General features: G+C 33.2%; 1 protein-coding gene across 3 annotated transcripts; it reads right to left on the minus strand.

Annotated features, from left to right (window-relative positions):
• Window positions 1-25,347: 25,347 nt before the first annotated feature.
• LOC139847779 (putative F-box/FBD/LRR-repeat protein At4g03220) lies at window positions 25,348-30,579 on the minus strand. Of its 3 annotated transcripts, none has more exons than XM_071837502.1 (6): window positions 30,478-30,579; window positions 28,897-29,818; window positions 28,376-28,543; window positions 26,263-26,802; window positions 25,877-25,932; window positions 25,348-25,505 (listed from the first exon to the last, which is right to left on the minus strand). In XM_071837502.1, the coding sequence occupies exons 2-5, from the start codon at window positions 29,791-29,793 to the stop codon at window positions 25,891-25,893; spliced, it is 1,647 nt and encodes a 548-aa protein (XP_071693603.1). In that variant the 5' UTR covers window positions 29,794-29,818; window positions 30,478-30,579; the 3' UTR covers window positions 25,348-25,505; window positions 25,877-25,890. The 3 variants fall into 3 exon arrangements, with proteins under 3 accessions (XP_071693603.1, XP_071693605.1, XP_071693602.1); XM_071837504.1 differs by lacking the exon at window positions 30,478-30,579 and adding an exon at window positions 30,408-30,467 and having other exon boundaries at window positions 25,882-25,932; XM_071837501.1 differs by lacking the exon at window positions 30,478-30,579 and adding an exon at window positions 30,408-30,467.
• Window positions 30,580-72,089: the final 41,510 nt, after the last annotated feature.

Raw genomic sequence — 72,089 nt, forward strand, 5'->3', positions numbered from 1 at the left:
TATATATTGCAAAAGCAATTAAAAAGGGAGCAAATGAAACTCACCATACTGTATTTTGTAGTAAAAATACATATGACGGCATTGAACAACTGATCATTATAGGGTTGACCTTGGATTCACGAACCTATATTATTTATATGTATATTAACACGTATAATGGAATTCGAACAAAATTAGGTATTATTATTATTAATTGTTATTTTAGTAACTTGTACGTTTCATTAATAACTAAATTAACTATATTTATTTTTTATATACAATAAATAGATAATTAATATTTATTACAAACATTTTAATATAGTTATGTTTTATGTAACGAATATATTTTTATATATAGAAAATCTTTATTTGATATATTAATAATTAATAATACTAATAATAATAATGATAAAAATAATAATATTAGTGTTAGAAATAATAAAAATGATAATAAAAATAACAATGATAAAAATAATGATAATTCTAATAATAAAAATAATAATAATGATAGTTCTAATAAAATGATAATTTTTATATAAAAATTTAGTTTCAATAATAATACTACATACATTAAAAATGATAATAATAATAATAATAATAATAATAATAATAATAATAATAATAATAATAATAATAATAATAATAATAATAATAATAATAATAATAATAATAATAAAATACTACCTTAACTATGTTGTAGCTTCCATGGTTGATAAAACAAATCATGTCACTACCTAGAATCAAACCCATGACCTCTCATTTAACAATCACATCTCTAAACCATTGAGCTTTCTCGTTTTTCTTTAATATCTATAGTTTTAACTCCTTTTAACCCGTAATTACTCGTTGCCTTCTACAAAACCCTATCGTCACCATTACCACTGTTATAGTGACCCGAACTTTTCCATGTTTATATATATTAATTGAGATTGATATTTACATGATTAAATGTTTCCAACATGTTAAGCAATCAAACTTGTTAAGACTTGATTAATTGAAATATGTTTCATATAGACAATTGACCACCCAAGTTGACCGGCGATTCACGAACGTTAAAACTTGTAAAAACAACATGACGATATATATATGGATATACATATGGTTAACATGAGATTATGATAAGTAAGTATCTCCATAAGTATATTAACAATGAGTTATATACATATAAACAAGACTACTAACTTAAGGATTTCGAAACGAGACATATATGTAACGATTATCGTTGTAACGACATTTAAATGTATATATATCATATTAAGATATATTAATATATCATAATATCATGATAATATAATAATTTAACATCTCATTAGATATAATAAACAATGGTTTAACAACATTAATTGAGATCGTTAACTTAAAGGTTTCAAAACAACACTTACATGTAACGACTAACGATGACTTAACGACTCAGTTAAAATGTATATACATGTAGTGTATTTAGATGTATTAAAATACTTTTAGAAGACTTCAAGACATATATCAAAACAATCATACTTAACGAAAATGATTACAGTTACTTTTCCATTCTTTTCTTTCATCAAGAATTCTAGTCGTATTCTTACCCGTATTATACACAGCTTCAAAACGTACTTACTATGAGTATATACCAATAGGAACTAGCATGGGATTCCACTCTTGATTATGTCATGTATGACTAATCAATTTTAACTTCTACCATGAGCTAGTCAACTAACTAGAACTCCTTTTAACCCCACTCACCACTCACCAATTACCACTCATCATTCACTCCATTTCACTTCCAATTCTCTTTCTAATTCTCTCTCAACATACACACACTATTATGAACGTATTTTTCCAGTATTTAATCATCATCTTCATCAAAAATCACTTCAAGAATCAAGCTATAATCATCATAGGAAGAACACTTCAAGAACACTTCAAAAATCCCTTCAAGTTTACTAATTTACTTCCAAGCTTTCTAATCCATTCCAAGTAATCATCTAAGATCAAGAAACCTTTGTTATATATAGTAGGTTATCTTTCTTATTCAAGGTATTATTCATATTCAAACTTTGATTCAATTTCTATAACTATAAACTATCTTAATTCGAGTAAAAATCTTACTTGAACTTGTTTTTGTGTCATGATCCTACTTCAAGAACTTTCAAGCCATCCAAGATCCTTTGAAGCTAGATCATTTCTTGTCACTTCCAGTAGGTTTACCTACTAAACTTGAGGTAGTAATGATGTTCATAACATCATTCGATTCATATATATAAAACTATCTTATTCGAAGGTTTAAACTCGTAATCACTAGAACATAGTTTAGTTAATTCTAAACTTGTTCGCAAGCAAAAGTTAATCCTTCTAACTTGACTTTTAAAATTAACTACACACATGTTCTATATCTATATGATATGCTAACTTAATGATTTAAAACCTGAAAACACAAAAAACACCGTAAAACCGGATTTACGCCGTCGTAATAACACCGCGGGCTGTTTTGGGTTAGTTAATTAAAAACTATGATAAACTTTGATTTAAAAGTTGTTATTCTGAGAAAATTATTTTTATTATGAACATGAAACTATATCCAAAAATTATGGTTAAACTCAAAGTGGAAGTATGTTTTCTAAAATGGTCATCTAGACGTCGTTCTTTCGACTGAAATGACTACCTTTACAAAAACGACTTGTAACTTACTTTTTGCGACTATAAACATATACTTTTATGTTTAGATTCATAAAATAGAGTTCAATATGAAACCATAGCAATTTGATTCACTCAAAACGGATTTAAAATGAAGAAGTTATGGGTAAAACAAGATTGGATAATTTTTCTCATTTTAGCTATGTGAAAATTGGTAACAAATCTATTCCAACCATAACTTAATCAACTTGAATTGTATATTATGTAATCTTGAGATACCATAGACACGTATACAATGTTTCGACCTATCATGTTGACACATCTATATATATTTCGGAACAACCATAGACACTCTATATGTGAATGTTGGAGTTAGCTATACAGGGTTGAGGTTGATTCCAAAATATATATAGTTTGAGTTGTGATCAATACTGAGATACGTATACACTGGGTCGTGGATTGATTCAAGATAATATTTATCGATTTATTTCTGTACATCTAACTGTGGACAACTAGTTGTAGGTTACTAACGAGGACAGCTGACTTAATAAACTTAAAACATCAAAATATATTAAAAGTGTTGTAAATATATTTTAAACATACTTTGATATATATGTATATATTGTTATAGGTTCGTGAATCAACCAGTGGCTAAGTCTTACTTCCCGACGAAGTAAAAATCTGTGAAAGTGAGTTATAGTCCCACTTTTAAAATCTAATATTTTTGGGATGAGAATACATGCAGGTTTTATAAATGATTTACAAAATAGACACAAGTACGTGAAACTACATTCTATGGTTGAATTATCGAAATCGAATATGCCCCTTTTTATTAAGTCTGGTAATCTAAGAATTAGGGAACAGACACCCTAATTGACGCGAATCCTAAAGATAGATCTATTGGGCCTAACAAACCCCATCCAAAGTACCGGATGCTTTAATACTTCGAAATTTATATCATATCCGAAGGGTGTCCCGGAATGATGGGGATATTCTTATATATGCATCTTGTTAATGTCGGTTACCAGGTGTTCACCATATGAATGATTTTTATCTCTATGTATGGGATGTGTATTGAAATATGAAATCTTGTGGTCTATTGTTACGATTTGATATATATAGGTTAAACCTATAACTCACCAACATTTTTGTTGACGTTTAAAGCATGTTTATTCTCAGGTGAATACTAAGAGCTTCCGCTGTTGCATACTAAAATAAGGACAAGATTTGGAGTCCATGTTTGTATGATATTGTGTAAAAACTGCATTCAAGAAACTGATTTCGATATAACATATTTGTATTGTAAACCATTATGTAATGGTCGTGTGTAAACAGGATATTTTAGATTATCATTATTTGATAATCTACGTAAAGCTTTTTAAACCTTTATTTATGAAATAAAGGTTATGGTTTGTTTTAAAAATGAATGCAGTCTTTGAAAAACGTCTCATATAGAGGTCAAAACCTCGCAACGAAATCAATTAATATGGAACGTTTTTAATCAATAAGAACGGTACATTTCAACTGTCATCAAATCGTCATCTAAATCATTCATAAACATCATCATTTTATCTCTATCGTATCATAATCATATCGAATCCTAACATCGCCGTCCTCATCAATTGTGAATTATAATTATCATTAACTTACACTAACCTCATCATTATCACACCTTTATTCTAATTATCAGTATTTAAATTTGAACTATGTGACTTATGAATTTTCGGTCCAGTGGTACACGAATCAAATACCCAAAGTTATGGCCCATAAAATAAAACAGGAACAAGGTGGCCCAAGTTATATCCTGATTCATGCAGTCCAACTATGAGGTTCAAGCCCGTTTACATTAAAGAAGTTACCAGGTAACAAATTGATTCTGTGTTGGCCAAAATTTTATGCAAGTACGTGGGATATGATATGGAATCAATTAGAATAGTAGGCCACGAATTAATTGATCAAAAGAAGTGCATCATATGCGTTTTAAATTTCTTGTACACACATCACCTTTAACTTTACAGCTCACCCTAATAATTCTTTAATAACATCAAGTGGGGTTATGGCTTATAGTTGTTGGCAAAAGTAGAAAATAAATGGTAGTAGGTATCGATAAGGTTTGATGGTGATTTCACCCATGACTTTTCTGCTTAAACGGAAAAATAAAAATGAGTACTTGATGGTGGCGGTTTGGTGTTTAACGATGGTTAATGGTGATGAGATCAAAATAGAAAATAGATGGTTATGTTGGGTTTCGATGGTGACATGGGTGAGTGTGGTAGGTTGTTTGTAGGTTCGAATAGTAACAGGAACTTGTGGACAGTTTGGCAAGATTGTAGAAGGTGATTTAGGTTTACTTCCGAAACAGAAACAGAAACTAAAGTAGTAGAAGCAGTAGCAATCGAACTAGTAAACAAATGATGGTGGTTTTATGGTGTTCACCGTTACATAATAAAGAACAGGAGCATCAATAGTAAAACACGATGGGTTGTCGTAGTGGTTTGAGGTTGATGAAAAAGAATAGGAGAGGGAAGAGATATGAAAGGTAGGGGGACGGTGCAGGTGATGATCTTTGCGAAGAAGAATGAAGCCGCAGTAGGTGATGGTAATGAAGATGGCTCGTTGGTTGTTCAAGTGAGGATAATACAGGCATCAAATTATTTCAATGCAAGACTATTGTTGTGGTTCGGAGATGATGATTAACGAAGAAGATAAAGGTGGTGTTGGATGTCAAACTGAATCTGAAATAGAAACGAAGGTGTAATAGCATAACTAGTGGTGGTGATAGGTGTGGTACTCGAAGCCAAATAGAAACAGAATACAGCAATTATTTCGAGCAGGTTATGGTGAGGTTCAAGGTGGTTTTGTGGTGGTGGCTCAACGAATAAGAATATGGAAGGGGTGTCATGAAGGTTTATGATTCATATAGAAACAAAGGTGACGTATGGTGCTCATGAGATTGTGTTCGAGCAGTGAACATTGGTTGATCATTTGGTGATCTTGATTGTAGACGGGTTGGAGAATAATAAAGAAGAAGGAGGGATGTGATTAAGGTGGTAATATGGAAATGGATTGTGATTGTTCACGGTTGTGGTAGGGGTGGTGATGTGGTGTTGGAAAGTGAGACGTGAATGTCGGGTTAGTTCACATAAACAAGAAAGAAGAAAGAAGAATGGGTTTAATGTTGAATCATGAATATGTATAAATAATGCATATAGTCTATGTAATTTATTTTGTGAAACGAAACAAAAGGAAAAACTATAGTAGAATAGATGGATGGATGGATGGATCAGTATAACAGAAAGCAAAACAAACAAAAATAAAAGTAAAGAAAAAAAATAGTGGAAGATTAGGTAGATGGTTTGTTATAATAATGAAACACAAGAAAACATTAGCGTACAGTAATCGAATAGATATTTCAACTAGTATTACAGTTAAGCCATCGGACAACAATTTCAACATACTTATATTTATTAGATTAGTCAATAGTTATAGAAAATGTACTCTTATGTGAAACAAATCAAAATATACGGTAATTATTAAATATTCATCGAATCGAGTTTGTAACATTAAAAGCACACAATTTATAAAGGTTTATATTCACATGCATATATCACTATCTATATACATACATAATTTTAAAAGTTAGTGGATAATCGAATAACTTTTAGGTAATGATTAATTCTTATAGTGAAAAAGTGTCGACATTTAATTACATAACAAATCGGAAGTCAAAATAAAAATCAAAAGGTAAATGAATATACATAATAAATAAATAAATTTTGAGACTCATCCTAATAGACTTTTCATATCGTGTCAAAAATATTAGATCGTATCGAGAATTTGGTTTAAAATTAGTCGAAATTTTCCCGGTCGTGACATACTAGCAACAATTTGTTGAGTGAGAAATAAGGGTATGGTTGTAGTGATTTAAGGTGGTTATACTTTGGTTGGGTAGTTCAAACAAAGAAAGAAAGAAACAGAAATTAAAAGTAATATAATGTGATGTGGGTTTTAAGTTGAAGGTGATTCGGTATGGTTTTTGTGTGAATGCTTGTATCATAACTTCTTCCTATATGTATATAATGTTGATTAATATATATATATATATATATATATATATATATATATATATATATATATATATATATATATATATATATATATATATATATATATATATATATATATATATATATATATATATATATATATATTGAGAGGTGTCGACATGAAGAATCAATCTAAAAGAAGATTGAGAAGGTTGACAGAAGTATTCGAGCCAAGAGTATCAAACAAGGAAAATAAAAGTAGAAAGAGATTGGAAACAGATTCGTACAATTTACTGATATTGATAGGTAACAAATTTTGTATTCATTTGTTTGATTCTTCTCCTCCTCCATTCAAATTTCAGTAATGGTTAACATTATGTATTGTAATCGAATATTTGAAGCTGTAAAGATGATACGACCCATTTGTTTTGTAGCTTAACAAACTGGACAAGAATCATTCGCTCAGTACCGAAATATATTAGAAAATTAAAAGGGGAAGTTGATAGCTAACAGAATTTGGATGCGTTCAGTGATTGGATCCTTGATTGTACGAATTTTGTAAATCAGATATAGTATGATAGTTAAGTGTAACAATATCGTACCATCTGTTAATTTCTTTATATATTTTTATGTAATTAAATAAGTATAAAAGTAAATTAATAATAATAACTACTTCTAATATTATAAATAATACTAAAATTAATAATACAAATTCTTAATATCAAGTATATTGATAATTGTTAATAATAGCGTTAATAATATTATTAATAATAATAATAGATAATATTATTAAGGATTTATAAATAAAAGGATAAGTTTAATAATAATTAATAAATATAACAAATCATACATATCAAATTTTCATATTTATATATTGTATATTGGAAATAATAATATTACTAATACTGATATTAATATTAATAATAATACTAATTGTACTAATTCTAATATTATGAATGATAATAATAATATGAGTAATAACAATACTATAACAATTTGTATATATATCAAATTTATATATATGTATATATATTTTATATAATAATATTAATGATACACTATTAATATTAATATTAATAATAATAATAATAATAATGAAAGTAATGAGTATAATATTAATATAACATTTATATTCAAACTCGTAATACAATTTATTAATTTTATCCTGTTTAGTAATTAATATATTGAATCTTTAATTGTTATTGATTACAATATTATTTATGTATAGAATTCATATATATATATATATACGCATTTATTTAAAAAATAATTGTTCGTGAATCGTCGAGAATAGTCGAAGGTTAACTGAATCCATATAAATAGTTCAAAAATTTTTAGACTCAACCTATCAGACTTTGCTTATCGTGTCAAGGATATTAAATCGTATCGAAAGTTTGATTTAAAATTGGTCGAAATTTTCTGGGTCATCACAGCAATCCGTTGTGTAGAAGAATAGTTACCTCATGGCATTTGATTGATACTTTATGTGGAGGGTGTAGGAACCTGCAGACATTAAACATTTCAAAAAAACAGATTTTGAATTACGACTATTAGATGAACTGATTCAACCAAACCCTCATATCCCGCTCATCTAACAACTATGGAAAGCCAAACAAATATGGAATCAAAAACTTACAAATGATGTTTGTGATGGCAGCAGATGTTTGCTGCTCGGAACATCTTTAGATGTTAAGACCTTGTACTTTTTATACGCATCAATAATTCTTTTTACGAAATCATTATTTGAGGCCTGACGAGCAATCAGTGCTTCATCTTGTGCTACAGCTTGTTGAAGCAGGAGAATGTAGTGTGATTCCATCTGTATCCTATATCGTTTATGCAACCTATCCATTAAACAAACGACTTGCTCCTTTTTTGTATGCAAGAGTTCGAGATCGTTAACTGCTTCACCAAACATATCCACAATTTCACCTAGGCTGACCGTCAACTATGTTTCCAACCTAGCCACTATCTCCTCTATTTGACCACCCCTATCATCAGTTTCAACTTGCATCACTTTTTTCTTCTTCTTCTTCTTCTGTACTTGAATATCATCCATAATGTTTTCAATAACTACTTTTTTCTTATAGATAGCCTCATTTCTCTTAGTAAGTATATTGCCCTGCTCAAGTGAAGCTTGTAGTTCCTTCATAACAACTTCAATGTCTACCTTTATCTTCTCTCTTTCTCTTTCATTGCTTCCATAGGTAGTTTCTGCAACCAAATTTATGACAATATCACTACCTCCATTCATAACTACCTAGAATGTAGTAGTTGTCATAATAACTAAACCACAGTGCCTTCATGATGACTGTGGCGTTTGGGGAGTTCTCAAGAAAGAAATTTATGGCTTCACTAGACATTTTTACTTTGCATGTATCCCTCAAGCCGGAGTCTATATTCAAGCTAATCAAGTTCCTAAAGGGTGAAGAACGAACAGATAGTAACTCCGGGAATGAGGATATACACTACAGATATAAAGTATTAAATATTAATTTTAAGTTTGCATGTATCCCTCGTGTCATGTACAAATAATAATGTAAGAAGAATTAGACTATTAGCATGTCACAATAGCTAATACTACATCACTGTACCTCAATGATGTATAATTTAAGTGTAAGAAATCTGGATTTATGGAGCTCTTGAAGCATCTTAATAATACCACGAGCATCTTCCTGCTTATATGGCTTTTTTGGACGATATATGTTCAAACTGACAGTCACTTTGTTAACAGAATGAAAACAGTCTTTATACCACCATGGAGGATTGTAACCTTTGTAGCAGAATGACGAAAATCCTGATATTCATTCAAGTACTTCATTGAGCAATTAATTACAGTGAGATTCTCAAGTTCGGGTGCAATCACATTGATAACATTCGAGTCTCTATCATCAATATATCTAAGTATGAGATTAAAAAGTCGAGGGGTAATAATGTCAAAAACCTTAGCCTTGACCGTAATTTTTTCTAAAGTGAGGTTTTGTAAGTTGACACACTTGGAGAAAAGATCAACATATTCACGTTCATATTCACATAATGAAATCTCATCTAGGTACAAAGTCGTTAAAGCTGGAAAATCCCATGGCGTTTTGGGTGTAAGGCAAGGCGCAAAATTGTAGGTTCTAAAGGTGAGATGCTTAAGAGTCTGAGAAGTAAATAGACAAAGAGGAAAAATCATTGTATGTCTGGTAACCACAAACAACATTTAGTTCTTTCTCACAAAAACTTGAGTAGCTGGTCCTTTGAATCTTAGATTTACGGAGGAAACTTGTACTTGATGGTCGCGGAGAGACAGAACTTGTTTCACAAATTTTGTAAACTTGCGTAAAGTTTTAAATCCGCTACTTGAAAACTTGAGACATGGCATAAATGTCCAAACAAGCTTCCATCTTGGAGGCAACAACAAACACGTTTCAACCTCAAATTTAGTGTAAAAGCAAGAGAGGATTTGAAGAATAAGATCATGAGGCATGCCGCTCAATCTATCTTTATCGAGCGCTGCGCTAACATTATTATGTTCAAAGTCCATTTTCTTTGTTATTCAAATGATAACTTGCAGTTCACAACGTAGAAATACAGATCAGTTACTTGAATAACAAATAAAGAGTATATAGAATACAAAGTTGACACAATCATTCTATTTCTAACTAACTGTGGACATGTACATTTTTTGCAAGCATTATACCAGTGAATGAATCCCCAAAACGAGTTATTATACGTATTTTACTATCAACATTAACAAATACCTATATTATAACATTAACATTAACAAACTTAATAATAAGGGAACTAATTAACTAGGCATAAGAGTAAAGGAAAACTTCAAAATAATATAACTATCACATATAGCATAGCTATGTAACTTAAAACTTAACAATCATTGAGTATAGATAAACTCCATGAAAGGACCCGTTCATATACATTATAAACGATTCACAATAGTTGATTACATTGCGAGGTATTTGACCTCTATATGATACATTTTACAAACATTGCATTCGTTTTTAAAAGACAAACTTTCTTTACATCGAAAATTGACAGGCATGCATACCATTTCATAATATCCACTATCCAACTATAAATTGATTTAATAATAATCTTTGATGAACTCAATGACTCGAATGCAACGTTCTTCGAAATATGCTATGAAAGACTCCAAGTAATATCTTTAAAATGAGAAAATGCACAGCGAAAGATTTCTTTAACACCTGAGAATAAACATGCTTTAAAGTGTCAACCAAAAGGTTGGTGAGTTCATTAGTTTATCATAATCATTTATTTCCATCATTTTAATAGACCACAAGAATTTCATTTTCAGTTCTCATAAATATACGTCCCATGCATAGAGACAAAAATAATCATTCATATGGTGAACACCTGGTAACCGACATTAACTAGATACATATAAGAATATCCCCTATCATTCTGGGATCCTCCTTCGGACATGATATAAATTTCGAAGTACTAAAACATCCGGTACTTTGGATGGGGTTTGTTAGGCCCAATAGATCTATCTTTAGGATTCGCGTCAATTAGGGTGTCTGTTCCCTAATTCTTAGATTACCAGACTTAATAAAAAGGGGCATATTCGATTTCGATAATTCAACCATAGAATGTAGTTTCACGTACTTGTATCTATTTCGTAAAACATTTATAAAAGTTGCGCATGTATTCTCAGCTCAAAAATATAAAGGGTAAAAAGGCAAATGAAACTCACCATACTGTATTTCGTAGTAAAAATACATATAACGTCATTGAACAAGTGCAAGGTTGGCCTCGGATTCACGAACCTAAATTAATTATATATATTTATATGTTGGTCAATATTTGTCTAACAAATTAGGTCAAGTCATAGTGTACCACAATCCTAATGCTCGAGACTAATATGCAAAAGTCAACAAAAGTAAATTTGACTCAAAATAATTTCCAAAAATCTATACATGATTAATATATAGTTTAAATATCGTCGTTTTATATTTTTAAATATTTTTAAAAGATTTATTAGAGTAAATAATATAATTTATTTATTAATAAATAAAATTTTATATTAAATTTATATAATAAAATATACTTTTATATATATTAAGTAATAAAATTTATAGGGTTCATTTAATATCATAAAGATAATATGATAGGTATTATTAAAGTAAGTTATTACACGTAGTAAAATATGTTTGTATCACATATTTATTTGATAAAATAATATCTATAATGATAGTAAGTAAAAGTTGTATTATTTTGTAATAATAATTATTATTATAAAAATATCAATATTTATAATTACTAAGATGACATTATGATAAAACGATAATTCTAATTATGATAACTTTAATATTTACGATAATTTTTAATATTATCTTTAAAATAATAATTCTATTTAAAATAATAATAATAATGATATTTTATAGTAACAATGACATTTCTATTAAAATGATAATTTTTGTTAAAATGATAGTTTTAATACTAATGATACTTTTAATAATAATAGTAATGATAAAAATAATAAGAACGATAATTTTATCTAAATTAATATCTTATAATATTTTAATTTCATCATGATACTCTTACTCATTATTTCCTAATCGTTTCGTTTAATAGCTTTTAATCGTCTTTTATATCGTGTTTATAATAATGATAATAATAGTAATCAAAATATTTAGGTGTTACAATTATTTGTTTTAATTACACTAATATTAATAATGATAGTTACTATAATATTATTAACGATAATACTAATAATTATCTTAATGATAATATAGTAATAATAATAATAACAATAACAATAACTATTTTTAAATAATGATATATATATATATATATATATATATATATATATATATATATATATATATATATATATATTAATAATGATAATAATAATAATAATAATACTAATAATAATAATAATAATAATAATAATAATAATGATAATTGGATAATAATAATAATAATACTAATTATAACTTTAACGATAATAACGATAGTAATAAAAAAACAATTTTTAATGATAAATCCCTTTTATTGATAAAGATAATAATAATGATAATAATAAGATAAAACTAGAATGACGATAAAAACGACGATAATAATAATCATTTTTAATAAAAATATCGAAAATTCAATTGATTATAACTTCTAATCCGTTCATCGAAACCATTCGATATCTAAAGGAAAAGTTCTTAATTTTTCGCTAGCTTTCCAAGGACATGCATATCTTATACCTTATCTCAACCGCAAGTGTAACTAATTCAAGATTCAACCTAACCTGTCTAAGGGCAATATCAAAAGTACAAGCATGCATAATCCTAAATACTCGAGCACTAGTCAGGGATACACTATTAGTATGTAAAAGTTAAATTATGAGTACTCACGTATCAATATTGAGATTCAATATTGCAGGAAAGGTACGTAGACGCAAAAGAAATGATAAACACTATATTGACCTCACGAGCATACCCATGAACCATACTCAATCACCTCCATAGTTATAACCCATAATTTCCTTAATCCTATCCTACTCGAAAAATAATTTCGAAATCACTCGGACAACACTCCGTCGTAATATTTTATGTATACTAATAATATCTTGAAATAATACGGAGTAAATATATATATGTAAATCGATTGAGAGAGTTTAGAGAAAAATATTTTCAAGTTTCTATGAAATAATGAAACCTATTGAATTCTATTTATAATAGATTTTTAAATTATTAAAGTGAATTATTAAAGTATGAATTATTAAAATGAATTATTAAAGTATGAATTATTAAAGTGAATTATTAAAGTATGAATTATTAAAGTGAATTATTAAAGTATAAATTATTAAAGTACGAATTATTAAAGTGAATTATTAAAGTTAAAGTAAAGTAAAAATAAAGTAAAGGTAAAGTTTAAGTATAGTAAAAGTATAAAACTATGTACGTATTATACGCGTATAAATATATATAATATTAATTTAAATCGTTATATATATTTAATAAAATAAAATATAAATATCGTTATCTTTATCATACTAGTTAAGTAATGAGTTGTCAAAAGTGGTTCTAGATATTTATAAAAGTTATATACGTTTTAATAATAAAGTTCTTTTTAAACTGAAAACGTTTTTGTACGTTTGAAACTAAATAGATCAATCGAGTCTTTATGAGATTCAATCTTCCACTATCCTTTGTCTAGTTCTCAATGATTGACAATTTGTTCTTATTTATAAATTACTTTACCATTTTCCGAATATTGTTAAAATGGAAAGATTTCTCAAATCAACGTGGGCCTTTCAACAGAGACTTGTAATCATAATTTAATATATCTGATAATTCAATCATTTGATCTTATCTTCTAATTCCATTGATAAACATTTTGAAACAGATACAATCATATAAAGTATTTAATCTAATATTTTGTTTACGTTTCAAGTTATAATATATATACACATATACATATATAATCATATTCGTTTAATGGTTCGTGAATCGTTGGAACTTGGTCGAGGTTGAATGAATGTATGAACATAGTTTAAAATTCTTGAAATTTAACTTAACAAATATTGCTTATTGTGTCGAAAACATATAAAGATTAAAGTTTAAATTTGGTTGGAAATTTCCGGGTTGTCACAGTACCTACCCGTTAAAGAAATTTCGTCCCGAAATTTAAGTGGAAAGGTCGTGAATGATAATAAGTATGTTTTCATGATACATACGGGCTGAAAATTAGAGTTTTATCATCAGCGAATAATTTGGATAAACAATCCATTTATATGAAGAGTACGAATGAAGCTAACATAGAAGAGTGAAATGAGTAAGTGTAGATTCATCTTATCATTTGACGTAGATATGATTGATTCCCAGATTTCAAGGGATTTGAAGAAAATCTTCTTAATAAGATTTGACTCTCCGGTAATCAAGGAAATTAGGATCCGCTTTAAATGCGATCATCCATTTTAATTATTCTGTCGGAGATTTTCTTATAAATTCACCTCCTTCGTTTCCTTACAACTCACACCTTCTGTTGATGCATTTTATGCAAGTCCCTAGACATCTACCCACGTCCATTGCAGGTACAACAGTTTACAGGCCACCATGATTGCTCATTATTATCCTGTGTTTGTATGTGGTTACAGGAACTGCAGGAACGAGATTTAGATGTTTGACTATATTAGACTTAGTCAGACGTACGAGTGAAGCCTCACTAGTACGGCTGACAGGCTCATACGCACGGTTGATGCTGGGCTAAGTCACAATTACAACTAAATGAGAAGACACGAGTGAGTGATCACCCGTACGGCTGATGAAGCCAACTCGTACGTGTGATGAATGAATCGTATGGGTGAGTCAACAGCAGGGGTATATAAAGTCTTATGTTCTTCATTTTAGGTTAAGCCTCTTATTTGTTACACACACTCAGATCTAGTGAGCTCCTCCGATTCTCTCTCAGTCCAAATCACCCATGTGGTGAATAATAGCTCTAGGTGTTGATCTAATCACACTTGATTTAGTTGTGGTTTGACTAAATTAATCAAAAAAAAAAACTTAACCTATTCACTAGAGGGTTTGATTCACTTATTCTGCCATTGTGTGAGTTAAATCTGTTGATTTCTAAGTTCCTAGTCATGTTTCATCACCTTCTATTCTTTACCCCTCAACTCATATTTTAAAGTATTCATCAATATGCTCCATCCAGCTCTGATTCTCGATATACTTCTAACTTTCATATCGGTCATTCTTCTTTTTCATCTACAGCCGGAAGAATCTATTTACTTCTACTATACTCTTGGGTTTATAGTGTTTCTAGTTCTCCCGTGTCTTTATATTGCTATATGCATCGATATATGGTTTATAATTTCTGGTTTGTCGTTGGGCTTTATATGTTCCCTTATATTTCAAAGTCTCTGCTTCTGTCTTCTATAATCATTATCATTCACAGTTATTGCTCTCTTTTATTTACTGCAATTTATACCCCAATTTCTATTTCAGAGTTTTGTCCTTTCGTTTCTTCTTCTTGCGATTAAGCACCGCTTGTAATGGTCCAGAATTCACAGATATGAATTTCGGAATGAACATTGTTAATGTTCTAGGAAGAAAATTGTGATGGCACGATCTTGACTTGTCAAATTACTAGAATACCTTGGAAAAGGCCGAATCATCAAGAAATATTTTCTTGATATTTTAGAGGTTAAATAGAATACAAGAGTCGTATAACATGGCACATGATAATGTTATGATCTGTGAATCATCGCGTTCCATTTAGAAACTCAGCATGACTTACTGTAATATAATCACATTGATCAAGTGTCATTATATTATACTAATTCATGCTTCAGTTCTCAACACTACTTCAAAATATTCCTATTTTAAACTTGAATCTTTCAGAATTTAGAAACTAAAATAGTTTCTTTTATGATGTAATACAGATAGCGCGAAGAGGTAAATGATTTCAAATAAGAAAAATTAAGAAAATATCTTCAGAAATATGGAGGATATTTATAATGAAAGATATGATGATATTTTAGAATTTCTAATATCAGAGGATGATGAAGAATATTGTCCGCAGGGGTTTAGAGTCAGGAGAAAGGTATTCGTTAATGACTTCAGCAGGTACTGAATCATTTGGATCCTTTAAAGTCAAGTTCGGTCTTTGTAATTTGTCCACAGCCTCCTTCCTACTTTGCTCAATCCGTTTTCCAGTTCCAAAACTTCTCTTTTTCTGCGCTTTGCCAGCACACTTCATCATTATCATCCAGCTTTTACCATTTAAAGTCGTTTATAGTTTTTGCTGCTTCATCAGCATTTTTTCCATTTTCGAAGAACCAATTCGTAGTTCGGAGTGTTTTTCAGAAACTTCACATTCAAATTAAGTCCAGAAGATAGACGTTATATATACACATATAACTGTTGGCGCAGACATGCTGCAAGATTTCAAAATACTGATTGCTAATTCCCAATGATTCGTATGGCAATTCTCATTACAAGATGCGAATGAGTAAATGATGGGGTTTCAATGAATAATTATGATGACTTTTTGGAGAGGCTAAATTCAAAGGGTAATGAAGTTGTTGGTACATCTGCTAATAATATGGTGGAATGTAAAAGGTTCCCTGGTAACGATGGTGTATATCTCAAGGTTATAATAAGGTTAGTCTGACTGAAAAGTCAAAGTTGACTTGCTGGAGCTGTGACAAAACTGGCTACTTTGAATAGGAGTCGCAAAGTTATTTTTGCTAATAAATGCCAAAGAATCTGACGCGGATACGTTGTTTAAACTTTTACTTTGGTTTCAAGAGTTTTTCGGGTACATAACTGTGGGTAACATGTGTTTGGATCATCATCTCGATTGCTCATCATTCGAAGTGTCTTCAGAAATTTTCGAAGGGTTTGAACACAGATTGTAATCGTTAACATACATTTGATGTTCTAACACAGTTTTGAAGTCAAAATATAGCTTGTGAAAGATGTAAGGATCTAAGAGTAATGATTTTGGTCATATCTCAAGTTAAATTTTGAGATTTCAAAATCAGAATATGTAATTAAATTTTGAATGAGTATGGTTGTTTTGATTTCTATAAAAGAATGTATATTGTTGTGAAAGTAGGGAGTATAATGGATGATTTGCTGAATCAGATTCGAAGAATGTAACATATTAATTGTGAATTTATATATCTCTCGGGTATTACCTACCCGTTAAAAAAAAATTCACAATTAATATTTTGTACAAAAGAATTTTATTACAGTTTTTATGAATATATATATATGTATATTTTCTTCAGATGTAACATAGATTTAATGAGTTAATGTTAAATTAAACTCATTTGATTTACGGTTGAAACTAGAATTGAATAATCCCTAAAGGCTTTAAAAAGTACATAACTTTTACGCAGTATTTCTTTAATGACATTGAAATTATGAATCAATACTTCGTTATTTGTTGATGTATGGTGTTCGGTTCGTGGAATTCTTGTGAATTTCGCAAAGTACGAATGATGTTATCTGAAAAGTTTCGGGTACATTGATGATGAAAGTGTAAAATCAAATATATACTTGATTTATTATGAATTGGAATTTGTTGAATTGCGACAGAGATTGTAGTTAACGCTGGTTAAGTTGCGGCCGAAGGACGTACATTATTGCATATTTGTAATATGAATTAACCGAGTAGTTAAGATTCACACACAATAGCTTAGCACTGAAAGATTTATTTCAATATATATATATATATATATATATATATATATATATATATATATATATATATATATATATATATATATATATATATATATATATATATAATATACATATAATTTCTTCAGAGGAAATGAGTTAATTCTTCATAACTCGTTGATACAATATAAACGTTATTGATTCGTAATGATGTCCACAGTGATTCTTGAACTGACGGAGTTTGTGATGTTATCGGTGTTGTTGATTCGGATGTTGACTGTACTGACGATGCTGGTAACGCTGATGGTACTATTGATGTTGTTGGTAAAGCAAGTTTAGCTTGTTAATCACACACCATTTTTGTCAGGGTTTCTACTCTTCCTTCCATCATTTTGGTTCGCTTAACTGATTTATGGTTAGGGCTAGATTAGATAATCTCTAAGACTTTAGAGATTACATAATCGCCGCGGAATGTTTCTCCAATGAAGTTATGAATTAATACTTCGTCAGTTATTGTTGTTGGTACTCCTTGGTATCTATGGTGCGTATGACGTTGATGCTCGTGGGACAGATTGTGAAGTTGAGGTTTACGACGCGGTTGTGGTTGGAGGTGGAAATGGTACTGTTGGCGTTGATGATGGTGGTACTGGTTATGCTGCTGATGCTGCTGCTGGTGTTTGTAATCTCTGCACCATATTCTCCAAAGCCACTACCCGAGTGCGAAGCTCGTTGACTTCTTCTATTACACCGGGGTGATTATCGGTTCGGACGAGCGGATAAATAAAATCTAAAATTTGATGTAATATATAATCGTGACGAGATACTCTGGAAATGAGCGAGAAAATGGTGTTTCGGACAGGTTCGCCGGTAAGTGCTTCAGGTTCTTCATCAAGAGGGCAATGTGGTGGATGGAAGGGATCACCTTCTTCTTGTCTCCAATGATTGAGGAGGCTACGAACCCATCCCCAATTTATCCAGAATAGGTGATGACTGATTGGTTGATCTATTCCGGTCACACTGCTTTCGGAGCTTGAATGGGATTCCATTTCGGAATCTGAGTGACTTGAACTGATGACGAATTCCATTTCGTACGATTGGATAAAGGATTTTGTTTTTTCGATATGAAATGATTTTGGCTAACGGATGGTATTCTAATTACATAGAATATATATATATATATATATATATATATATATATATATATATATATATATATATATATATATATATATATATATATATATATATAGATCAAAAGATTTCGTAGATTACGGAGGACTTTGCGGGATATGTCAGGCAAAGTTTAAAGTAACAGATACGATAAGATATGATTTAGCAGATATGCTAAGATATGAATTTTTGTCTATACACTATTCATGCAACAATACAGCAAGACGTGTCTTAGACTAAAAATGATAAGCAGGTAATTTCCTGAGGATGATAAGTAGTTAATTTTCGACACAAAATGATAAGCAAAACTTTTGACATGCAGATACGGTCGAAGTCCAGACTCACTAATGCATCCTATCAACTTATCAGTTAGACACACTAATGCAGACCTGGTTCGCTAAGACCACCGCTCTGATACCAACTGAAAGGACCCGTTCATATACATTATAAACGATTCACAATAGTTGATTACATTGCGAGGTATTTGACCTCTATATGATACATTTTACAAACATTGCATTCGTTTTTAAAAGACAAACTTTCTTTACATCGAAAATTGACAGGCATGCATACCATTTCATAATATCCACTATCCAACTATAAATTGATTTAATAATAATCTTTGATGAACTCAATGACTCGAATGCAACGTTCTTCGAAATATGCTATGAAAGACTCCAAGTAATATCTTTAAAATGAGAAAATGCACAGCGGAAGATTTCTTTAACACCTGAGAATAAACATGCTTTAAAGTGTCAACCAAAAGGTTGGTGAGTTCATTAGTTTATCATAATCATTTATTTCCATCATTTTAATAGACCACAAGAATTTCATTTTCAGTTCTCATAAATATACGTCCCATGCATAGAGACAAAAATAATCATTCATATGGTGAACACCTGGTAACCGACATTAACTAGATACATATAAGAATATCCCCTATCATTCTGGGATCCTCCTTCGGACATGATATAAATTTCGAAGTACTAAAGCATCCGGTACTTTGGATGGGATTTGTTAGGCCCAATAGATCTATCTTTAGGATTCGCGTCAATTAGGGTGTCTGTTCCCTAATTCTTAGATTACCAGACTTAATAAAAAGGGGCATATTCGATTTCGATAATTCAACCATAGAATGTAGTTTCACGTACTTGTGTCTATTTCGTAAAACATTTATAAAAGTTGCGCATGTATTCTCAGCCCAAAAATATAAAGGGTAAAAAGGCAAATGAAACTCACCATACTGTATTTCGTAGTAAAAATACATATAACGTCATTGAACAAGTGCAAGGTTGGCCTCGGATTCACGAACCTAAATTAATTATATATATTTATATGTTGGTCAATATTTGTCTAACAAATTAGGTCAAGTCATAGTGTACCACAATCCTAATGCTCGAGACTAATATGCAAAAGTCAACAAAAGTAAATTTGACTCAAAATAATTTCCAAAAATCTATACATGATTAATATATAGTTTAAATATCGTCGTTTTATATTTTTAAATATTTTTAAAAGATTTATTAGAGTAAATAATATAATTTATTTATTAATAAATAAAATTTTATATTAAATTTAAATAATAAAATATACTTTTATATATATTAAGTAATAAAATTTATAGGGTTCATTTAATATCATAAAGATAATATGATAGGTATTATTAAAGTAAGTTATTACACGTAGTAAAATATGTTTGTATCACATATTTATTTGATAAAATAATATCTATAATGATAGTAAGTAAAAGTTGTATTATTTTGTAATAATAATAATTATTATAAAAATATCAATATTTATAATTACTAAGATGACATTATGATAAAACGATAATTCTAATTATGATAACTTTAATATTTACGATAATTTTTAATATTATCTTTAAAATAATAATTCTATTTAAAATAATAATAATAATGATATTTTATAGTAACAATGACATTTCTATTAAAATGATAATTTTTGTTAAAATGATAGTTTTAATACTAACGATACTTTTAATAATAATAGTAATGATAAAAATAATAAGAACGATAATTTTATCTAAATTAATATCTTATAATATTTTAATTTCATCATGATACTCTTACTCATTATTTCCTAATCGTTTCGTTTAATAGCTTTTAATCATCTTTTATATCGTGTTTATAATAATGATAATAATAGTAATCAAAATATTTAGGTGTTACAATTATTTGTTTTAATTACACTAATATTAATAATGATAGTTACTATAATATTATTAACGATAATACTAATAATTATCTTAATGATAATATAGTAATAGTAATAATAACAATAACAATAACCATTTTTAAATAATGATATATATATATTAATAATGATAATAATAATAATAATAATACTAATAATAATAATAATAATGATGATGATAATTGGATAATAATAATAATAATACTAATTATAACTTTAACGATAATAACGATAGTAATAAAAAAACAATTTTTAATGATAAATCCCTTTTATTGATAAAGATAATAATAATGATAATAATAAGATAAAACTAGAACGACGATAAAAATAATCATTTTTAATAAAAATATCGAAAATTCAATTGATTATAACTTCTAATCCGTTCATCGAAACCATTCGATATCTAAAGGAAAAGTTCTTAATTTTTCGCTAGCTTTCCAAGGACATGCATATCTTATACCTTATTTCAACCGCAAGTGTAACTAATTCAAGATTCAACCTAACCTGTCTAAGGGCAATATCAAAAGTACAAGCATGCATAATCCTAAATACTCGAGCACTAGTCAGGGATACACTATTAGTATGTAAAAGTTAAATTATGAGTACTCACGTATCAATATTGAGATTCAATATTGCAGGAAAGGTACGTAGACGCAAAAGAAATGATAAACACTATATTGACCTCACGAGCATACTCATGAACCATACTCAATCACCTCCATAGTTATAACCCATAATTTCCTTAATCCTATCCTACTCGAAAAACAATTTCGAAATCACTCGGACAACACTCCGTCGTAATATTTTATGTATACTAATAATATCTTGAAATAATACGGAGTAAATATATATATGTAAATCGATTGAGAGAGTTTAGAGAAAAATATTTTCAAGTTTCTATGAAATAATGAAACCTATTGAATTCTATTTATAATAGATTTTTAAATTATTAAAGTGAATTATTAAAGTATGAATTATTAAAGTGAATTATTAAAGTATGAATTATTAAAGTGAATTATTAAAGTATGAATTATTAAAGTGAATTATTAAAGTATAAATTATTAAAGTAAGAATTATTAAAGTGAATTATTAAAGTTAAAGTAAAGTAAAAATAAAGTAAAGGTAAAGTTTAAGTATAGTAAAAGTATAAAACTATGTACGTATTATATGCGTATAAATATATATAATATTAATTTAAATCGTTATATATACTTAATAAAATAAAATATAAATATCGTTATCTTTATCATACTAGTTAAGTAATGAGTTGTCAAAAGTGGTTCTAGATATTTATAAAAGTTATATACGTTTTAATAATAAAGTTCTTTTTAAACTGAAAACGTTTTTGTACGTTTGAAACTAAATAGATCAATCGAGTCTTTATGAGATACAATCTTCCACTATCCTTTGTCTAGTTCTCAATGATTGACAATTTGTTCTTATTTATAAATTACTTTACCATTTTCCGAATATTGTTAAAATGGAAAGATTTCTCAAATCAACGTGGGCCTTTCAACAGAGACTTGTAATCATAATTTAATATATCTGATAATTCAATCATTTGATCTTATCTTCTAATTCCATTGATAAATATTTTGAAACAGATACAATCATATAAAGTATTTAATCTAATATTTTGTTTACGTTTCAAGTTATAATATATATACACATATACATATATAATCATATTCGTTTAATGGTTCGTGAATCGTTGAAACTTGGTCGAGGTTGAATGAATGTATGAACATAGTTTAAAATTCTTGAAATTTAACTTAACAAATATTGCTTATTGTGTCGAAAACATATAAAGATTAAAGTTTAAATTTGGTTGGAAATTTCCGGGTTGTCACACTCCAGGCATTTAAAAAGTACACATACCACTTTGGATTGGGCTTAGTTTTGTACACAGATAAACTAAACCCACTTCGGTTTGGGTTTAGTTTTGTAGTTACACAAGCCAGACCAGAGGGAGAGATGAAAATAGTAACCGAAGGAAAGAAAAGGAAAAGAATAAGATAAAAAAATGTAGGAAATAAAATACTTTTAATTTGAAAAATGGATTGAAAATTTGGAATGTTCCTTCATTTCCTCTATCCTTTTCCTTTTTAAAAATAAAAATTAGACAAAATTGCTAAAATAGCTCCTGTCTTTTTCAATTTTAGCTAAAATAGTCCTTGCCAATTATTAACTGCAAAATTAGTCATTAATTACATTTCTTGGTGCCAAATACATCCCTTTAACTAAAAATTAGTCATTAATTACATTTCTTGGTGCCAAATACATCCCTTTAACTAAATTCAGCTAACGGTCCGTTAAATTATAAACATGTGAGACTCACGTGCTTTGCTTAATATAACAAGTCTCACATGTTTCTAACTTAATACATCCCGTACAAGAAGACAAGCTTAAGCACAAGAAAAATGACAACTAGAAAGCATTGCATTTAATCTATAGTTCTCGAGGCTTTTACAAGTGTAATCATTTTAATTCTTACAGTAATTAGTACTAAAAAATTAAAATCAGACCTTTGGCAAGTTGGAATGTTGGGTCGGGTTCAGAAACAAGAAGACGGTGCAAGATATTATATATGGTAAGATATATTAGCATTCACTGAAGTTTGTTCATATATTATGAGCAAATATCTTGACCAAATGTTTTGGGTTATTATTATACAGTGTGGCTCATGTCCAGGCAATAGAAGTATACGACGCCAACTATCGCCTGCGTTTTGTGTTGAGTTTTCCAAACAATCAAATGATGCATCTCTTAAATACAACGCAGAGAAATTTGTCGATAAAATGCAAAGTATTTGCAATGGACAAAATGGTTCGGTTAGTACCAGTCTACTTCCTGTAGGCTGGGGAAATTTACCAGACTTTATTCACATTGTACAAGCACATCAAGATGGTGCAGAACATGAATGGTTCGATTATGAACATAAATGGCCCAAAGTAATAACAGAATCATAAAAACTACACAAGTAGCTTTTGTTTTTCAAATTCCCAAACCAATACATCTTCTCTAAAATTGAAAAAACACAGGAACTATTTTGACCATTTTACCTAGTAATTAATTACAGTTCTTTCATTTTCATTCTTTCTTTTCTTCATCAAATCAAAATACTAAATTTGAAATTCAAAGTAAGACTATAAACGAGAAAGTAAAATAAATTACCAGGGGTTTTGCAAAACTAGTTAACGCTTCAAATGTGAATTTTTGTTACAACTTTGTAAGCTCCGGAGAAGGAGCCTAGACCCATCGAGCAAGGGGGCACAGGAGACATAACTAAGAGTCGAAGATACTAAGACCAAAACAATGATTCATCCAGACCTAGTGGTGCTTCGACGAAGTCTAGGAAGGAAACCATAAACGCGTAGAAGCAAACCACTATGAGAAGTCAATAGGACGAAAACAAGAGAAGTAGCTTCGCAGTATTTTATATAATGTGTTGTAGAATAGATGTCGTAGAATAGACCGAGTTAGGCAGTATCTTTTCATAGTTTCGTTGTAATGTTTTACCTCTTGCTAATTTCAATTATAAATTTACCACTGCTTTTTGAAAAGAAAAAAAAAACTTTATGAATTATCCGAATACAATATTATAATTCTGATAAATAGTAGAATAAAATCAAATTTTTAAATATGGACGTAATCTAAGAGTTGGAGCATGAATGTGTTAAGATACATGTGATTTCATCTAAGGTAGGAGAACTCAGAACTCAAAGGAGAACTCGGTCAGAAATTTTAGAGAGTTCTCTAGAGAACTTGAGTGTTGACTTAAGTTGACTTTTAGTTTCTTAATATGAATATATATGTTCAAATATAAATTCTAGTACACTTTGACCAATTTACCGAGTTTTTGTCCGAGTTTCCAAATTTTGAACAGAGTTGCCGAGTTTTTGACCGAGTTTTCGAGTTGACTGAGAACCCCGATTTGGCCGAGTTGACAAACAACTCCCCGAGTTAACCTAGAAACTCGGTCATTTGACTGAGTAATTGACCGAGTTAGGCATCGAGAACTGGGATGATGATCTCAACTGAAAACTCCCCGGAAACTCGGCCGAGTTTTGCAACACTAATTTCATCCGGAGAGTTATGGAATACCATGGACATCATAAAATTGCTAATGATAGACCGATAGTCCTCATAAAACATTAAAAAACAAAGGCATATGAAAAGTTACAAAAAAGTAAGACCACGAACACAGTATAAAGTCGAGGTCTAAAGACGATATTCATAAAGAAATTTAAAATTGATTAATCCAATGATGTCAAACGTCTTCAAGTTGACACTGTCGTTAGCAGCCACCATCTTCAATTTGACATGTGATCTGCATATGATTGGGTTTCAACAACGGAAATAACTATAAAACTGTGCGAAATCGATCATTCATATAAATTGAACAAAACCAAAAGCAGCAAGTTTGCAGAGTTTTGTCACACGAGCAACAAAATCAAAGACATCATGAGTGTAAGTACACAATTTTAAAAATCTGGAGGTCATCACATTTAAGTTCGTGATATTCCCCAAAATTATTGTTGATGCTTTGAAACATCTATGTACATCAACTGAATTTAGAAAATGCTAATTTGAAGATAAAGAATTTCAACAGTTATATAATTGAGATACATTCTAAAACAGCACACATGGTTGATAGATTAATGAATAAGCAGACAAGTCGTTGTATAGAAGACTAATTACCTCACCTTGAAATCTCATGGCACTGGGTTGATACTTGAGGTGGAGGGTGTAGAAACCTGCATACATTAATTAAACATGTTGAGAAGCCAAAATTTAAATTAAAACTACTAGATGTGCAAATTGAGTTCCAAGTTGGTTGAGTCCCAACTTGGTTTTCAGCGGGTCGAATTTCTTTGAGTTTTATTTCCAACATAGAATAGAATGTAATGCTAATACTAATACAAATGTTTTCTCAAGTGATTTTATAACTCAATAATGACTTCTAAAAAATATATCAAAAGGACAAAAAGGAAAGTCTGTAGCTAAACCCACTCATATAACCTGTAACAACCAAGGACAGACAGAGTCAAATATGGAATTAAAAAAAAAAAAAAAAAAAAATTTACAATTGTTGAAGAGGATGATGCTTGAGAAGTCAGAAGATTTTTGGTGCTGGAAACAACTTCAGAAGTTAAAACCTCGTAATTATGAAACGCATCAACAATTTTATTTACAAACTCTTTAAATGAGGCCTGACGGGCACATAGTGCATTTGTTTGTGCTAATACTTGATCAAGCAGGCTAGAGTAGTGTGCTACCATCTGTCCCCCGTGTCGTATAGGCATGCTACACAATAAACATCTGATCTGCTTTGCCTTTGGAACCAAGGATTTGAGATCGTTAGCTAATTGCATCAACATATCCATAATATCACTCAATCTAGACACTATCTCCTCTATTTGACTCCTCTCAGAAGATTCAATTTGCGTCTTTTTTTCCATGGTCCATATCTGTATATCATTCAGAAGGTTCTCGATAACTACTTTTTTCTCGGTAATTAGATTGTCCTGCTCAAGTGATGCTTGTAGTCCCTTCATTAGATCTTCAATGTCTGCCTTTATCTGCTCCTTCACCTCTTTCTCTTTCATTGCTTCTGTAGGTTGTTCCTGCATGCATCCAAATTTACAGCAATATCACTACTATAATTTGGATTAAATTGATGCTTAAGCGACAATTAACAGTTTTCGTGAGATGTCCGTTGGGATTAATCGAATTCGGCCCAAAAAATTGGTCAACCATTGGTCGACGCTGGTCAAAACGTTTTGAACCAAAAATATGTCAAGAGAGATCTTTTAGTTTTCAGAAGGGTAGTGAGGCTATGAGAGATCTTTTAGTTTTCAGAAGTAGAGTTATTATTATACCTGGAAATTGAGACCCATACTTTCAAATTTGGGTCAAATGGGTCATGCTTTTGGGTCAATTGGGTCTTGAAAAAAATTTGGCCCGACAATGTAAACCAAAATTTAAAAAAGGCCCAATGAGTTTTTTCTTCAAACTATTGGGTCTTATTGAGTCGACAACAATCGTCGATTTATTGGCGACTTGACTGACTCTTAGAGCCTAAATTAAATTCCAGGTAGGAGTTAAAACCCATGGAAATTTGATTCTACCATTTTCATGGCGTCTAATTATTTTTATTTTATTATTTTTATTTCTTTTTAAACTTTTTCCTACTTAAAGGCCGGAGGTCCTCTCGGAAGCAATCTCTTTATCCGTCGAATAGAGAGAGGGATGACTTTCTCTACTTTTGAGTGTGTTTCACTCTGGGTGAAGAAATGACTTGTCTTTATTCTCGGATAGAGGAAGGATTGTCTACATCTCACCTCCCCCATACACCACTTATGTGGTATTGGGTATTGTTGTTGTTATTGTTGTTGTTGTTGTATTGGGTCTTATACAAAATATAAAAGAATGGGTCAAATAGGTATCAAATCCCAAAAGTTCAATAAATAGAGACAGGTCTAATGGGTCTTGTGAATGGGTCAAATGGGTCGAGCATAACAAGATTCATTTGTCAATCATTTTTAAAAGCATTAATGGTTATATCAATTATTATGTATATTAGTATTTTTATATACACATATAATAAATAAATAATAATAACTAAAACAATATAATAAATGTGAAAAATCAAATGTAAAAGCATATGACCTGTTTGGACCTATTTGACCCATTTGACCCAATGCCCGTTTCCCCCAACCTGACCTATTTGGGCTCGTTTAAAAATTTTACCCGTTTGACCCATGACCCATTTCAACCCAAAACCATTTTGACCCGTTACCAAACCAACCCAACCTGACCCGTTTGCTAGGTATAGTTATTATTTAGCTAAGTATTATTCTTGCTAATAAAAATCGCTCTAATTCTACATCATTTTATTTCATCATTTGCCACAAAAAATGATAACTTTTTGGCGTTCAGTTTTAAGGATGTAAAATAAGTGAAGCAAGTGAAAAAAGGGTAAATTGAGTAACTTAAGACAAGGTAACCCTTGTTTTACTCTTGTTATTGAAACAAAAGGTCCATCAGAACACTCAGTTATTCAATCAGTTTCATGTAGTTGTCAATAAAACTGAACCCCAGAATTATAAATCACAAACAGTAATATAACTGATACGTGTAAAGATCATTAAAAAAAAACTGATAAGTATAAATAAAACATCAAACTGATGAAAGTACCTTCACGATGAATGTGGCAGTTGGGGAGTTCTCAAGAAAGAACTTTCTAGCTTCACTAGATAAAATAACCTTGCATGTATCCTTTGTCCCACAATCTACTTTCAAGCAAATCAAGTTGCTAAATGGCGAAGGCTGACCAGATAGTAAATCCGGGAATGAGGAAATACACTGCACATGTAAAGATTATTTAAGCATATAAACATTAATTATGCATATAAATATATTATTTATACAGCTTAATAAACAAGTTCTATATCCATTCACCCATCAAAGACTTTTAGGCATTAAAAAAAATAGTCAGGACATCTGATAATTTCAATAAGACCTTGAACAGCGCGGTTAATCAAAACCACCCATTATATATGAATGTGAAAATAACTATGCATACAGATCCACTTCATTTCCGTTTAATTGTAATTACCAAAGTTAGTGAAAAAAGCTAAGAAAAAGGTGTCAAACTGTTATGTAAAGAATAATCACACAACTAAAATGTCATTATAGCTGATATTAGATCACCATACCTCAACAATGTCCAAGTTAAGTGTAAGAAATTTGGCACTACGTAGCTCTTGAAACATGTTAACAATACCACGAGCATCTTCCTGCAAATATGGCTGATTTGGACAATATATGGACAAACTGACAGTAACTTTGTTCACAGAATGAAAACACACTTTAAACCACTGTGGAGGATCGTAACCTTTGTAGTAGAACGACGAAAAGCCTGATGGAATATTCAAGTCCTTAATTGAGCAATCAATTATGGTGAGATTCTGAAGCTGAGGTGCAATCACTTTGATAGCATTTGAGTCTACGTCATTAATAAGTCTAAGTCTGAGATCAGAAAGTCGAGGGGTAATAATATCAAAAACCTTAGCCTTGACCGTAATTCTTTCTAAAGTGAGGTTCTGTAAGTTGACACACTTGGAGAAAAGATCAATAGATTCACGTTCATCATCACACAATGAAATATTATCCAGATACAAAGTCGTTAAAGCTGGAAAATCCCATGGTGTTTTCGGTGTGAGGCAAGGCATAAAAGAGGTTCTAAAGGTGAGATGTTCAAGTGTCTGAGAGTTAAAGAGGCAAGGAGGAATTTCATGGTGTGCCTCGGGACTACTATCAACAGTTAGTTCTTGGACAGTTGCTCCAGTAAAATCTACTTTATGGTCGCGATGAGACAGAACATGTTTCACGAATTCTACAAATGTGGGTAAAGCTTTGAAATCTCCACTTGAAAACTTGAGACAGGGCATCGATCTCCAGATAAGCTTCCATCTTGGAGACAACAACAAACACGTTTGGACAACAAATTTAGTGTCAAAGTGAGATAGGATTTGATGAATAAGCTCATCAGGCAAGCTGCTCAATCTATGTTTATCCATCGCTGCTCTAACATTATTATGATCAAAGTCCATTTTTTTCGATATAACAAATGAGAACCTGCAGTTGACAATATAGAAATACAAATCAATTTCTTGAATAACAAAGATAAGTAGTTTTAACTAACTGTGATCTGTTTTTGCAAGCATCATACGAGTGAATAATGCCCAAAACGAGTATTATGTTTTACCACCAAGATTACAAGTACCTGTATCATATATCAGATATATCATATCATGTTTACTGATAAGGAAACTAATTAACAAGGTAAAAGAGTAACAAAAATGCCTAAAATTTTCTGAAAAAAACAAAATAATACAACTAATATGACTATCGCAGATGGCTATAATAATCCTAGTACAGATGATATAATGATTACATCAATCAGCTAGTACACGATAAAAAAAACAACCCTAAACATGTAGTACAAATTATGGAAAAGAGTGAAGCCGCAGTGTAGTAATTGACTAATATGACTATTGCAGATGGCTTATCCATACAGCTTGAAGCTTAATAATAATAATAATAATAATAATAATAATCATCTACAGATAAAATAACGACTACATCAATCAGTTAGTACACTTTAAAAAAACCCTAAGCATAATAAAAATACAAATTAATGGAAAAGAGTGAAACCGCAATATACCGATTTCTATGTCGTAGAGTAAACAGGTTAGTATAGAAATAGGGTTTGAGAAGAAGATACACTTATGTACCTTTGATGTTTGACGAAGAAGAAAAAAATTAAAACTCGAATGGCGATTTAGGTCACCGACTATTACAATTACAAATATATATATATGGAAACTCTATTTGATTTATTTTATTCTTCGTATTTGCTATGGAACAAATCCCGCCATCGGTTATTCGGAGTGATAATAAAATCGTCACATACTCACAACTCACAATACGGGTCGGGTTGAAAATATGGATTCTGGATTGGCTTTTAGTTTTGTGTATAGTAGTAGTTTGAGAGTGTAGATCTTATTGGCTTTAGTTTTTTTAGTTGAAAAAAGGATAAAAGATCTACTCGCACGTTATTGCGGTAATGATTTTGTCATATATGTTAAATGTTATTTTAACAAGAAAAAATTCTATTCCTCGTCTCTGAACTTTACATCAAATTTGACTCCATGTCATTTTTCTTTTTTTTGTGCATTCCTCATCTCTAATGTATCAAAAAACAACATCTCTCGTCCTCCCGTCTACTTTCTGTCAAAACTTGCCGTTACCCCTTATCGCGTGCATATCATTGCATTTTTGTGTATTTGTATATCTTCATTGCATTTTTGTTCTGTAATTTCACCCTCGATATACTTTTAAACCCTAATTTTTTAAATTTTATTTTGTCTTTTTTTTAACAGTGATGATTTACTCTTTACACTAAAGATTTATCATGGTGGAGAGTTTACTAATGCTCGAGGAAGGGAATATGTGAATGGAAAAGTAAGTTACATTGATTTTATTGACATGGATATGTTTTCAATACATGAGCTTGACCATCTCATTCAGGACTTGGGATATGATGGTTTTAAGGTGATAGTATATCATTTTCTTAGGCCTGATAGTGAGCTTGATTTTGGTTTAGAACCATTAGGTTCAGATGATGATGTTAGAAATATGCTTAAATATGTCAAATAAAGTAGGAAGAAGAATAAGATTGTGGAAATGTCTGTTTACACAGAACATGAACTCAACCCAAAGGTGATTGTGCCTGAGTTTGTTAGTCCACCTGGTAGAAGGAAATTTGTTTTAGAGGAGATTGTTGAGGAAGAGCAAATAACAGTTAAGACTAAATCAATAGGTAAAAAAAGTAAAGTTGCTAAGAAACTAATTGTAGAAGGAGCTAAAGTTTTAAAAGAACTATTGGTCCTATTTAGTGAAGCTCCAGTAGTTAGGGAATGTGATAATAATGTTGAAGATGATGAACCATTGGTCCCTTCAAGTGAAGTTCCAGTAGTTAGGGAAAAAGCTAATAATGTTGAAGATGATGAACCATTGGCCCCTGCAAGTGAAATTCCAGTAGTTAGGGAAGAAGCTAATAATGTTGAAGATGATGAACCATTGGTCCTATCTAGTGAAGTTTCAGTAGTTAGGGAAGAAGGTGATAATGCTGATAATGATGAAGATGATGAACCTGAGAAAGTAAATGAAAGTGATAATGATGATGAAGATGATGCTGAGTTTATTGTAGATGAAGAGAATGATATATTTGATGAGTTTATTGACATGAGAGACTTTGTAAACAATATTGATAATGATGTTGAGTACATGGGAAATTCAAGCAAAAAACCAACTAAAGCACAAAAGGATGACTATGTTGATAATGAATATTTTGTGTAACATCCCGCATTTTTCCGTTAAATTTATTTTAACACCGTCTTTTTTTATAGATAATATCTTTCGTTAACTAAATTCATATCTTTCATTAAGTAACGTTCCTAATATTTCTATTATTTAATTATAACATCTCTCGTAAATTTGTGTTTTTAAAATATTCGTTCGGTTAATTCACGCACCCGCATTTAAACTCGAGGGATCAAAGTTGGCTAGTGGGCAAACTAGTGACTAGTTCAACTAGTTAACCCACTCTTCCCCACCATTCATTCACCACCCACCTCCCTCACCTCTCTTTTCTCTCTAGATCAAGAACACCCTTTTTCTCTCAATTCATTCATTCATCATCTAAATCAATTCAAGCAAGCAAACATCAAAACAAATTACATATTCGTGATCCTCTCTTCATCCTCTACGTTTTGATACTAACTTCATCTCTTTTGGGTAAGTTTCTAAAAACTCTAGATTTCATGTTCTTAGTGTTTTTGACTTGGAATGGTGTTAATTAGTGTCTATGGCTCAAGTCTAACATGAATATGTGTTTGGTTTGCTCGATTTATTGTTTTGGAGTAACTAGCATGAACACTTGAAATGGGTTAGTTTAATCTTTGATTTTGGATGATTAAATGTTATTTAAATGTTAGAGTTCATGTATTAAATATGTTACTAGCATCATCAGTTTCGTTTTGGTATGTAGGTTGATTTAGAAAAACTTCATTAACATGATTGTTGATTTTGTGATTTTTGGTTAGGGTTTGATAGACTTAAAACGAACTTTTGATGCATTGAATGCTTGTTAATGTTGTTAGTAAGTGTTTAGTTGCAATGTATGTTCAATTACCTACGAAACGGCATATTGTATCTGTAAATTGAGTTCCCGAATCATGAAATGCGTTTTACGAACTTGAAACTTGAATGATGAACTTTTAACGATCATTCGACGAGGTTTTTGTTGTTGTAAATGATTAACTTGATTGATGATATGCATTTAGTTGTATTACTTGTCAAAATACCTTTCCAACGATATAAGGTACGTGTTTTGAATGTTTACGTTACGTTATTTGTGAATGGGTGAAGTTTGGTTCGAGACTTAACAAAATTAAGCAAACATCACTTTTCATGTAGTAACGCGCGCCGCGCATCCTTGTGCGCGCCGCGTAAATGTGAGGGTGCAAATGCTTAACCCCTGAGATTTTATCTGACCTGTTTCCACGCCTTAATGTGCGCCGCGCACTCTGTAAAGTGCTTCCATGTTTATGTATATTAAATGAAATTGTTATTTACATAATTAAGTGTTTCCAACATGTTAAGCAATCAAATTTGTTAAGACTTGATTAATTGAAATAGGTTTCATATAGACAATTGACCACCCAAGTTGACCAGTGATTCACGAACGTTAAAACTTGTAAAAACTATATGATGACATATATATGATTATATATATAGTTAACATGATATTATGATAACTAAGTATCTCATTAGGTATTTTAACAATGAGTTATATACATAAAATTGAGTTTATTGAATTAAGAAACTCGAAACGATATATATAACGATTATCGTTATAACAACGTCTTACTAAATACATATGAATCATATTAATATATTGATACACTATGTTTAATCATGATAAATGATAAGTAAACATGTCATTAAGTGTATTAACAATGAACTACATATGTAAAAACAAGACTACTAACTTAATGATTTCGAAACGAGACATATATGTAACGATTATCATTGTAACAACATTTAACTGTATATATATCATACTAAGATATATTAATATATCATAATATCATGATAATGTAATAATTTAATATCTCATTAGATATAATAAACATTGGGTTAACAACATTTAACATGATCGTTAACTTAAAGGTTTCAAATCAACATTTACATGTAACGACTAACGATGACTTAACGACTCAGTTAAAATGTATATACATGTAGTGTTTTAATATGTATTCATACACTTTTTAAAGACTTCAAGAAACTTATCAAAATACTTCTACTTAACAAAAATGCTTACAATTACATCCTCGTTCAGTTTCATCAACAATTATACTCGTATGCACCTGTATTCGTACTCGTACAATACACAGCTTTTAGATGTATATACTATTGGTATATACACTCCAATGATCAGCTCTTATCAGCCCATATGAGTCACCTAACATATGTGGGAACCATCATTTGGCAACTAGCATGAAATATCTCATAAAATTACAAAAATATTAGTAATCATTCATGATTTATTTACATGTAAACAAAATTACACATCCTTTATATCTAATCCATATACCAATGACCAAAAACACCTACAAACACTTTCATTCTTCAATTTTCTTCATCTAATTTATCTCTCTCAAGTTCTATCTTCAAGTTCTAAGTGTTCTTCATAAATTCTATAAGTTCTAGTTTCATAAAATCAAGAATACTTTCAAGTTTGCTAGCTTACTTCCAATCTTGTAAAGTGATCATCCAACCTCAAGAAATCTTTCTTATTTACAGTAAGATATCTTTCTAATACAAGGTAATACTCATATTAAACTTTGATTCAATTTCTATAACTATAACAATCTTATTTCGAGTGGAAATCTTACTTGAACTTGTTTTCGTGTCATGATTCTGCTTCAAGAACTTTCAAACCATCCAAGGATCCTTTGAAGCTAGATCTATTTTTCTCATTTCCAGTTTTATCCACAAAACCTGAGGTATTAATGATGTTCATAACATCATTCGATTCATATATATAAAACTACCTTATTCGAAGGTTTAAACTTGAAATTACGAGAACATAGTTTAGTTAATTCTAAACTTGTTCGCAAACAAAAGTTAATCCTTCTAACTTGACTTTTAAAATCAACTAAACACATGTTCTATATCTATATGATATGCTAACTTAATGATTTAAAACCTGGAAACACGAAAAACACCGTAAAACCGGACATACGCCGTCGTAGTAACACCGCGGGCTGTTTTGGGTTTGATAATTAAAAACTATGATAAACTTTGATTTAAAAGTTGTTTTTTTGGGAAAATAATTTTTCTTATGAACATGAAACTATATCCAAAAATTATGGTTAAACTCAAAGTGGAAGTATGTTTTTCAAAATGGTCATCAAGACGTCGTTCTTTCGACTGAAATGACTACCTCTTAAAAAAATGACTTGTAACCTATATTTCCGACTATAAACCTATATTTCTGTTTAGATTCATAAAATAGAGTTCAATATGAAATCATAGCAATTTGATTCACTCAAAATGGATTTAAAACGAAGACGTTATTGGTAAAACAAGATTGGATTTTTTATTTTATTGTTGTAGGAAATATTGTAACAATTCTATAAAAATCATATCCTAGCTAACTTATATTGTATTATACATGTATTCTTATATATTATGTAATCTTGGGATACCATAGACACGTATGCAAATGTTTTGACATATCATATCGACCCATGTATATATATTATTTGGAACAACCATAGACACTCTATATGCAGTAATGTTTGAGTTAGCTATACAGGGTTGAGGTTGATTCCAAAAATATATATACTTTGAGTTGTGATCTAGCCTGAGACGTGTATACACTGGGTCGTGGATTGATTCAAGATAATATATATCAATTTATTTCTGTACATTTAACTATGGACAACTAGTTGTAGGTTACTAACGAGTACAGCTGACTTAATAAACTTAAAACATCAAAATGTATTAAAAGTGTTGTAAATATATTTTGAACATACTTTGATATATATGTACATATTTGTTATAGGTTCGTGAATCGACCAGTGGCCAAGTCTTACTCCCAACGAAGTAAAAATATGTGAAAGTGAGTTATAGTCCCACTTTTAAAATCTAATATTTTGGGATGAGAATACATGCAGTTTTATAAATGTTTTACGAAATAGACACAAGTAAATGAAACTACATTATATGGGTGAATGATCAAAACCGAATATGCCCTTTTTGCTTGGTAGCCTAAGAATTAGTAAACCGATCTACTAATTGATGCGAATCCTAAAGATAGATCTATTGGGCCTAACGAACCCCATCCAAAGTACCGGATGCTTTAGTACTTCGAATTCGTTTTTATCATTTCTGAAGGATTTCCCGGAATGATAGGGGATATTCTTATATGCATCTTGTTAATGTCGGTTACCAGGTGTTCACCATATGAATAATTTTTATCTCTATGTATGGGATGTATATTGAAATATGAAATCTTGTGGTCTATTATTATGATTTGATAATATATAGGTTAAACCTATAACTCACTAACATTTTTGTTGACGTTTTAAGCATGTTTATTCTCAGGTGATTATTAAGAGCTTCCGCTGTTGCATACTAAAATAAGGACAAGATTTGGAGTCCATGCTTGTATGATATTATGTAAAAAATGCATTCAAGAAACTTATTTTTGATGTAATATATTCTTATTGTAAACCATTATGTAATGGTCGTGTGTAAAAGGTATATTTTAGATTATCATTATTTGATAATGTACGTAATGCTTTTTAAACCTTTATCGATAAAATAAAGGTTATGGTTGTTTTAAAAATGAATGCAGTCTTTGAAAAACGTCTCATATAGAGGTCAAAACCTCGCGACGAAATCAATCAATATGGAACGTTTATAATCAATATGAATGGGACATTTCAGTTGGTATCCGAGCGTTGGTCTTAGAGAACCAGAAATTTGCATTAGTGTGTCTTATCGAGTTTGTTAGGATACATTAGTGAGTCTGGACTTCGACCGTGTTTTCTTTAAAAACGATTGCTTAACACTTTTGTTGGAAACTATATATTATTAACATGTAAATATTATGTGATATATTAACCTCTTAATGTGTTTGATATTGTGTGATAGATGTCTACCACTAGTACAAATCCCATCGATTCACCTAATAATAATGAAGAGTCGAATATATTTTGGGAAGATTCACAAATTCCCGAAGAGGAACCGGAAGAAGAGGAACCGGAAGAGGAGGAACCAGAAGAAGAAGAGGTTCCGGAGGAAGAAATATTGATACCTATAGTAAATCGATTAAATAAAAGAAAATCCTCAACCAACGGACCAAAGTTAATAATGGTCAATGGTGTTTCCGCCGAGGAAGCAAAATATTGGGAAGATTACCAATTTTCCGATGAATAGGATCCCGATGAGGATTCCGATGATGTTATAGAAATTACCTCGACCCAATTTAATAAAGCGAAAGAAAATAATAAGGGAAAAGGTATAAAAATAGAGAAACGCGATTCCAACCCCGATGAACTTTATATGTATCGACAACATCCGTATTTCCTAAAATGTAACAATGACCCGGGAACCTTTAAACCACCAGGTTTTTCTAAACCATTGTGGAAAACTACGGCTCGTATTAGAAGAACACCATATATTCCTAGAAAATTAGGAAAACGAACCAAGTTCGAAGAAGAAGAAACCAGTGATTCAGATTAGAGGGTTGTAATCATGTTGTGTATTATATGTATTGTAGTGTACTTGTACTTTTATGTTCTATGTAAAAATTGCTTATATTGTTTGTTAATTATCTTTTACGAATCTAATCCTTGTCTATTTTACAGTATAAAAACAAAATGGACGTTAAGGGTAGACAACCGAATATTTTAGAAGATCTACCAGAGGATATGATTGAGGAAATCTTGTCTAGAGTCGGTCAGAATTCATCAGCACAATTAATTATGGTAAAATTAAGACAAAATTTCATTCCTCGTCCCTGAACTTTATATCGATTTTGACTCCCTATCCTTTTTCTTTTTTTTTGTGCATTCCTCGTCCCTAAACTATCAAAAGAGTACATCCCTCTTCCCCCGTCTACTTTCTGTCATTTTTTCGTTAAATGTAGTCATGTGCTAAGCATGTGAGTGTAGTTTCATCATTTTACATATTTCTTTTGACTTTTCCTCAAATCTATTTACACCTTTACCTCAAAAGTGAAACCCACTCTGCAGAAACACAAATTCAAACCCTTGTTTCATCCTCAGATTTATATTCCAAATCATTGTTGTAAAATTAAAAACCACAAATCCTTTCTCGATTATAATATTTTCAGATTATAAAATCATCATCATCACAACAATTCTTTCACGTTTCATCTACTGATTTGTCAATACATCTTAGAATCTCAAAACTACATTTATTCAGATCCAATTTCGTGCTACAGTATATATATTCATCTTCATCTTTATTTAGCTCAAAATCACAAATCCTTATTTGATGTTTCATTCAACAAATTGAAGTTAGCACAATGATTTACAACATAACTTAGAACCTTCGTGATCAGTTGTAATAGCTAAATAAGATTCAATGGTGGGATCACCGGCGCCGACAAGTCTCCGGCGATGAAAAATCCGGTCACGGTGGGCATAGCAGAGTAATAGTCAAGCAAATACCCAAAACCCATTTCAATCCAAATCAACATTAAATATATATATAAAATAAATTATAACCGACACCCATTTCAATTAATTGAATACCGGATCTGGGCCCAGAAATTGTTACCTGATCCGGATGTTTACCGAATCGGAGCAGTTGTGGTATCATTGAAACGAATTTAGGTCTTTCTTCAAATTTCTCATTAAATCCCAATTAAAACAGACCATCTTCATCAGATGCAGCATCATCTTCATCATCATTTTGAGATTCATCTTCTAATCAGAGTAGTTGTAGTGGTAATGATAGATCCGACGACGGTGATGGTAGTGGCGGTGATGATAAAGGTGAAGATAATAATGAAGTGAGAACTGAGATCTGTAAAATGTTTTTGAATTTAGATTGGAAACATAGATTATTATATAATTTTTGTGTGTTAGATGTACATTCATAATTTAGGGTAAAAATGTGTTTAAGTTTTATGGAAGAAGAGGAAGAATTGGGATGAATTTGATTTTATTAGGGTTTATAATTTATGATTTTGGGATTAAATTGAATATTGAGGAAGAAGACATAATTACGCTCCTCGTCCATGTAGTTTAATGACCTTTTTACCCTCACATGCTTAGCACATGACTTCATTTAACGGAAAAATTGACAGAAAGTAGACGGAGGGACGAGGGATGTACTCTTTTGATAGTTTAGGGACGAGGAATGCACAAAAAAAGAAAAAGGACAGGGAGTCAAAATCGATATAAAGTTCAGGGACGAGGAATGAAATTTTGTCCAAAATTAACTTGTCAAACATTTGAAAGACTTTCCAAAAATGCCTTAGTTTATAAAAGGCTTTCCTTTGATAGGTGGGGTATATCACATTGGGGAGACCGTAAGTTACGCCGTGTTTTCTTTAAAGCATTAAATGCGGGGAACCCAAATGCAATTTTACGCTACGGGTTAAGAACCTATTTTGACTCAACATATCCCAACATAGGATTTTGTGAATTAGAAAGAGCTTCTAACATGCAACATAAAGAAATATGTTATGCTTACGGGTTAGTGATGTTCGCTTCTTACCAAAGTGAGAAAAAGAACATCGGATTGCAACTTTTAAATAAAACCTTCCCACAAGTGACGAATTCAGTAGTTGGGGTGAGAAACAAGGTTTTTAGATTATTACGGGGCTGTTGGACATTACGAAACCCTCGTCCTTTTGACGACATTACAACATGCTGCCTAGCCAATGGTCATAACGGTTATTTTCCACAAGAACAAGGATGGGAAGTCGTCTTAGTAAAACCAGAATGCATGACTTGTTTCTGGACTTATGAATTACGTGTCTTTATTTCCTTTGCTGAACAACTTGCGTATTAACTAGATTTATCTTCAAAACTGTCCTGTATCAAAGTGTACGATATTTCATGTTATATGTAATATAGCGATGTTTGTAAGTTTGAAGCATATTTATATGTGATATATTATTATAATCAGTTTTTCATATGGAATTATAGTAGTTGAATTGTATATTAGCTACTAAGTATGAACTTAACGGGTAGGAAGTACCCGAATTTAAACTTATAAAACGCTAATATGAAGAAAAAGCTTTTATAAATGAGTTCATATTATGCTACGAAATACTATTGACTACTCTTAATATTCTGTATGATTAACTCGATTCAGTTGGCTATTTTGAAGGAAATGGCACCGACTACTCGACACACCATGAATATGAGCGAAGAGGAATTTCGTACCTTTCTTGCTGCAAACATAGCCGCAATACAGGCTGCGCTACATACCAACAATAACTCTGAATCTAGCAATGCAGCTAACGGCGCAAGAAATCGTGTAGGATGCTCCTACAAAGAATTCACTGCCTGCAAACCTTTGGAATTTGATGGAACCGAAGGACCAATTGGATTGAAACGGTGGACCGAGAAAGTCGAATCGGTGTTTTCCATAAGTAAGTGTACTGAAGAGGACAAAGTTAAGTACGCTACGCATACCTTCATAGGTACTGCATTAACGTGGTGGAACACCTATCTTTAACAGGTAGGACAAAATGCTGCTTACGCACTACCGTGGTCGGCATTCAAGCAATTGATGAACGAGCAGTACCGTCCTAGAAACGAAGTCAATAAGCTCAAGGTAGAGCTTAGAGAGTTACGAACACAAGGGTTCGACATTACCACGTATGAACGATGATTCACAGAGTTGTGCCTATTGTGTCCGGGAGCGTTCGAAGATGAAGAAGAGAAGATCGACGCATTTGTAAAAGGGTTACCAGTAAGGATTCAAGAAGATGTGAGTTCACACGAGCCCGCTTCTATACAGAAGGTAAGTCGAATGGCTCATAAACTCATAAATCAGATTGAGGGAAGAATTAAAGAGCAGGCAGCCGAAGAAGCCAACATGAAATAACTCAAGAGGAAGTGGGCGGAAAACGGTGACAAGAGTCACCAGTACAACAACAATAACAATTACAACCACAATCGCAACAACTATCCCAACAACCGCAACAACAATCGCAACAATAACCGCAATCCTAACAATAACTACAACAAACATCCCAACAACAACAACAACTACAACTACAACAACAATAACAATCCCAACAACAACCTCAATAACAACAACGGCAACAAAAACCAAAAACAGCCATGTCATAGGTGTGAAAAAAATCATCAGGGGTTTTGCACGACATTTTATAACAGGTGTAAAAGAAATGGTCATAGCGCGATAAAGTGTGAGGTCTACAGACTAAAGTTTAACAGAACTAAAGGAACAAATAGTGTCAGAACAAGTAATGCCGGAACGAATAGTGTCGGAGCAAGTAATACAAATGCTGTTTGTTATAAATGTGGAAAACCATGCCACATTATTAGAAATTACCCGAATCAGGGGAATACTAATGGGCAGGGCCGTGGAAGAGTTTTCAATATTAATGCGGCAGAAGCACAGGAAGACCCAGAGCTTGTTACGGGTACGTTTCTTATTGACGATAAATCTGCTTATATTCTATTTGATTCGGGTGCGGATAGAAGCTATATGAGTAGAGAATTTTGTGCTAAATTAAGTTTCCCATTGACGCCTTTGGATAATAAATTTTTACTCGAATTAGCAAATGGTAAATTAATTTCAGCAGATAATATATGTCAGGATAGAGAAATTAAACTGGGTGATGAAACGTTTAAGATTGATTTAATACCAGTCGAGTTAGGAAGTTTTGATGTAATAACTGGCATGGACTGGTTGAAAAAGGTAAGAGCAGAGGTCGTTTGTTACAAAAATGCGATTCGCATTATGCGTGAAAAAGAAAAACCTTTAATGGTGTATGGAGAAAAGAACAACGCGAAGTTAAATCTTGTTAGTAGTTTGAAGGCGCAAAAACTAATAAGAAAAGGTTGTTACGTCATTCTAGCACACATCGAGGAAGTTAAACCTGAAGAAAAGAACATCAGTGATGTTCCCGTCGCAAAAGAATTTTCCGATGTATTTTCGAAAGAATTACCGGGATTACGCCCACATCGATCCGTTGAATTTCAAATAGACCTTGTACCAGGAGTTGCACCAATAGCTCGTGCTCCATACAGACTCGCACCCAGCGAAATGAAAGAATTACAAAGTCAGTTACAGGAACTTTTAGAGCGTGGTTTCATTCGACCAAGTACATCACCATGGGGAGCTCCTGTTCTGTTTGTCAAGAAGAAATATGGTACATTCAGGTTGTGTATCGACTACCGAGAGTTAAACAAACTTACCATCAAGAATTGTTACCCATTACCGAGAATCGATGACTTATTTGATCAACTACAAGGCTCTTCGGTTTATTCGAAGATCGATTTACGTTCTGGATATCAACAAATCCGGGTGAAAGAGGATGACATTCCGAAGACTGCTTTTAGGATGTGTTACGGTCATTACGAGTTTATGGTTATGCCGTTTGGATTGACTAACGCACCAGCTGTGTTCATGGACCTCATGAACCGAGTGTGTGGGCCATATCTTGACAAGTTTGTCATTGTTTTCATCGATGACATACTTATTTACTCGAAGAATGATCAAGGGCATGAAGAACATTTGTGAAAAGTGCTAGAGTTGCTGAGAAAAGAAAAACTGTACGCTAAGTTTTCAAAGTGTGCATTTTGGTTGGAAGAAGTTCAATTCCTCGGTCATATAGTGAACAAAGAAGGTATTCAGGTAGATCCAGCAAAGATTGAAACCGTTGAAAAATGGGAAACCCCGAAAACTCTGAAAGACATACGCCAATATTTAGGGCTAGCTGGTTATTACAGGAGATTCATCCAAGATTTTTCCAAAATAGCAAAACCCTTGACTGCATTAACGCATAAAGGGAGGAATTTGAATGGAAGGATGAACAAGAAAAAGATTTTCAATTGTTGAAGAAAAAGTTAACTACGGCACCTATATTGTCATTACCTGAAGGGAATGATGATTTTGTGATATATTGTGACACCTCAAAGCAAGGTCTCGGTTGTGTATTAATGCAACGAACGAAAGTAATTGCTTATGCATTTAGACAATTGAAGATTCACGAGCAGAATTATACGACGCATGATTTGGAATTAGATGCGGTTGTTTTTGCATTAATGACTTGGAGGCACTACTTATATGGGGTCAAAAGTATTATATATACCGACCACAAAAGTCTTCAACACATATTTAATCAGAAACAACTGAACATGAGGCAGCGCAGATGGATTGAATTGTTGAATGATTACGACTTTGAGATTCGTTATCACCCAGGGAAGGCACTTGTGGTAGCCGACGCCTTGAGCAGAAAGGACATAGAACCCATTCGAGTAAAAGCTATGAATATAATGATTCACACTAACCTTACTACTCAAATAAAGGAGGCGCAACAAGGAGTTTTAAAAGAGGGAAATTTAAAGGATGAAATACCCAAAGGATCGGAGAAGCATCTTAATATTCGGGAAAACGGAACGTGGTATAGGCTGAAAGGATTTGGGTACCAAAATTTGGAGATATGAGAGAAATGGTACTTAGAGAAGCTCATAAAACCAGATACTTAATACATCCTGGAACGTGGAAGATGTACAAGGATCTCAAGAAACATTTTTGGTGGCCGGGTATGAAAGCCGATGTTGCTAAATACGTAGGAAAATGTTTGACGTGTTCTAAGGTCAAAGCTGAGCATCAGAAACCATCAGGTCTACTTTAACAACCCGAAATCCCGAAATGGAAATGGGAAAACATTACCATGGATTTCATCACTAAATTTCCAAGGACTGCAAGTGGTTTTGATACTATTTGGGTAATAGTTGATCGTTTCACCAAATCAGCACACTTTCTGCCAATAAGAGAAGATGATAAGATGGAGAAGTTAGCATGACTGTATTTGAAGGAAGTCGTCTCCAGACATGGAATACCAATCTCTATTATCTCTGATAGGGATGGCAGATTTATTTCAAGATTCTGGCAGACATTACAGCAAACATTAGGAACTCGTCTAGACATGAGTACTGCCTATCATCCATAAACTGATGGGCAGAGCGAAAGGATGATACAAATGCTTGAAGACATGCTACGAGCATGTGTTATTGATTTCGGAAACAGTTGGGATCGACATCTACCGTTAGCAGAATTTTCCTACAACAACAGCTACCATTCAAGCATTGAGATGGCACCGTTTGAAGCACTTTATGGTAGAAAGTGCAGGTCTAAGATTTTTTGGAGTGAAGTGGGGGATAGACAGATTACGGGTCCGGAGATAATACAAGAAACTACCGAGAAGATCATCCAAATTCAACAACGGTTGAAAACCGCCCAAAGTCGACAAAAGAGCTACGCCGACATTAAAAGAAAAGATATAGAATTTGAAATTGGAGAGATGGTCATGCTTAAGGTTGCACCTTGGAAAGGCGTTGTTTGATTTGGTAAATGAGGGAAATTAAATCCAAGGTATATAGGACCATTCAAGATTATTGATCGTGTCGGACCAGTAGCTTACCGACTTGAATTACCACAACAACTCGCGGCTGTACATAACACTTTCCACGTCTCAAATTTGAAGAAATGTTTTTCTAAAGAAGATCTCACTATTCCGTTAGACGAAATCCAAATCAACGAAAAACTTCAATTCGTCGAAGAACCCGTCGAAATAATGGATCGTGAGGTTAAAAGACTTAAGCAAAACAAGATACCAATTGTTAAAGTTCGATGGAATGCTCGTAGAGGACCCAAGTTCACCTGGGAACGAGAAGATCAGATGAAGAAGAAAACCCGCACTTATTTCCAGAAGATACGTCAACACCTCCAACTGCTTAAAATTTCGGGACGAAATTTATTTAACGGGTAGGTACTGTAGTGACCCGAACTTTTCCATGTTTATATATATTAAATGAAATTTTTATTTACATGATTAAGTGTTTCCAACATTTTAAGCAATCAAACTTGTTAAGACTTGATTAATTGAAATAGGTTTCATATAGACAATTGACCACCCAAGTTGACCGGTAATTCACGAACGTTAAAACTTGTAAAAACTATATGATGACATATATATGATTATATATATATAGTCAACATGATATTATGATAAGTAATTATCTCATTAGGTATTTTAACAATGAGTTATATACATAAAATTGTGTTTATTGAATTAAGAAACTCGAAACGATATATATAACGATTATCGTTATAACAACGTCTTACTAAATACATATGAATCATATTAAGATATTGATACACTATTTTAATCATGATAAATGATAAGTAAACATGTCATTAAGTGTATTAACAATGAACTACATATATAAAAACAAGACTACTAACTTAATGATTTCGAAACGAGATATATATGTAACGATTATCGATGTAACAATATTTAACTGTATATATATCATACTAAGATATATTAATATATCATAATATCATGATAATGTAATAATTTAACATCTCATTAGATATAATAAACATTGGGTTAACAACATGTAACATGATCGTTAACTTAAAGGTTTCAAATCAACATTTACATGTAACGACTAACGATGACTTAACGACTCAGTTAAAATGTATATACATGTAGTGATTTAATATGTATTCATACACTTTTGAAAGACTTCAAGACACTTATCAAAATACTTCTACTTAACAAAAATGCTTACAATTACATCCTCGTTCAGTTTCATCAACAATTATACTCGTATGCACCCGTATTCGTACTCGTACAATACACAGCTTTTAGATGTATGTACTATAGGTATATACACTCAAATGATCAGCTATTAGCAGCCCATGTGAGTCACCTAACACATGTGGGAACCATAATTAGGCAACTAGCATGAAATATCTCATAAAATTACAAAAATATTAGTAATCATTCATGACTTATTTACATGTAAACAAAATTACACATCCTTTATATCTAATCCATATACCAACGACCAAAAACACCTACAAACACTTTCATTCTTCAATTTTATTCATCTAATTGATCTTTCTCAAGTTCTATCTTCAAGTTTTAAGTGTTCTTCATAAATTCTATAAGTTCTAGTTTCATAAAATCAAGAATACTTCCAAGTTTGCTAGCTTACTTCCAATCTTGTAAAGTGATCATCCAACCTCAAGAAATCTTTCTTATTTACAGTAAGATATCTTTCTAATACAAGGTAATACTCATACTCAAACTTTGATTCAATTTCTATAACTATAACAATCTTATTTCGAGTGGAAATCTTACTTGAACTTGTTTTCGTGTCATGATTCTGCTTCAAGAACTTTCAAGCCATCCAAGGATCCTTTGAAGCTAGATCTATTTTTCGCATTTCCATTAGGGTTATCCACAAAACCTGAGGTAGTAATGATGTTCATAACATCATTTGATTCATATATATAAAACTACCTTATTTGAAGGTTTAAACTTGAAATTACTAGAACATAGTTTAGTTAATTCTAAACTTGTTCGCAAACAAAAGTTAATCCTTCTAACTTGACTTTTAAAATCAACTAAACACATGTTTTATATCTATATGATATGCTAACTTAATGATTTTAAACCCGGAAACACGAAAAACACAGTAAAACCGGACATACGTCGTCGTAGTAACACCGCGGGCTGTTTTGGGTTTGATAATTAAAAACTATGATAAAATTTGATTTAAAATTCGTTCTTCTGGGAAAATGATTTTTCTTATGAACATGAAACTATATCCAAAAATCATAGTTAAACTCAAAGTGGAAGTATGTTTTTCAAAATGGTCATCAAGACGTCGTTCTTTCGACTGAAATGACTACCTCTTACAAAAATGACTTGTAACTTATATTTCTGACTATAAACCTATACTTTTTATGTTTATATTCATAAAATAGAGTTCAATATGAAACCATAGCAATTTGATTCACTCAAAACGGATTTAAAACGAAGAAGTTATGGGTAAAACAAGATTGGATTTTTTTTTATTGTTGTAGATATGGGAAATATTGTAACAATTCTATACAAATCATATCCTAGCTAACTTATATTGTATTATACATGTATTCTTATATATTATGTAATCTTGGGATACCATAGATACGTATGCAAATGTTTTGACATATCATATCGACCCATGTATATATATTATTTGGAACAACCATAGACACTCTATATGCAGTAATGTTTGAGTTAGCTATACAGGGTTGAGGTTGATTCCAAAAATATATATACTTTGAGTTGTGATCTATCCTGAGACGTGTATACACTAGGTCGTGGATTGATTCAAGATAATATATATATCAATTTATTTCTGTACATTTAACTATGGACAACTAGTTGTAGGTTACTAACGAGGACAGCTGACTTAATAAACTTAAAACATCAAAATGTATTAAAAGTGTTGTTAATATATTTTGAACATACATTGATATATATGTACATATTTGTTATAGGTTCGTGAATCGACCAGTTGCCAAGTCTTACTCCCGACGAAGTAAAAATCTGTGAAAGTGAGTTATAGTCCCACTTTTAAAATCTAATATTTTGGGATGAGAATACATGCAGTTTTATAAATGTTTTATAAAATAGACACAAGTAAATGAAACTACATTATATGGGTGAATGATCGAAGCCGAATATGTCCCTTTTGCTTGGTAGCCTAAGAATTAGTAAACCGATCTACTAATTGACGCGAATCCTAAAGATAGATATATTGGGCCTAACGAACCCCATCCAAACTACCAGATGCTTTAGTACTTCAAATTCGTTTTTATCATGTCCGAAGGATTTTCTGGAATGACAGGGGATATTCTTATATGCATCTTGTTAATGTCGGTTACCAGGTGTTCACCATATGAACGATTTTTATCTCTATGTATGGGATGTATATTGAAATATGAAATCTTGTGGTCTATTATTATGATTTGATAATATATAAGTTAAACCTATAACTCACCAACATTTTTATTGACATTTTAAGCATGTTTATTCTCAGGTGATTATTAAGAGCTTCCGCTGTTGCATACTAAAATAAGGACAAGATTTGGAGTCCAAGCTTGTATGATATTATGTAAAAACTGCATTCAAGAAACTTATTTTTGATGTAATATATTCTTATTGTAAACCATTATGTAATGGTCATGTGTAAACGTTATATTTTAGATTATCATTATTTGATAATCTACGTAATGCTTTTTAAACCTTTATAGATAAAATAAAGGTTATGGTTGTTTTAAAAATGAATGCAGTCTTTGAAAAACATCTCATATAGAGGTCAAAACCTCGCGACGAAATCAACGTTTATAATCAATATGAACGGGACATTTCACACTCCTGCGCGCGCCGCGCACATTCCCTGGCCAAACTTTCTTTTTGTTTTATTTTTCATAAATTCTTTTCTCGCTTAACCGCAATCCCGATTAACATGGAATTTGAAACATGCTCATATATGATTGTATAACTTATAAAAATTGTTGGATACCCTACCCGACCCCGTTGACTTTGACTTTGACCAAGTTTGACTTTTAGTCAAACTTAACCAAAAACTTATGCAATCGTTCTAACGTGTTTTTATACTTATATCTTGCATGAAACTTGACAACGTGATTCACATGCTACATATTCGAGTCGTAACGAGCCATAGGACTAATTGAACACATTTCGCCCGACCTTGTGTCGTAACCGGTAATTGATACAACTTACTTGTTTAGGTCAAGGCTAAGCAACTTTCATGTACACGTTTACTTTGTGAAGTACCTTTATACTCATGCACTCGAGGTGAGATCATAGTCCCATCTTTCAACAACTTTTATACTTTTAAATCATGGGATGAGAAACATATACAGTTTTATACTACATACTTTATACTTTGAACACAAGTACGAAAACAAACATTCCACAGCGAGTTAGAACAAAAAGCCTCAATTCAATTATCATTAGTTACACTTGCAGGGTGTAAGTGAGAACTTATATTATGTGATCACATGGGCTTGACGAGCCTCATTCGGACGGTTCGCTACCATTAGCGGATGAAATATATTTTCGGGTTTAGTGTATGTTCTAACACTACGTAATAGGGTACAAAACAGTTAAGTCTTGATAATTGGGTGCTCGCGAACATACTTTTGGAATGCAACCGATTTGGATAATCAACGTTATGGAAATACAAAATCTTGTGGTTCAAAAACAACGTTTACTAATACACCTATGATTTCACCAACATTTTTTATTGACAGTTTTCTATATGTTTCTCAGGTTCATACTTGGCTACTTAATACATGCTTCCGCACACTTTGATTTCTTGCTTGGGGTCAAGCATACATGCATAAGCTAGTGATAGCACCTTTGGATTCAAACTTAAAGCATACATACTTACGCTATTTATAGCAACCGTGATTTTAAACTAATTATGTCGCAAGTTATTTTATTTATACCCTATAACTTTTGTAAACTTATACTTGTTGACGAACCATTGGGTAAACTAAACTTTGTAAGTCATACATGTGTCAAATGAATGCGACATAATTTTGGTCAAACACCTCTCATTTAGGGACTACGACCACGTAACGAGACCTAAGTTAACGGCGCCGTCAATGACGATTTTTTCGGGTCGCTACAGATGGTATCAGAGCGTTGGTTGTAGGGAACTAGGATATGCATTAGTGTGTTTGACAGAGTCGTTAGGACGCATTAGTGAATCTAGACTACAACCGGATAGTTAATCATTACATTCTGACTTGCATTTTCTATAGATAGCACTTACTTGACTACTTGTGCATTTATACTTGAATCATTCTTAGGCAAACTACTTACTGGTACCAAACTTTCATCATACCATACTCTTCCACTTTCTGATAACACACGTAAACTTAAGATTCATACGCGTAAGGAGGACGACGACTACGTTAGTTACCCTAGTTCGGGAACTCTGTCTCCTCGATTGTTATTCGTCATCGTCCCGGCTTACTATCCACAAGTGTTGTAAAGTTACCGCCACTAATCTAGGTGGGTATCGTCATCACTACTCATTACTATGGTTGCGTACTACTTGTTATCATAATTCGTTACTCTTTTTGTGCCAAAAGACATTATTGTCAGACTTGAACCGTATTGACGTGAATAATCGTTTATACACTTCCCTCGAGAAACGCTTCTTCATAGTTGCACAAATTCTTTCGATTCGATACGAGTCACGTTAGAGATGCCGTTACTTTTTGTTCATTTTAAATCTTCACGATTACACGAACTTGATTCTATGGAGTGATGTGGGAATGGAGGTATGAGTTAGCATAATATAGCGACACTCGATCAACGTAGTTATATTATGATAAGTCATACCAAAGTTCTAATGACACGCGATGGTGATTGGACTCGATCAACCTAATCACCACCATGTGCCATGTACATGACTTCATTTTTCTTTTTGGATATCCGAAACTCCGAGAATTTTGATAATAACCATACCGGGGACACACCTTCGATTATTGCCGAACCATATTTATGCTTCCGAATGAATGACAAATTCCTTCAACTTCAAACATATGTTACACGTGTATACTATCTCGTTTTCACACGGTTTTATCGACGAACTACAATATGCTTGTCATGCTCACATTGAGGGGGAAACTTCTCTCGCATTACACTCGTATTTCCGTGTAAGGAAAACCTTTATCTAAATTCTCAATGGAGAGAGAGACTCTTCACGTTATACTAGTATTCGCCACGAGGGTGAATAGTCCTAACGAACGTTTTCAGAAACCGATAAGAAACTTGCTCTAACAAACGTTTCCGGAAACCGATAAATCTTTCGCGGCGCGAAATTCTTGAGAAACGAAAACTTGTTCAAATATATCTTAAAGAAATGTACCTCGTCTCGAATCGAGATTCTGGTTTCACTTCTAGATTTTTGGAGTGCCTTACAAAAAGCCTCGGGACCACGTTTAGAGATGAGTACCGCACCTCAACCACAACCCGAAAGACCGAGCAAACATACGATTCAAACCTTGGAAACCGTAATACGAATTTGTGTTATCAACTTCAAATTACTTGAGAAAAGTATTTGCCTTTAGCCGAATTCTAGTACAACAATAATTTTCATTCGAGTATTAACGTCACACCTTTCGAGAACTCTTATAGCCGCAATTGACATTTTCTAAATTGTTGAACCGAAGTAGGTGACATGAAAACCACCGGACTCGAACTCATTCATGAAGTAGCCTTTAAGATCATTCAAATCCAAGAAAGGCTCAAGACGGCCCGTAGTCGGCAAAGGAGCTATGCCGATGTTAGACGTAAACCTCTCAAATTACAAGCGGGTGACCGCATAACGTTAGAAGTCGTACCTTAGAAAGGTGTAATCCGTTTCGGGAAACGTAGAAAGCTAAATCCGCGATATTTTGATCCTTTTAAAATTTTGGGGCGTATTGTACCCGTTGCTTACCGTTTCGATCTTCCGACTCAATTGAGCTCCGTTCATCCTACATTCCATGTATCAAACTTGAAGAAGTGTCTTGCGAAACAAGAACTTGTTATCCTCTTCGACGAGCTTACTATCGATGATAAACTTCACTTCCTAGGAGAACCGGTTGAAACTATGAATCGTGAAACCAAACTTTAAAACAACGTAAAATCCCGACTGCCAAAGTTCGTTGAAATGCCCAAGGAAGTACCCTTACTTATTCGTAGAATTGGTAACGCAATATTTCTAGGAAGAAACAACGACTACTACTTCCAACTAAATTTCGGGACGAAATTTCTTTTAAGGTGTAGGTAATGTAACATCCCGAATTTTTTCGTTAAATTTATTTTAACAACGTCTTTTTTTATATATAATATCTTTCATTATCTAATTTCGTATCTTTCATTAAATAACATTCCTAATATTTCCATTATTTAATTATAACATCTCTCGTAAATTTGCGTTTTTAAAATATTCGTTCTGTTAATTCACGCACCCACATTTAAACTCGAGGGACCAAAGTTGGCTAGTGGGCAAACTAGTGACTAGGTCAACTACTGAACCCACTCTTCCCCACCATTCATTTAATACCCACCTCTCTCACCTCTTTTTTCTCTCTAGATCAAGAACACCCTTTTTCTCTCAATTCATTCATTCATCATCTAAATCAATTCAAGCAAGCAAACATCAAAACAATTTACATATTCGTGATCCTCTATTCATCCTCTACGTTTTGATACTAACTTCATCGCTTTTGGGTAAGTTTCTAAAAATTCTAGATTTCATGTTCTTAGTGTTTTTGACTTGGAATGGTGTTAATTAGTGTCTATGGCTCAAGTCTAACATGAATATGTGTTTGGTTTGCTCGATTTGTTGTTTTGGAGTAACTAGCATGAACACTTGAAATGGGTTAGTTTAATCTTTGATTTTGGATGATTAAATGTTGTTTAAATGTTAGAGTTCATGTATTAAATATGTTACTAGCATCATCAGTTTCGTTTTGGTATGTAGGTTGATTTAGAAAAACTTCATTAACATGATTGTTGATTTTGTGATTTTTGGTTAGGGTTTGATAGACTTAAAACGAACTTTTGATGCATTGAATGCTTGTTAATGTTGTTAGTAAGTGTTTAGTTTCAATGTATGTTCAATTACCTATGAAACGGCATATTGTATGTGTAAATTGAGTTCCCGAATCATGAAATGCGTTTTACGAACTTGAAACTTGAATGATGAACTTTTAACGATCATTCGACGAGGTTTTTGTTATTGTAAATGATTAACTTGATTGATGATATGCATTTAGTTGTATTACTTGTCAAAATACCTTTCCAATGATATAAGATACGTGTTTTGAATGTTTACGTTACGTTATTTGTGAATGGGTGAAGTTTGGTTCGAGACTTAACAAAATTAAGCAAACATCACTTTTCATGTAGTAACGCGCGCCGTGCATCCTTGTGCGCGCCGCGCAAATTTGAGGGTGCAAATGCTTAACCCCTGAGATTTTATCCGACCTGTTTCCACGCCTTAATGCGCGCCGCGCACTCCTACGCGCGCCGCGCACATTCCCTGGCCAAACTTTCTTTTTGTTTTATTTTTCATAAATTCTTTTCTCGCTTAACCGCAACTCCGATTAACATGAAATTTGGATAACATGTTCATATATGATTGTATAACTTAGAAAAATTGTCGGATACCCGACCCGACCCCGTTGACTTTGACTTTGACCAAGTTTGACTTTTAGTCAAACTTAACCAAAAACTTATGCAATCGTTCTAACGTGTTTTTATATTTATATCTTGCATAAAACTTGACAACGTGATTCACATGCTACATATTCGAGTCGTAACAAGTCATAGGACTAATTGAACATATTTCGCCCGACCTTGTGTCGTATCTGGTAATTGATACAACTTACTTGTTTAGGTCAAGGCTAAGCAACTTTCATGTACACGTTTACTTTGTGAAGTACCTTTATACTCATGCACTCGAGGTGAGATCATAGTCCCATCTTTCAACAACTTTTATACTTTTAAATCATGGGATGAGAAACATATACAGTTTTATACTACATACTTTATACTTTGAACACAAGTACGAAAACAAACATTCCACAGCGAGTTAGAACAAAAAGCCTCAATTCAATTATCATTAGTTACAATTGCAGGGTGTAAGCGAGAACTTATATTATGTGATCACATGGGCTTGACGAGCCTCATTCGGACGGTTCGCTACCGTTAGCGGATGAAATATATATTCGGGTTTAGTGTATGTTCTAACACTACGTAACAGGGTACAAAACAGTTAAGTCTTGATAATTGGGTGCTCGCGAACATACTTTTGGAATGCAAACGATTTGGATAATCAACGTTATGGAAATACAAAATCTTGTGGTTCAAAAACAAAGTTTACTAATACACCTATGATTTCACCAACGTTTTTCGTTGACAGTTTTCTATATGTTTCTCAGGTTCATACTTGGCTACTTGATACATGCTTCCGCACATTTTGATTTCTTGCTTGGGGTCAAGCATACATGCATACGCTAGTGATAGCACTTTTGGATTCAAACTTAAAGCATACATACTTACGCTATTTATAGAAACCGTGATTTTAAACTAATTATGTCGCAAGTTATTTCATTTATACCCTATAACTTTTGTAAACTTATACTTGTTGTCTAACCATTGGGTAAACTAAACTTTGTAAGTCATACACGTTTTAAATGAATGCGATATAATTTTGGTTAAACGCGTCTCATTTAGGGACTACGACCACGTAACGGGACCTAAATTAACGGCGCCGTCAATGACGATTTTGTCGGGTCGCTACATTTTGATATTTGTTGGTTGAATGTGGGTTAATGCACTAAACGATAAACTTAAGTATGATTAACCAAAAGAATATGTTTTGATGATGGTACATACATATGCATACGTGATGACTGACATCTTAACATAATACACGCAAGATAACTAATACATACTTTATCTTGCAAACGACCAAGTCAAACATAGGTTAAAGAATGAGATTAAAAGTTCAGCTAAATACATGGTCGAGGTACGGTCGACCGCGTAGTCAACCGTGAAACCCCAAACTGAACTGCAACACAGTTTTGTGAAAATAAGTTGCACGGTCGCCACCATGGTCAACCGCGGTGCGACCGCAGTTTTCTCTGTTACCATTTTTGACCAAATAAAGTATGACTAGTTCCTGACATCTATAATTTATGAAACCTTTCTCAACATGCTTAGAATAGATGCCTTCTCCATACTCAATTGAGTTTTGGTCATAAAAACACTAATTGTGATTAATTACGCCTAATGACATCTTAATGACAAATTAACCAAGATTAGGCATAACACATAAGTGTTAATCAACAACTTGTGATCTTAATTCTTATCTAGATATCCTTATTATGATCATCAATTACCAACACACTTAAGCCAATATCACTAGAACAATAATTGCTATTAGAAATGACTTACTGATTAATTAAGGCTAAATGAGGAACAATGCTCTCAAGGTTAACTAGTAATGAATTGTAATCCTAAAACACACTTAGATACATTTAGGATGGTCACCAAGTCCCAACTAGAGATTGCTCTTCCCTTGTGCATGTGTTGGACATTAATGTGTGCTTACACATTAATCAAGCAATATGTTATATTGCACTTAAACTTGTTAAAGCTTGAATTATAAGTTGTGCAAGTATCTATATGATTGATCCTAGAATAACTATCTCTTGCTATGTGAGTATTACTTGCTACTTGCCAATATGATTAATACTCACAAACTTGTCAACTTGATTAATATGTTTGCTATGTGCTCACTAGTTAGGAATCAAGTAACTAACCTACTCCAATAGATTAAGTGTAAAATGGTCTACAATGAAAGTATAGTCAATTGTCTATTTGGTCTAGTCTAAGTAACTAAGGGTGATTACTTAAGACTTAACTTTGATGTCTCTACATATTTCATGATTATCTTATAGAGACATTATTCAATTAATCTCTAAACTAAACCCAAAAAGAACATAACTTGTGATTAATTGAAACTAGGAAGTTAATGACATACTGACTAGTCTTTAGAATTGAACCAAGGGCAATAAAGTGACTAACTAAGTCTTGACCAAACTGAGATTTCCTAAAATATCAATCAAGACACTTCTCCAAGAAAGTTGGGTTTGCCACTTTTGGAATGATTAGTCACTTTCATGCATTAAGACCAAATCTCACACACTTAATGCATATAGTACTTGTATAGGATGTTTGGTTTCTTTTGCAGGTGCTAGAAGGAGTAAAGGTGCCAAAATGTGGTGTTCAAATTTGAGTTAAACGACTATACAACGGATACTAAATTTGGACTGGAGCACGCACGGTCGCACCACGGTCTACTGTGATGACAACCGTGTGTCAACGGCTACTTTTTGAAACCCACTATAAAAGGCAAACATTTAATAGCATTTGAAGCTGACCCTCTTGCATATTTCAAAGGCTTATTTCCAGTTATCACAAGTGCATCAATTACTACTCAAATGTGATCAAGCAAGAGAAGATTCTATGATCTCATAGATATATAATTGGGTTGATGTAAACTTACTAATCAAAATCATTTATCTTGTGAGTTTACTTAATGTAATGTAAGTCCTAGAATTGTCTTAGGATCATCATTTCCAAGTGTATAAGTCTTGTAACTTCAATTAGTGGAAGCATAGGCTAGCTTAGTGATCTACTTCCTTAAAAGGACTTAGGAAGTTGATTAATCTTATTTGGAGGTTAATACTTGTCCAAGGTGAAGACAAGTTGATCTAGGTTGGAGTTGATCTTTCAAAGGGATAGAAAGATTAGGTTTATTTTCTACCAAAGAAGTTGAAGACTTGTAAATCGGATCTCCACCGGGTTTAGAGAAAAGTGCTTAGTGAAGCAACAAATCCCGATTAGTGTAATCGGGGAGTGGATTAAGGTGGATTAGTTAACATCCACCCGAACCACTATAAATTCTTATGTCTATGTTCTTTACATTACCTCATTTATCATTTTGAACATATACACTACACACATCAAGTTTGAGTTGAGTTGGTTGATTAAAAGTGAAATCAAATTTGGTGATCAATCAAAAAAATGTTAAAAACGTATCAAGTAACTATTCACCCCCCTAGTTACTTACAATATTGATCAATTTGATAGTGATATTGGTGATGAGGATGACCCTGCTTTTATGAGGAAAAAAAGCTAAAAGAAATGAAGGTGTTTGTTGAATGTTGGGTAATGAACTAAACGACAAAGTTAAGTATGATGATTAACCAAAGAATATGTTCTAATGACGACACACACATATGCATAAGTGATGATCAACATCTTAACATAAATCACACAAGGTCACTAATCCATACTTTATCTTGCAAATGACCAAGTCAAACATAGCTTAAAGAATGGAATTAAAGATAAGCAAAATATACGGTCAAGGTACGTTCGACCGCATACCCAGCCGTATAACCCCAAACTGAATTGCAACGCAGTTTTATGAAAACAAGTTGCACGGTCGCCACCGGTCAAACCGCAGTGCGATCGCAGTTTTCTCTGTCACCAATTTTGACCAAATTAAGTTTGACTAGTTCCCGACATCTATAATTCATGAAACCTTTCTCAACATGCTTAGAATAGATGCCATCTCCATACTCAATTGAGTTTTGGTCATAAAACACTAATCATGGTTAATTACACCTAATGACATCTTAATGACAAATTAACAAAGATTAGGCATAACACATAAGTGTTAAACAACAACTTGTGATCTTAAATCTTATCTAGACATCCTTAGTATGATCATCAAGTACCAACACACTTAAGCCAATATCACTAGAACAATAATTACTATTAAAGATGACTTAGTGATTATTTAAGGCTAAATGAAGAACAATGCTTTCAAGTGTAACTAGTAAAAGACTTGTAATCCTAAAATACACTTAGATACATTTAGGATGGTCACTAAGTCCCAACTAGATATTGCTCTTTCCTTGTGCATGTGTTGGACATTAATGTGTGCTTACACATCAATCATGCAATATGTTATAATGCAAGTAAGCTTGCTAAAAGCTTAAATTATAAGTTGTGCAAATATCTATATGATTGATCTTAGAGTAACTATCTCTTGCTATGTGTGAGTATTACTTGCTACTTGCTAATATGTTTAATACTCATAAATTTGTCAACTTAATTAATATGTTTGCTATGTGCTTACTAGTAAGGATTCAAGTAACTAGCCTACTCCAATAAATTAAGTGTAAAATGGTTCACAATGGTATTATGATCAATTGTTTATTTGGTCTTGTCTAAGTAACAAGTGGTGATTGCTTATTCAAGTATGACTTAACTTTGATGTCTCTACACACTTAATGATTATCTTAGAAAGACATCATTCAATTAATCTCTACCTAATCTTAAAATGAACATGACTTGTGATTAATTGAAACTAGGAAGTTAATGACATATTGACTAGTCTTTGGAATTGAACCAAATGCATTAATGTGACTAACTATGTCTTGACCAAACTGAGATTTCCCAAAATATCAATCAAGACACTTCTCCAAAACTGTTGGGTTTACCACTATTGGAGTGTTATGTGACTTTCACTCAATAAGACCAAATCTCACGCACTTAATGCATATAGTACTTGTATAGAATGTTGGGTTTCTTTTGCAGGTGCTAGATGGAGTAAAGGTGCCAAAATGTGGTGTTCAAATTTGAGTCAAACAGCTATACAACGGATACACATTTTGGACTGGAGCACGCACGGTCGAACCACAATCGACCGTGCTGGCAACCATGTGTCAACGACTATTTTTTGAATCCTACTATAAAAGGCAAGCATTAAAGAGCATTTGAAGCTGACCCTCTTGCATTTTTCAAAAGCTTATTTCCAGAGATCACAAGGGCTCCAATTACTACTCAAATGTGATCAAGCAAGAGAAGATTCTATGATCTTATAGATATAGAATTTGGTTGTTGTAAACTTACTAATCAAAATCATTAATCTTGTGAGTTTACTTAGGATCATCATTGCCAAGTGTATAAGTATTGTCTTAGGATCATCATTGCAAAGTGTATAAGTCTTGTAACTTCAGTTAATAGAAGCATAGGCTAGCTTAGTGATCTACTTCCTTAAAGGGACTTAGGAAGTTGATTAATCTTATTTGGAGGTTAATACTTGTCCAAGTTGAAGACAAGTTGATCTAGGTTGGAGTTGATCTTTAAAAGGGATAGAAAGATTTGGTTTGTTGTCTACCAAAGAAGTTGAAGACTTGTAAATCGGATCTCCACCGGGTTTGGAGAAAAGTGCTTAGTGAAGCAACAAATCTCGATTAGTGTAATCGGGGAGTGGATTAAGGTGTATTAGTTAACATCCACCCGAACCACTATAAATCCTTGTGTCTATGTTCTTTACTTTACTTTATTCATCATTTTGAACATACACACTACACACATCAAGTTTTAGTTGAATTAGTTTATCATAGTTAATCGAATTTGGTGATCAATTGAAAAAGTGTTAAAAACGTATTAAGTAACTATTCACCCCCTCTAGTTACTTACAATTGGTATTAGAGTGGTTGCTCAAATCATTGCTCTATAAACATTATTGAAAGTGTCAAAATTCGTTTTGTACAAAAACTTGAGTCAACGATTCCCGGATCAACTCAAACTATGGGATACTTGGAAGAATTAGTGAAAGAAGCACCAATCTTTGATAAGGTAGATATTGATGTGTGGAAATTGAGATTTGAGACTTATCTCAAATTCAAAGATTACTACTTGTGGATAATAATCAAAGTAGGAGACTTTGTTCCACAAGCAAGTTCAAAACTAGCGAAATCAAAATTTCAAAACAATGATGTCTTGAAACAATTTGATGCAATTTCACTACTTCATGAAGTTCTTCATAATGACGAAAGAATAAAGATAATTTCATGTGAAAGTGCAAAGGAATGTTGGGATTCACTATGCTTTTCGAGAAGAAGAAAACTCTAGGAGTTTAAAGGGTAAAGGGGTAAGGAAGAATTTAGAGAAGCTTGAAGATTTTCAAGAAAAGGGTTTGGATGGAATGAAGATTTTTGCCTCATGAGTTCTTGAAATGATCTAGATCAAGATGGTCAAAGTGAGGAAGAGGTTGAATCTCCCTTTAAAGAAGATGATGTCTCAAGCATGGATTTCAATGAGGTACATGTATTCTATCCTTCTAATTATGAAGAATTGTTAGATGATTACAAGACTATTAAATTTGTGTATGATAGCAGTCGTGACAAAGTAAAACTTTTAGAGAAAGAATTACACAAAGTTAGACAACTTAACAAAGTTTTAATTGATGAAAACAACACTTTGAAAAGAAAACTTGAAAGGATGACTATTTATGATTCATCAAAAGATAAACTTGAAATGAATGTGTGTCACGACCCTAGCAAACACAAATCATGTAATCAAAGTCCATTGTATATTATTAGAAGAATTGAGAACATGGGAAAATGGATCAAGTTAGCAATTCAATGGTAGGGATAAGTTAAGGATTGGGTAATCTTAAAATCAATCAAAATCAATGATCAAAATGATAATGAAAATAACCTTTTCCAAAGAATTTAAAATTAATGAAAGGTTTTTAGTACAAATGCAAAATTGTCTTTGAAAAATGATTTTAAAAGATTATTGAAGGAAGTTCACTAGTATTAGGATTGTGTGTTTGTGTGAAACTATGAATTGCATGCTAAATACAAGATTGATGCATTTTGTGTATACTATGTGTATAATTGAATATAGATATATACATATACATATAAATATAGTATATTACGTGTCATTGATGATTAAACATCGGGAGGATGTAATCATTCAATGTTAGGAAAAGAAAACTTGTTCTCAAGTATTCTATAGAACCTAAGAATCATCAAAACGCTCTCAAGAGTAGAAGAAGTGAAGAAATTGGAGATCAGAAGAATCCACGGCTGAATCACGGCTGACCGCATACTCGATCGCAGATCCCTGTTCTGTACTGTTAACACCTATTTCCTTGTGAGGTAAGGCTTAGTGTGTCAACAAGATACTAGAAGTAATCTAGCTTTAGGGGGGAGTGTTGCCGATTGATTTTTACCCTTGGGAAATAATCCCTGCAGACCCGGTTCACAAGTGTAGAAACTTGTGGGGTGGCTTAATCAATCTGTCGTCCGTAGAGCGTAAAAGTGCTAGCCGGATGACTTCTAGTGAGAGAAAGTAGAGAGAGAAAGAGAAGTGAAGTCTCAGCTCTCAAAGTTGTCAGAATGTCTGAACTGTGTAAAATGACGACCCAAGGGGTCTATTTATAGTGTCAGATCCACCAGATTGCTCGGGGATACGTGTCAGATGATGATACATTCTGTTACTTGTGATCCTAAATTTACACTGAAGGTGGCGTTCTCCGGCCAGGGCTTACGCGCTAGGCGGCCTTCAGGGCTTACGCATGACGGAGCAGTCTGTACAATGGAGAACGCTGGACGGATAACTCCACAAAACTGTTGTTTCCAGCCTTCCTGACGCTACTTTTATGCAACTATTATGCCTTTTATGCGTGTATACGATAGGATACACCAATAAGTCCCCCCAGTTTAATGACTTAAGCATTTGAAAAATGTTTAAGTTATAAAACTTTTGATAACGCATGCCAAACTAGTCTGCTCATTGCCCATTTGCATCGGGGAAAACATTACAGGCATTAAATGTAGACGAATTTTACTGATGCTGTTATGATTAATTTTGCACAGTTGAGATCCTTCACGCCCCTCCAGCTGTAAAAGTGTTATTTCGTACCCCACATTTAAACTCACCCACACACGTGTCTTAATCGTGGCCATAAAAATTGCGTCGATGAACTCCTATATAAACCGTCATAACCCTTTTACCTTCACTTTTCTACCTTTGCCAAGATCTGAAAAGCATATTTCTCCCCAAATCTTCATCGCATTCTTCAATTTTCAACTTTTTAAGGTTTAGCATCTTTCCAAGGTCAGTTATACTTCATCCTTTTGCTATTTTCTTCTTGTTGATATCTTTTTATTGTATTATCATGGCTTCTACTCCAAGTACTGGCCAAGAACACGCAAAGCCTTCTTCGTCAAATACCGCTGACATTCTAGAAGTTAGCATGATGGCCTCATCATTGACAAGTGAATACTTAGATGGTTTAAAGATTGCCTTCCGCCATCTTAATCAATGCAACCCTATTCTTTCCACCAACAAACAAACTGCTGACAACCCTCCTGATGGAAAAATTACTTTATACGCCTTACAAATTACCCACGGCAACCTCCGTGTTTCCCTTACTAACTTTTTTCTTCGCCTTCTTAGATATTATAAGGCCTGTCTTAGTCAGATGCATCCCCATGGCCTTCAAAAAATCATCCTTTTTGAAATGTACTGCAATGCTATTAATATAAAGCCTCGCATTAAAGTTTTTATCTCTTTGTTTAGAATTCGCACAATTAGTGACTGCTGGATTACTATTGATAGTAAGCGAAATACTCATTTTGTTGGTACAAATAGAGTTTCAAATTTGAAGGACTGGAAAAGTCCATTTTTATTTGTTGATGAGACTGTTATTCCGGAGGAGTACTCCGTTGTCCGAGAATGGGGTGCTATTGATGCTGGTGTAGGAAAGGGTGTTAAGATTTCTGCCACAGAGTAGCAGATAGTAAATAGCTTGAAAGAGCTCCGCCTTCCGCCCAGATCATACGAAAGGTATGAGGGAATTCTTGTGCTGTGCAAAGTGAGTCAAGAATGGCCGAGCACTTCTGTGCCAGTACTTCGTGAGAAAAACCAGGGTAGGATGTGATATGATCATCCTATTATATATATAAATGTGTTTCTACTGCTTGTCATGTTTGCTTATATTGCTTTTCATGTTCAACTTTTGCAGCCAACTCCGTGATGCAGGTTCGTTCTGCTCTTTTATCCGTTGATCTTGATGATGACGTGGAGGTCACTGCTCATGACAAAACGGCTAAAGAGCTAGAGGCGGAGAGAGCTGTAGCTGAGGCTAAAGCTGCTGTTGATGCTGCTGCTGCTGAAAAGGGGGAAGAAATCGTTGTTAGCAACTCGGACAGTGAATATGGGTCTAAACAGACAGACACTGAGCGGACAGCGGATGACACCACCACCGTCGAGCAGCAGACATCTGGTTCGGTTGATATCACGGGTGAAACAAACCCCACCCCCTCCAACCGAAAAGACAAGGAAGAAGAGCATAGGCTCTAAGAGGGTGAAAAGTACAGAGGGGGGCCAAAAGCAGAAACGCAGAAGAAGTATGTCCATTCTGCTCTTTCTTGATAATGTACATGTTTTTGCTTATAACTGTTCTGTTTGTTCATAATGCTAATTTGTTCTTGTTAGTGATTTTAGCAGAATCTGATGATAGCCATGGGAAGGCTACTGAGGGCAGTGAACGGGTGCCGGAGGAAAACCGTGAGAGTGAAGGAGATAAAACACTAAAAACTCCGGACTACAACTTCACTCCCTTTAATGAATCTGAGTTTGAACAGAGGACGGAGGACGATGCCTCTTCTCGTTCTCCTCCTCCCAACACTGGCAACCCTGCTGTCACATCATCAAATGTGCAAGTGCCACAAGTTCCTGCTCATGTTAGTACGTTGCAGGCACTCATTGATTATCCTGCTACTAAGAGCAAAGGTTTTGCAACTGCCCTTCAGGTATTAACGATTAAATCATCTGTATGCCTGTACCTGCAATTTATTTATGTAATCTTGCAATATTTAATCATAATATTTTGCTGTTGCAGGGTTGTGCTATCCCTGAGTTGAAACCTCATTTAAACGCTCTCTGTTCTGAACAACTTAGGGAATCAACTGCTGCTACTTACTTGCTACTAACCAATCAGCTGGAGTCCATCCTGCAACTGTAGGAACATCAGGAGTCTATTCTTGCTTTAGCCCGTAAAGATATAGCTGAAGGTGCAAATGCTCGTAGGAGAGCTGCTGATGCTGAGCGTGCCTTGAGTGACGCTCAGAAAACAATAAAAGCTAAGGAGACTGAGCTAAAAAATGCTCTAGATGCTGCTACTGCCTTGCAAGAGGATAAAGACAAGTTGGTTGATGCTGAGAAGAAAAGGGTTGAGGAAGATCAGTTGAAGATTGCTGAGTTGGAAAAGCAGCTATCTGCAGAATGGGAAAAGTCTGCTGGGCTTCTCTAGAGGGCGGAGAAGGGTGAGAGCAACTTTGCCGAGCTTAAGAAAGCTATACCGGGTTTGATAGCGAAGGTGCTTGGATCCAGTCTTGTAGGGAATCCCTACAATGATTATGTTGATGCTATACGCACCCATGCTATTGCTGATGTGACAGACAAATTAACCAGACGCCTTGCTCCAAACAAGTCTCTCCCTGCTGCTATTACGAATCTGATGCCTCCTGGAACCCTGGAGAAGGTTGATGAAGCTAAAGACAGATTGATTAATCTGAAGATAGATGTTTATGATGAAGTATGTAGCAGAGAGGAGTCCTTTGCTCAGGATGTGCTCAATGTTAAATTTTCATAATTTTGTAACCATTTGATGAGCAACCGTTTGTAATAAACACTGATAACTTGAATACCACAAATATACGCTTATTGTAGTGATTATGCTTTGCTTGTGTGCTTACACCAAATACTTTAATGTTTGTTATGTGTAACGCATCTGCTATGCACGAAGCATATCATAAAATTTTATGTACAACTGTGTATTGTACAACTGAACAAAGCATTTTTAAGGTAATTCGTTTTTGAATGTTGTGCACTGTTAACTTCTGTCAAAGGAATAACACATGCAAAATTGAAATCTCACTTTACAAATATTATGCCTTCACACAATTAATAGGATATTTAAAGTATGTTACACGCCTTCCATCATCAAATTGATGAGGAATAGTTATGGAGTGTTCTTTGAAGAGTGATTATAAAATAATCTTTCCGCCGTACGCCTTCCGTCATAAAGTATATGAGGAAGAATTTTTTTGAAATATTACATAAATATTAATTATGAGTTAGTGACTTTTCCGTCATACGCCTTCCGTCATAAAGTATATGAGGAAGAATTGCTGAATATTTTTGCCTTCATATAAAATATAGAACTTCGTTCTATGAATTAAGTTTTTTATAATGTTTATCATGACATGTATCTGAGTTTTGTATCATGACTCGGTGCATTCTAGTAAAACTTAAACGTTTTCTAGCCGATCCCTTGTGCCTTTTGTTGGCCGGCACAAAAGCTTCCGCCATCGGAGGTATAAAAATACACTCCTTCTGTGGGCAGGATATAAATGCAATGTTCTACATTTGTCACGGGTAGCACTTTGTTTAAGAAAAATATAAAATTTATTGATCAGTACTGAGCAATACATAAATGTTTGATGACGAATTTAGGTGGATCATGCCTAATTAGTACATCATGAATGTTTAGTGTATGCTTATTGCGAATACATGCACTGTAAAAATGACCACAATGGTCTACAGTAAATTGATACACGTTGCTCTTCAGAAAATGCTAATAAACTGCGTTTATTGAAATGATAAATTCTGTTCTTTATAAAAATGATAACAAATTGTTTCTTCATACGATGAGCGCCCAGCGCTGTCCGGCCCAAACACTTGATTATGGAATGAAAAACTCCTGAACCTCATCTTCCCTGAACAACCGATTTCTCCTCCTCTGATTCATATTGCCTTCTGGTATGCTTGCAAATGTAGATCGTTCCCTTGTTGGTGCCACATACTGTGAGTGTATGGTGGCTACTCCGTTAGGAGTTGGGAATCTGATCTCTGCATGGGCCGTTAATGTTATCACTCCAAACTTTGCTAACGCTGCCCGTCCAAAAAGGACATTGAATCGTGAATTACCATCCAAGATAGTGAAATCGATTGTTTCGGTTCTTAATAGTGGAAATGTTCCCAAAACGACCTCTAAACGAACTCTTCCCATTGCATTCACTGGCGCTCCTGTTAGCCCTGAAACCTTCAAACTCATCCGCCTAGCTCTTACCTGAACATGCCTTGGAAAAGCCTTGACACAATGCCAATAAATGATGTCAGCCTCACTGCCTGTATCTGTGTAAATACGGCTGATGAACTTGTTTGCAATTTCTGCTAAAATGACCACTGGCTGAACGGACAAAGCCCAATTTTGAATTGGTTGAAAAATAATTAGAGCATATCTCCAGCTATCAACATCGTTATCTGACTGCTCACCGTCCTCGTAGTGACTTCCATTCAACCACACCATTTTGATTACAACGTCTGGAGTTGACTCACGCTCCGTGATCCAGTTTCCGTACTGATTTCTGTTATCTCCTCCACCATGCTCTTCCCTTCTTCTGTTATCTCCTCGACGACCTCTTCCACCATCATTCCTTTGCCATCCAAATTTCCTACGAGGATCATTCCTCCTGTATTGTTTGCCTGGTAACAAGTGGTTTAACTCTCCTGCTTTGATCTTTGCGATGATCTCTCTCATCAGGGATTTGCAATTATCTGTATCATGACCCCATGCTTCATTAAAGTCACACCATAATTCACTTTTTGGACCTTCTCTTTCTTCCATGGGTGCCGTCAGATTGAAAGTGGTCCGGATTGGTTCAGTGAAAAGAATCTCTTTTGGAGTTTTAGTCAGCGCCATTATCAACGGATGCCTCTCTACTGGCCTTCTATTGTGATGAAAATCATTGGGATGGTTGTTGCCTCTCCATCCGCCATTGGAATTGTCATTCCTCCTCTGATTCTTGTCAAAGTACCGCCCTCCGTTGTGCGGTTTGCTACTGCTACTGCCATCAAACTTATTCATCCCCTGCTCACCGGCTCGAACATGCTTCTGTGCAACTTCCAATGCCTGATGTAGAGTCTTTGGCAAGTCATACCTTAACGCATGAACAAGTGCACTAAACCGTCGCTGATCCAGACAAAAAATAAAACCAGATACTAGCTGAGATTCTGGACAATCAGGTATCTTCTGTGCTTCAAGTGTGTATCGCTTCATGAAATTACTCAAGGATTCATTGTGATGCATTGTGATCTTATATGCATCAAGATGTGTCAAAGTACAGCTTCAAAGGTTTTGATACTGCATAACAAACTTTGCACGGAGGTCCAAATAACTGGTGATGCTTCTTGGCTGCAAGCTAGCAAACCATTCCCTTGCCATTTTCTGCAGCACCATTGGAAACATATGACAAGCTACCTCGTCATCCCAATGCTGCAACCTCATAGCGCCTTCAAACATGGTGAGGAAATCCTCAGGGTCTGTTGTACCATCATAAACTCCAATTGCCGGTATGCCAAGATTCTTAGGCAACGAATAGTTAGCAATTCGATCAATGAAACACTGAGTGGATTCTGCCATAGCTGGTGGCTTTGTAGCTTGCTCTCCAGTAATAAGGGCGAAGAAATTATATACAGCCACAGCACGGACGGCGGGTTGCGCTAAGCGTTGCTTATATTTTGCCGGAGCTGTCTGCTTAAGGATGTCATTCAAAAGCAACACTGCCTGCTTCTCTGACATGAACTCATCTTTGTCACTTTCATCATCAGAGTCATTATTATCATAGCTCAGGTCATTATCATCCTTAGAATCATCAATAAGACTAACCAGCTTGTCAAGTAGCCTGGATAACCTGTATTTTGATATAGATTGCCTTTTCATGATTTGCTTGTCTTTGCCATCCGCCATCCGCCGAAAAGGTATAAATGATGGACATCGCCGTGGTTGCATCAATGGTCGTCGCTCTAGATTAGTAACAAAATTTGGAAGTCTTTCTGCACTTTTGGTTGTCGTTTCTTCGATTACTGGCCTTTTCTCCGAATTAGTTGCCAAATGCTTAAGCCTTTCTGCAGTTTCAGCAACTGTTTCTTCAATTGTACCATCTAGTGGTGGAACAGGTACATCTTCAATAGTTATCATGTCATCAGTTGATGGATTGTTGACTGCTTTAAGTACAAATGGAGCTTCAGTTGTTTTTGTTCCTTTTCCGTTTCGTGTGTTCTTTGCATTAGTGGATGACGCCATTATTAACACCTATTTTCTTGTGAGGTAAGGCTTAGTGTGTCAACAAGATACTAGAAGTAATCTAGCTTTAGGGGGGCGGGGGGCGGAGTGGTGCCGATTGATTTTTACCCTTGGGAAATAATCCCTGCAAACTCGGTTCACAAGTGTAGAAACTTGTGGGGTGGCTTAATCAATCTGTCGTCCGTATAGCGTAAAAGTGCTTGCCGGATGACTTCTAGTGAGAGAAAGTAGAGAGAGAAAGAGAAGTGAAGTCTCAGTTCTCAAAGTTGTCAGAATGTCTGAACTGTGTAAAATGACGACCCAAGGGGTCTATTTATAGTGTCAGATCCACCAGATTGCTCGGGGACACGTGTCAGATGATGATACGTTCTGTTACTTGTGATCCGAAGTTTACACTGAAGGTGGCGTTCTCCGGCCAGGGCTTACGCGCTAGGCGGCCTTCAGGGCTTACGCATGACGGAGCAGTCTGTACAATGGAGAACGCTGGACGGATAACTCCACAAAACTATTGTTTCCAGCCTTCCTGACGCTACTTTTATGCAACCATTATGCCTTTTATGCGTGTATACGATAGGATACACCATCATGTATGTCTGGAAATTCTTTTACAGCTAACACCACGGTCGACCGTGCTGCGACAGTGCGTGGTCTGATTCTGTTTTAATTTAAATAAACCCTCACTTTTTATTTCATTCAAACTCACTTCAAAACACACACCTTCCACACGGCTGAGGAGATCGATCGTACGAAGAAGAACACACATTCCTTCCATCTCAATTCCTACTTTCAGTATGATTAATCCTTGCTTTACTAGCATTCAATTGTGTTTGTATGATGAATTAGGGTTATGAAGAAACCCTAACTAGAAAGAATCAAAACTCAAAATTAATGCAAACAATCAAAATTGTTCTTGAAGAACAACTTAAGAAATGATTGTAGTAATGCCTATCTATGCATTAATTTAACTTTAAACAATTATAGGGTTCATTATACATCTAGGTTAGATTTTCATAGAATCATTGTTCATATGATATAAATGACATTGTTGCAAATTGAGTGTAATAATGTTAGATGTCCAAACATGTATTGATGATGATCTCAAAAGTCTAGAACACATATGAACTTTGTGAAAATCTTAATCTAGTTGCAAACTCATTGACACTAATGAAGAGTGAAAATGTGAAGAACATTAACATCAAAACATCTAAGTATTGATGATAATTGAAGTTTGCAAAACTTGTTGCCTACAATTGAATTATACACTTTGAATTAATTTGAAGTATCATTGTGTAGAAAATGGCAAGAGGAAAAGGCAAGACCATTGTCACAAAAAGAAAAGACTTATACGATCCACCATCGGATCCTGAAGAGAGTATTGCTTACAACATTGAATTTTTGACAGGCAGAAAAATCGCTGAAGGAAGAAGAGTTGCTCACACTCAAATGCCTGAACTTATAAGGCAATTTGAAAAACTCAAATGGAAATCCTTTCTTACTTTAAATGTTCCTATTTATCCTTCACTCATTCGAGAATTCTACGCTAACTTCAACTTTGTGAATGATGAAGTATTCTTTAATCTTCTGGGCGTTAATTATCATTATCCACTCAAGGATTTCGGGATTATGCTGGATGTGCCCACCGATGGTGAAAAATTTTACAATAGGCAACATGATCTCTTAAATCTTCCTGACTTCATTTCAGACAAAACTACTCTGATTGATACGCTTTATAAGGATGATGCTCCTAGAGCTGAAATTAAGAAATCTGGTGTACAAGGAAAACACCTTCGTCATGAATATGACATTTGGAATAAAATCATCATCTACAACATCTATTACAAATCCGGTAATCACTTAAATGTCCATGCCACTCAATTCGCTCTGATTTGGTGCTTAGAAAATGACATCAAAGTAAACATGGCCTATCTTATGGCATCAAGGATGAATGGAATTGTCACGGAAAACACTCGTGCATTACCCTACGGACTACATCTCAATAAAGTGTTTGACTATTTGGGTGTCACAAGTGATAACCTTCGTCAACCCACTCTTGCCATATTCAAAGGACCAAAAACTTCAGAAGTAACCACCCGTAAACGAAAAAGAACTACCAGTGAAGTAGGAACCAGTAGAGAAAATACTGTAATGCCTGACAGTGAAGACGAAGAGGCTGATGAACAAATTCAAGATTTAAGAATGATGGCAAAGATGGACAAAATCTACAAGGAACAAATCAAGAACCTCAAAAAGGAGTCAAAAATTGTGAAAATGATGAAGGGGGTAATGAAGAAGTTGACCTGCAAGACAAGTGATACGGGGGATGAAAATTCAAGTGCGTCAATTTAAGAAATCCTTGAAGTAGTATAATTATGTTATGGAATGTGTAAGAATATTATGCTATGACTCTATGGTTGAATGTAGACATGATGCACTTGAATATTGTAATGCCTTAATCTGTTCAAAATAACTTGCTCAAAAATATAAGATGTTAAACAACTTGAAATTATGTTGCAGATAACATGCGGTCGTAGGCACGGTTGACCGTGACCTTGACCGCAGAATGACTGCAATTCATTCAAGTTTCATTAAATGCACACTAATAGCAAATCAATATCACTATCTTACAAACAATATCCAAAAGCAATCAAATTTAACTCCAACTTTAAAATTCTTGAACAAAACAATTACTCAAAATGGATGCAAACCCTTCACTCAAGATTCCTTAAATTGAGAAATCTTAAAGAACATCTTGCACCCCAAAGCAATGAGTTCTTCAAAACCCTTTGTCTTCTCAAACTTCAAACATCACTCAAATCTCAAAATGTCAAAAGTTCTCAACAAACTTTCATGTGATGAAAAGAAGAACTCTCAAGATAATTCAAGACACATCCAAGAAGAACATGATGTGTTATATGATTATCCTACTCTTCAAAGAGAGTTTGACAAAATTGGATGGGGATCATTTCTCTTACTCAAAACCTACACATTTCCTTCACTGGTCAAACAATTCTATTCAAAGTTTGAATTTACCACTAACAGAAAGGTAAAATTCACTCGGTTTGACCAAGAGCATGTGACGACGCTCAAGCGATTTGGCTATATCCTTAGAGTGCCAACAAAAGGAGCTGAGTTTTATGATACTGAGAATCATATACAACTCCTTCCCAAGTTCATTCCAAGAAGAGCACTAACCTCACTATTCATTGATCCTGAACTCAAGCTAAGCACTCTCTATCAAAAAGGTGTCTTTGACAGCGATATTCGAGCGGAATATGGGACATGTAAAACGATCGTAAGTCACAAAATCTTCTTCAGAAAAGAAGGTGAAGATCAAATGTCCATGACTGTACTTGAACTCATGTGGTGCCTAACCAAGTCCATAGCAGTAAATCTTGCCTTTATAATAGCTTCAAGGATGCAAGATCTCAAACAAGATCTTAGGCAACCTTATCCCTATGGTCGCCGCTTGACGCTCTTGTTCAAGCATCACAACGTATTGACCTTCACATCTTCTTCAGGAAACAAAAGCATCATCACCCATGCATAATTCCATAAAGAGTTGCTTCCAAGCATATTACGATAAATGACTTGTTGTATTTTTCATGCATATTTTCATATATGCATAACTATGTTTCGTGTTTTCTTTGAATAAAATGTGTGCTATGTTTTAATAAATAATTTCCAACGTGCAAAATTTAAGGGGGAGCTTTGCTCTAAGGGCTAGCATAGTTCTAGGGGGAGCTAACCTTTTTGCTTCGACAAAAGGGGGAGATATATGGATACAAGTGATTGTTAACACTTGCATATTTATAGCAAAATGTCCTGCATCACTTGTATGTTTGTCATCATTAAAAAGGGGGGAGAATGTTGGTTAATGAACTAAACGACAAAGTTAAGTATGATGATTAACCGAAGAATATGTTTTGATGATGACACATACATATGCATAAGTGATGATCGACATCTTAACATAAAACACGCAAGGTCACTGATCCATACTTTATCTTGAAAATGACCAAGTTAAACATAGCTTAAAGAATGCAATTAAAGATCAGCAAAATACACGGTCAAGGTAAGGTCGACCGCATACCCAGCCGTATAACCCCAAACTGAATTTCAACGCATTTTTATGAAAACAAGTTTCACGGTCGCCACCACGGTCAACTGCAATGCGACCGCAGTTTTCTCTGTCACCAATTTTGACTAAATTAAGTTTGACTAGTTCCCGACATCTATAATTCATGAAACCTTTTCTAAACATGCTTACAATAGATGCCGTCTCCATACTCAATTGAGTTTTGGTCATAAAAATACTAATCATGGTTAATTACACCTAATGACATTTTAATGACAAATTAACCAAGATTAGGCATAACACATAAGTGTTAAACAACAACTTGTGATCTTAAACCTTATCTAGACATCCTTAGTATGATCATCAAGTACCAACACACTTAAGCCAATATCACTAGAATAATAATTACTATTAAAGATGACTTAGTGATTAATTAAGGCTAAATGAAGAACAATGCTTTCAAGTGTAACTAGTAAAAGACTTGTAATCCTAAAATACACTTAGATACATTAGGATGGTCACTAAATCCCAACTTGAGATTGCT

The sequence above is a fragment of the Rutidosis leptorrhynchoides genome, chromosome 5, assembly GCF_046630445.1.
Source record: "Rutidosis leptorrhynchoides isolate AG116_Rl617_1_P2 chromosome 5, CSIRO_AGI_Rlap_v1, whole genome shotgun sequence".
NCBI lineage: Eukaryota > Viridiplantae > Streptophyta > Magnoliopsida > Asterales > Asteraceae > Rutidosis > Rutidosis leptorrhynchoides.

Coding starts and splice junctions, on each gene's coding strand:
- LOC139847779 (XM_071837502.1), bottom strand. CDS start 29,793: ATGGACTTTGATCATAATAATGTTAGAGCAGCGATGGATAAACATAGA. Junction 28,544..28,896: donor TTAACTTGGACATTGTTGAG/GTATGGTGATCT, acceptor TTACATGTGCAG/TGTATTTCCTCATTCCCGGA. Junction 25,933..26,262: donor CATCATCCTCTTCAACAATT/GTAAATTTTTTT, acceptor TAATGTATGCAG/GTTTCTACACCCTCCACCTC.